Raw genomic sequence first — 72,089 nt, forward strand, 5'->3', positions numbered from 1 at the left:
TATAGCTGCCACTGAATAGCCCCTTAATGAGGAGGAATAGACACCAGGACCCAATGGGTGATCCATGAATATACATGTGTGGAGCACAGTAAACCTCATTCTCAACAGCATGTGTGGTCAGTCATCAATCATTCCTTTGGTTACTTTTCTAAGACCAGAATCAGTGAACCCCACCAAATATTCTTGAACCAGATAAAAGTTTATCTGGAAAGAGTCAGAAGTCTATGTCCAGAGTGGGCCAAAACTAGGTCAGCAGCAGCTCACACACACACACTAAAGTGGTTTGTCCCAAACCCCCAGCCCTGTTTCCAACTGAGAAAAAAAAAACAAAAAACTGATGTTTCAGGGGCAGGTTTTACCTCTGCATGCTGGCTCCCCTAGCACTCTCTAAATCAGGTGCCATCACCACAGTTTAGAGAAAGAACCAGATGGATTCTATTCTTTTTTCAGCCTCCATTTCACTGCCTATCATTTATTCTAATTTTATCTCAGTTTCTTTATCAGTAAAATTGGGTAACACCCATCATATATACCTTTCAGAGTTGTTATAAAAATAAATGTACGCAATTACACTTTTTAAAGTGTATATAAAAGTGCCACCACAAGATGAGGTCACATATCCTCCATCGGCATCTGTGGGAATTAGTGAGCATAAGCAAGGATGTAATTAAATCTCATATGATGATACTTTCCTCAACAGCGGTCTTTAACACAGGCCTTTTAGCTGCCAATGCCTGCTAAAACACAGTGCAATACAGTGGGCTAGGAAAAAAAAAGTTGGTTTCTTAACTTTTACAATATGGCAACAACAAAAAGATGTATTCATCCTCATTTAGAGTACACAAATAGAAAAAAAATGATTGTCATCATCATTATGAATCCCTGGAACAACGGATTGAAGTGGCAAAAATTATGACTGCAGAGACCCTGGCCTCTGCTTCTAGGTGAAAAACCCAAAGCAAGTCCCCCTTGAGTTTACTTGGAAATACTCAAAATCTGGTCAGGGGTAGAAAAGTTGAACGGGGACATAAACTTCAAGAATTTAACTTGGAGGAAATGTGATGTGGATGACATCATAATGGACTGCGTTTTTATATTATTGGAGAAATAGAAAATGGTTTGTGACAAGGGTATTACAGTGGAACTTTTGATAACAAGTAAGAATCAAACTAAGAGATGGATCAGGTGGCTATTTCTGTTGGCTTTTTCCTCCTTCCTCAAACGTGCAGTCATGAAATCTCATTTGTCACACTTGCTAACAATTCCCACACCCTTCTAGGATCTTGGCCTCTAAATCTTCCGCTTTGAACTCTTTTTTTAAATTCTCTTTGAATTCCATTCCCCATACTTATTCCCTTCATTTTTCTTTGATAGATTTTAGAGCACATACTCACTTAAAGGCAATATCTTTTTGCATAAAACACTAACTCTAAAATAGCTTCCAGTTCTAAAATGTATAATGAAATGATTCTACAGTTTCTTTTAAAAAGTCTGAGTTTTGAATTTTGTAGCCAATTTCTCCAATCTTTCAAGTTTTTCTGAATTTTCAATGTAATGTGTAAATACATGACATTACACCATGCACTCAAATCACAGAAGGGGGGAAGATTCTGAAAGATGTTATAGTCGTCATCAATGACCACAGGATCACTTACTGAGCACTTACTACATGCCAGGCCTGGGTTAAGTGCTTTTGCATATCAACTCCATGCAGCCTCCCACCAACCCTCCTTGGGAAGTAATAACAACCCCCGTTTTACAGAAGGAGCAACTGAGGATTAGAGACATTAAAGAATCCCCCCACACTCATATGCCTAATTGGAAATGATGCTACTGGGATGTACTCAAGGCTGTCTGTCTTCAAAACCGTATTAGGATCCCATGGGTAAGAAACAAGAAATAGTGTTCCAGCTCCAGCTTTACAAATGGCACCTTACTTGCTAGGTAGCAACTGAGGCCGAGATGTGATCAAAGGGAAAACATGAAGCTTGTGGTTATTATGGGGTCGTCTTGCTGGGTTGAGTTAATAGTTTTGGGGATACCAAAGAGGTTTAAGCAGACTAAGCTAACGTTCCTAAAAAGAAACTAGTTCCTTGGTGATATTGTAGGTTTCTTCTTTCCTGCTTCCTTCTCTCCCTCTCTCTTCCTTTGAATCTTTGGAACATTAATAAACATTTGCTGAAATTAAAAGGTCAAATTTCTGTTCCTTCACTTCTTGGCCAGAAGCACCTACAAATGTTCACAGGAACCTAAATAACTATTAGATCACTTGAAAAAAAAAAAACACAGACTCCGTGAGAGCAACTTTATCCCAGAAGAGCACGGGGCATACAGTAGGCGCTCAATAAAGATGTGCTGATGGGATGAAGCGTGCTCTCAGTGGTAAGGGTAAACCCGAGGTTTTTTTATTTGACACTCCCTGTGGAAATGGAGAAAGGGTTGGCTGGCAACCTGTCTTAGCCGCGGTCCTGCGGGCCGGATCCAGACCCTCCCACTCCCCACCTTCCTGCAGCTGGAACAGCCCAGCGGCTTTGCAAGGAGGGCTTGTGGGCTAGGTCTGCAGTCGCTCGCTCGGAGAAGGACGCTCGCTCCCTCGCTCGGGCTGCTTGCCGCCTTGTCACTCCAGGGAGGGAGGACGGCGAACACTCAGGTGACGTTTCCATGGGCCTGAGCTGGGGGCGAGGGGCGCAGGGGGACCGTGGGGCGCGGGCTCCACCCGCCGCTCCTCCCAAGGGGCGTGTCACCTACAGGTGCCCCATCTCTGAGCATCTCTCTCCATCCCCCGCAGGTACAGAGTGTGCCTCTGTGGGGGCGCCTGTGGGACGGGGCGGGCGGGTGGCCGCTGGTTTCACGTTCAGTAAAGAAAAAGGGGAGCACAGGCGGGGACAGAAAGGCGGAAAGGCTCTGGGGGCGCAGCGGCCTCAGCCCAGAGAGCTGGAGCGCGCAGAGCTGGTGCACGGGGTCTACCGGGTGGAACTAGGCTGACATAGAGCGGCGAAGGCAAGGTATTGATCACTGGGTTGCATTTCCTAAGCCAGAAATCAGGAGGCCTTTTCTGAACTAGAAAAGCCAAATACAGTCCCTCGCCCAGGTAATCCCCGTGTCCCGCGTCCACGCTTTGGACGGCCTTCTGTGGAGACCCCTCCCCGGTTGGTTAACTTGATGTTGCTCTAAGTCCCTTGAAGCTTGCAATGTCCTCTGGACTCCTCTGGTGCCCTTAGGGAGTTGGCGACAGGAACTGGCGGCCATGGGAAGAGGGCGTGGGTTTTTGCAATAAGAGAGAAATGTCCTATTTTTTTTCTTTATCAATAAGAGAGAAATGTGTTTATTTTCTAATTCTTAATAAGGTTTTGCCCCACAGTCTGATACCTTTATTTGTAGTGAAATCTTCTTATTAAAATGCCCCCCACCCCCCCAGATACTGCTAAATAAACAGGCATGAACATGATACTGTTTCTATTTGATGCCGGCACAGAAATCTCACTGAACTCAGTGCAAATTTGGAGGCAGACTGTTTTCAGTGAATGTTTTCTAACTTTTTAATGTTTTATTTTCTACTTAAATAACCTGTTTGTCAGTATAACTTAGCGGGTAGAGCTGTGGGGAGGGGTGCTGGCTGACTGGGTGTCACTGGATTGGGCTGGAGCCCACCATTTGTATTTCATTTGAATTATGACACCTGTTTAATGTCACAATTGAATTGGCCTTTTGCAGAGTAGACATGCCCTCATCTATCATCTCTTGGCTATGACAAGATAATTATAAGGGCAATATTGCTTGACTCTTAGCCTAGCTCAGATTGTTAAACTGCACAAAGCAATCCAATTCCAAGGAAAGAGTTTTTCTAGCCTGGGACATAAAGCACCATCAATGCACAGGCCGCCTTATTGTTCCTGAAATATTAATGTAGATTGTTAAACAGAGACTGAGAAGGGAAGGAAAACCACCAGGCACTTAAACGTGGATCTAGGAATAGTCCTGCGGATCCAAGATGCTGTGAGAGAATCGTCACTTTTAGTATCCACTTGGCTGCCCTCAAACACCAGCAACTGGATTTCTGGGGGATGGCTATTGCAATACAGTGATGAGTCTAGTTTTGAGAGGCCCATCTGTAGACTTAACACCAGTGATAAGATTTAGCATTTGACCTACCAGACACCCCCAAGCCCCCGGCATACTAGGTTAGTCCAGGAGGAGGATACGGGGCTTTCCCTCTGCAGGACCTTTGGAAACTTGTTAGACCCGATGGCTGGGGCAGTGTCTGGACAGAGGCCCTAGGTGCCCTGGGAAGGACAGTCACAGCTCCCACTGCACAAAATGACCCTGTACCCTGAAGACACCAGATGCCTCTCCACTTCACCATGAGACCCCTTCCCTCCCCCCTCCCCCCGAGACACCCGCTCCTGTAGCCCAACTAGGAGGAACCAAAGGCTGCTGCTTACCTTCTGTCTCAGATGTACTCACCCCCAATCCCCTGTGCATTTGTTTTTAACATTCTGATCTCAGAAGTGAAATGAAATAAATCTAGGTGAGGGAAATTGATGAACGCTTGGATGGGGAAAGAAAGAAGAAGAAGCCTTCCTTGTGCCTCAGGGATCAAAAAAAAAAAAAAAGAAAAGAAAAGAAAGAACTTCTTTCCAATGTTTGGGTGCTTCTCTGCATTAAGTTCTCACAGTAATATATAAGATAAGGAGCATTATTCCCACTTCACCAATAGGGAAACCATCAGTGGGCAAAACAAGGCTCAGAGAGGTAGATGACTACTCAAAGTCACACCGCTAAAACGTGACAGGTTAAAATTAGGCCCTCACACTGTGTGATTCCTCCAGGAAGGTCAGTATGCTTTACTTGTGAGGTCTGGTGAGGAAAGCAGAAAGCCCGAGGGCCTCTGTTCTCCCTTCTGTCTCAGCTTTCCTTCTGAGGAGGAGCTCGAGCTAAATCTGTCAAACACTATGCCCCAGGGCCACATATGGACACCTGGGGTCTCTTCCAGAAGTGCTGGACCCCCTGACCGTTCTGCTCCCCTCCTTTCCCCACCCTTTATCTCCATCCCTGTATCATCCCTCTGATCCCAAACTGCCAATGCTAGGTTTCCAGGCTGTCGCTAATGATTTTTAACCTAACCTACTATTTTAATGCCTTAAAAAAAAAAAGATTAAGCCTCTATAGGCTTGTTAATCTTTTCTTACCCTTTATTTTATTATTGGCTTGTCAATGTCTTTTCAAAAATATATATTTTGTACCTACACACAAATTTTTAAATCATGTATTTTTGCATGTTTTATGCCATTGAAGTGACTTTTAGCCTCTTTCATATATTTGTCCATTATTTCTATTTTATTATGTTTCCTTTTTACCTCTTTTTATATTTTGCTTATTGTTTTCATGTACTATCTTGTTCCCTTTTGTTTATGATATAGTTTATTTTTTAAATGTGTGTGTATTTTTACTTTAAAATAAAAGCATGATGTAGTGGAAAACACATGACATTTTTTGTCAAATTTTGTTTAAATACTGGCTCTGCCACCTACTTTCTGTGTAGCTTTTGGCAAATTCCTTAACCTAAAGCAAAAGGAATTCTAGGGAGCATGGAATGCATTTAATTGTAAAACCGATCTTAAAGCAAATGTATGGATTAGGATGGCATGCTGTATGTCCTGAAAGTTTTTAATTGCATACCTATCTGTTTGGAAGAGGAAGAGAGAAAGAAGGTGGATGATAAAGTAAGTTCATTTATGGTTTCATGTGCGACAAATGTGAGTCAAAGGATTATTATTCAGTGACACAACACCTATTTAAAATAGTAGGTTATATTTTATTAACATAAAATATAATATGTTAACCAAATTGAGTAGTGGAGAACCAGAAGGAAAGAAGCACGGAAGAGGAATTATGCTAATGTTCACATTGCTCATATTAAAGAACTAAGATAATGTCAAAAGAATTAAAATCTAAAAGTAGCACATTAAGTTAAACAAAGATAACATATAGAACAAAAGTATGTATCTTCCTAAATGTATTAAAAAATGAAATAAGAAAAATAAATGAAAACCATAGATAAATAGATATATTTCATGTATGTGTATATATACATATGCATGTGTGCAATAGAAGACAAAATGTGGAAGACTTCTGGAATTTTTTTGTTACACAAGATAATAAATCCCCTTCATGTTTAAGCCATTGAGTTGGGTCTTTTGAAACTAACTGTCAAAGGCATCCCAAATAATTCACCTGCCAGATAAAGGATACCTAACCCAAAGCCCCTTGCAAGAAACCCAAACCTTCCTTCCAGAGTGAAAAACTGAACATCTGTTATACCTAACATCTAGCGTTGGAGTGCTCAACTTGATCAGTCCACACGGGGGCGGGGGGGGCGGGGGGAGGGCTTGGGGAGGAGTGGAAAAAGTCACTTCCCCATCAAGAATTCATCCATCAATTCAGATGGCACCCATAATAGTGCCCCAATTGAGATTGCTTTTATGCCATAGATGTTACATTCTGAACAGTCATCTTGAGTGGAGTTGGGGAAAGGTGAGTTGATGTGAATCATTAAGTGAGGCTTAATTTAGGAGACAGCTTTGAAATAGATGATGAAAGACTGTGAATGAGATTTGTTGAGATGGAAGAGGAGGTTGTCATAATTGGAGAGCTCTGAGGAGGACACAAAGAAGGCTCAACTCAATACAATACAAAGAAGCATGGGGAGTGAGGGGTCTTCTGGGCCATAAAATCAGAGTCTAGAATATGAAATCAGGTGCAAGATATCTGGGGTGTTGTCAGGAGGGTTAAGGATTGGAGAAAGAAACTGTTAATTCAGTCAGTAAGCCTGTGTTGAGTTTATGCTTTATGTTTACAATTGCTTACAGTTTAGGGGAAGGTGAATGTGAACACAGAACTAAAAATCATGAGATAGCCCAGCTGGTGTGGCTCAGTGGTTGAGCATTGACCTATGAACCAGGAGGTCGCGGTTTGATAACTGGTCAGGGCACATGCCTGGGTTGTGGGGGGCGTGCAGGAGGCAGCTGATCAATATTCCCATCATTGATGTTTCTCTCTCCCTCTCCCTTTCTCTCTGAAATCAATAAAAATATGTATTTAAAAATCATGACATATGTACAAAACCTGAGAGCACAGAGCCAGGCAAGACTTAGCACTAGGGAAAAATCAGGGTCTATTTCTCCAAGAAGGTGAGCCATTCGTAGAAAGAACAGGAGTTCTCCACATCAACAAGGAGGTAAGGAGACTTTTATGCAGAGATAACATGTGCAAAGGCACAGATATAAAATTAATGGTAACAAGAGCAATAGCCAACACACATTCCTGGATTACTGTGTGCCAAGGGCTCTACCTACACCGTCTCATTTCCTCAAAACAACCTTATGAGATGGGTTGCATTATTCTCATTAAACAGGTTGGAAATTGAAGTTAAAGGGGTTAATTTTTCCACCTTCTCACTCCTAATAGGGTAGAATCTGGATTCAGTCTCAGCATCCCCAGACTTACACACACGCACACCATTGGCCAGATACCCATAGAGGACGAGGCTTTTCCCAGAGGCCAGCCCGCCCCCGATCCCTTTGGAGAAAACAGCTTCAGGCACCACCGGACTTCCAACAGAACTTTTTTTCTTTGTGGCCACCCTCTTCTTTGTTCTTGAAATACTTACTCCTGCAGGAAAGTATTTAGCAGAAAAGTACCTATCAACTTTATCTCAACTCTATTAAATCAAATATGTACAAAACCCCCAGTTGGAACTGGCCTTTCTGTTTCATAGCAATCTTCTAGATACACAGGAGAAGAAGGAATTATGGAATTTGGTAGTGAGATGAAGAAATGCCACCTTCCATCCGCAAACACGTCTTTAATTTATCCGGGATGTTAAAGACGTGTAGAGGCAAGTCTGACTGGGAGAGGCAAAGATGGAGTTTTGAAAAAAGAAGGCAGAACCACAAAGTTTGGAGGAAAGAGCTAGACCATTGTAACAACAAATACTCTCATATCATTGGAAATTTGGTAGACTAAGAGCATGCTAAGGAAGTCTATTAAATAAACTAACTTTGTACATTTCATTTGCTCCACAAATACTTTCAAGACTATGGGCATAGAATTTTAAAACACTGTAGGAGAATTAAATAATAGCTAACATTTATGAGCACCTGAGGTAGATACTTTATCCCTCCCACCTCCACCCCATTTTACAGATGAAGGTTCTAAGGTATAGGACAGTGAAGTGACCTGCCCAAGGTCATAGCTAATGTCAGAGCCAGGATTCAGTCTCAGGCACTCGGGCTCCAGAACTTACACTCTTAATCAGGATACAAACTTCTAAGTACTTCTAGTTTCTTTGTGAAATTATTCTAATATGTTAGTGGTTTCAGAAGTATTTCCTGGCCTATGGCTGGGTTCATATCAAGCATTCTTTCCCACAAACACTCCTTATCAAGGACACCATTCACTTCACTCTAGAGAGAGAAGGATCAAATCCTAAGAAGCCTGGAATTAAAACCAAATGTATACTAAAAAAAAAAAAAAAAAAAAAAAAAAAGAGCCAGTACGTTCATATGAGACTACTTAAATAACGCTAGCAGATGATCAGCAACAACTTTGTTTTTCTTTTGGGTGAGGGCTCAGGTGCCTGGGAGGGGGAGGGGAGGGGGCCAGGTGCCCATGATAGTTTTATTAAATAAAACATTGCTTGTTTTCTTTCTTCAATATAGAATAGTAAGTGGTAGATTTATTAATTGCTAAATTTTTATTGGGACCACAATTTAAGACAATCTATACTTTAAAAAATAATAATGACAACAAAAAAGCAAATGAATTATTACCTTTCATAACTAAGTTAAGAATTAGCAGCTAGAAAGACCCTTGTTTATACTGTATTCAATTTCTGATTGTCAAACTAAGACATCTCTTATTTTATAAGCATCTGGCCTATTTGAAAAAAGTATAAGTTATTTAAGGGTTTCCTTTGTTAAATTAACAACAACCCTATCTTGACATCCACTCAAATATGTAATAACTTTTTTATCATAAAACCTGCAACAGCATTGAATACTAAATATTTCATGCATCACTTCTGGGATGATAACATTTGAATGAATATATATTTTCTTTCATGTTTTGGAAATTAGTTTTATGTCATCAGTACCTGTCAGTGGAACACTGAATATTGACAGAATAAAGAACTCTTCCACATTGGTTTATACTGCATTTTCTACCTCACTCCAAAGTTTTAGGACAGCTAGGTTTTGATCCAGCCCTGAAAAATCTCACTGTAGATGGTATTTTGTTAGTGGTAGTATGTACTACTTGAAAGGTTATATCAGAAAATTCTCTTTCGACCTTGCCCTTGCCCTTACCCTCTTCCCTCTCTCCCACCTTTCTCCTCTCTCGCTCGCTCTCTCTCTCTCTCTCTCTCTCTCTCTCTCTCTCTTTCTCTCTCTCTCCCCCCCACTCTCAGCCTGCCTGACCAGATGCTCTCAAGTAAGGCTATCTCTACTTAGCATGAGAATAGTCCAGATTCAATGACATATATTGACCACCTTTTAGTCCATTTAATGTGTCCCCATAGGAGAGTCTGTAAACAATTACTTAGAAGACTGTTTTCTCTAGTCAGTCTTCTAAGGCAGTTCTGTCCAATGGAAATATGAGCCACCAATGCAAGCCACATTTAATTCTAAGATTTCTAGAAGGCACATTTAAAAAGTAAAAAGGAACAGGTGAAATTAATTTAATGATATGTCTTACTTAACCCATTATATTAAAATATTATTTTTATGTATCATCAATATAAACTAGATATTAAGAAGCTATTTTACATCTTTTATATTTAGTCTTTAAAACTTGGTGTGTATTTTATTCTTAGAGTGCACCTCAACTCAGAGAAGCCGTATTTCAAGTGCTGAATAGCCACATGTGGCTAAAGGCAACCATGGTATCTGGGGAAAGTTGAATTTCACATAGGTCATAGGAAAGTTGATGATTAAAACATGACTCCCAACCTCAATGAGGGCGAAGTGCAGGCATTCTTTTGAGCTGGTGACCTTCCTTGGAGGGTACAGGGCTACTAGCCTAAATGTACCTTTCTGCAAATTAGAGACTCTCTCCTACCCCAAGTCATTTAACTTCCATCTTTCAGAAAAATGGGCATAATATGATGATTCTACTAAAATAAGATAATCCACTACCATCAGCCAGAAAACTGTTTTAATAAATATGTAAACCCACAATGTCTACAAAGTAAATGCACCACCCTCCCTTAGTTGTGGCACCTTTAGGCAGTGTACAACCTGCACAATTATAATAGGAGCCTTGCTGGTTTCCTTGGCCTAATTCTAGCCATGGTTCCTTCTCCTGCCCCCAATCCCATCCCTGCCCTCTTCCCAACCAATGTCAGAAGAACAGGGCTCTTCAGAAAGTCCACGGCCCCTTACCCTGATCATAGCACAAGTTGTGAACAAGGGTGCTTTTTTTGGTATCCCAGACTCCTTTACCTGTATCCCCTCCCCCCACATGCTATCTTCCTCCTTTAAGGAAGGCTAATGGATGACCTACACTTCTAAAGAATAACCTCATACAAATTCTATAAAAGCTAGGCAAAACCAAGACATTCCCCTTAACACAACTTATGGTTCCAATGGCAGTCCTTAATTCTGCATCCTGCATTTAATACAATTCATCATTTTCTCAGGGGCTTTTATATGATAAGCACCATTGCCACCGTGGAAAGGAAAGTCTACCTTCTCAGTGAAATTAATCGCAAATATCATCAATCAAGTAAGAGGAGGAGCATCCTCCCGGAGCCCCTGAAATGTTGCTAATTAAGCAGAAACCTACCTTGCCTTTGGCTTTGGCCCTGCCTGACAGGCCCATCAGTTACACATCTCCCTTCCCATTTCTCCACATCTCTGCCATGTAACACTGGAATCTCTGCTTATATTGATTCTTAAAGTGTGTTTTTTCCTTCCTACTCAATTTTGGGGTGTCATGATTGAGTTTACCACAGAGTAGAAGTATTTATATTCCATTTATATTTATTTCTAGAAAATAATAATATGGATTGAATATTAGTATGATAAATTGTATTTATACTATAAACTTCACTGTGGTTGAAATAACTAGTAATACCCTTGTTTTTAAGTAAGTGCATCTTCTTCATTCAAAGCTGAGGGGATAGTACGACATTTTGAGTTTCTTATTTAATTCTTTGTTATGTGTGTTTTTTTTAATGTAATGATAAGTGGAATTGGCTTATCCATTAGGCACAAAAGCCACAGTGCCCAGGGCCCACAATACTTTTAGAGGCCAATGAAAATGTTCCCATTTCTTTTAAACTCAAATGGGAAATATAAATATAATAGAACCTGGATTACTTTGCCTTTATGCCAATGCAATTATAGAATTTTTAATATTTTTATGGATGAAGGGGTTCATGAAAGCAGAACTGTCCAAGAAAGTAGAGACGCAGCCCTACAATGGTTGTTACCACGACTCCCATTGAACAGTCTCACAGGAGCTCTGTTCTTTCCACGCAAAAAGTATATTTCCTCCAAAATTCCCTTCCAACTGTTTTTTAAATTTCTCTAACAAAATGATGAACTGAAGTTTTCCTAAGAATCTGAAGAGTTTAGAAAAAAGAAGGCCTAGAATGTAAAGGTCTGGCCTCTCTAAACTGTTTTCAAATTCACAAAGAGGATTCTCTTCCAGCTAATACAGTTCAAGTTCAAAGGATATTCTGAACGTGCTAATTAAAATGTTAGCTATTGCTTGAGCAGAGGAAAACTAATTTTGTTCACACATTTTAAGAGTGATTTATGAATGAGTGGGATATCATGTCAGACTATATCCCAGACCTTAATCACTTATCAAAAGTTAAGAATTCATTTATTTAATTCAAACCAAATCATTAAATATAAGTGCATTAAAAAAGTAAAGTTAAAGTTAAAAGAAAATCAATAAGTCAGGTAAGTATTAGCATTATAGCCTCTATAAGCCTAAGATCACTTTTGATGCTGTGGAATGTGTGAGATGCTGACAAGGAAATGTGCTTGGCAAGGGGCCAGCAAGTGCATGCGGCAAAAACACTAGCAAAGTATGCAAATCCCTTACATTAAAAGCAAAACGAATTTGAGCAGCAGACCCTGGATTCCAGCCAGCACCCCTTACCTTAGCAAGACCTCAGGAGTCCGTGTACAGAGACTGGAAGGTGCTGGAACAAAAGAAGCTGCCACAGGGGCTTGAAGATACCTGAGGTCAGGTGGGTGCATCAACAAACAATGAGGTAGCTGGGGAGTGCTGTCAAAAAACCATAGGTGATGCTCAGTGAAAGCTGAGACTTGGCTAGCTTGCAGCAGCCACACCCAGGGAAGCTGTTTTTGACAAGGGCACGGGTAAGCAGTGGGTTGAAGGACTGAGCTATGGAACAGCAGTGGCTCTACAAGTAGAGCCTCCAGCAACCCTGCTCCTTCACATCATCAGTCACCATCAGTAGCTTCATCTCCTAGGGTACTAATGCCAACCTGAGATGCCCTACATCCACACAGAGTTGGTGCCCATCTGATTGCAACTGGTTTTTACACAGGCTAAAAAACCTGACGGAAAAAGGCTGAGGCTTGTGCAAAATCACATGGTTTCCTAAGGCTATAGATTCTGAACTATCAAATAGATGATATTTTATAATCATTGTCTTTTGAAAAGATAATTAAACATTATACAACCAAAAAGGAGAAAAGTATTATGGAGGTTTGTTTGGCAATGAATAAAAATGTTATTTTCCTAGATTTTTTTTTTGGAAATTTTTTAGCTTTTTAAAATTTATAAGGTGCTGTCATGTCTTTTCTCAGTCTAAAACACTTGCACTTAAATTTGTATTTGTAACTTTGGTTGTTGTTTTTTCTTAAAAAGACCCCTCTCCATTGTATAAGCTAAAGGACCACAAACCTCTGCTTAGCCACAACTAGATGTGAGATCTAATTCCTTCATTGATTCAGTGAAGAGAAACTTCTCTCTGGTTAGAAAAAGAAGACAAATGAAGGATGCTCTGGATGTTTGGGAAAAGAAATGAAATGTCTTTGTATCAATCAAGGGTGAGCATAAGGTTCTGTTGTGTAGGCTACATTATTTGCCTACTACTTATCCTAAGGAGACAGGTGACAAGAGAAGTGAAGTGGTGGGTACATTTAAAACACATTCTCAGCCAATTTGACCATATTTTAACATCATCACCAACTCATGGTGTATGCATCGTTAGGATAAACTCCATAGTCTCGATTCTCCAGTTTTCCTGGTCACTTGGAGATACATGGGAAACTGAGAAGTGAGAGGTGGAGGGGCCCCTACGAGGGTTTTTTTCTGGCTGTGAGAGTCAGCCAGCCTGGTTTTCCCATGTCTAGATCAGTTCATTGTAGCTGCTATTTAGACAATTAATAGAGAGAAACAGCATTATGGGAGCGACCCCTTTTTATCTGGTCTTCTTCTTTACTGTCTGAAGTGTTTTGAGCTGAAAACTGGTACTGCATTTTGTTAAAGTAATTGAAGAAAGTCATTAGACTGAAGTGGCCCTATTGCCTTGGTGGCCTATGTAAACAAACCCAAATCTTGAGCCAGAGTCTATGCATTTGAATCTGAGAAAAAAAAAAAAAAAACTCTTAAGAACAACCAAACACAAATAGCCAACTAGGCTCTCCCAAATAAGGGAACCATAAGCTATAGCCAGTCAAATAACTTCCTTGCTTTGCTTTTTGCATCTTCTTTATAAAAACCTTTGCCGTGAGTAAGGGGGGGGGGGAGGGGGGGAGACAATGGGGCGATAAGGACACATATGTAATACCTTAATCAATAAAGAAAAGAAAAAAACACCTTTGCCGTGGCTCCTGTCGGTGGAGCTCTCCTACCCACTTTTAGCTTTGTGTTGCCTGATTCGAATTGATGTTTGCTCAGATAAACTTGAAAGCTTTAACATGCCTCAGTTTACCCTTTAGCAGTTTCTAAACCTGCTTGCTCACTGTAGAAAAAAAGATCAAAAAGTGGCAGCCCCGTCTTTGTTCACAATTGTTATTCCTACAGTTCTTGCCACTCCACTCCCATTCCCTGATTCTGTACCCAGTGATGATGCAGATGATGGCGATAATGACTGATATTAGTTGAACACTTACTAGAACACATTACGCTCAGCCCTTGGTCGTTAATCATCACATGAATCAGCACAACAATACTTTGAGATAGGCACTGTCATTACTGGGGAAACTGAGACTTAAGGCGATTACTTAGCCAAAGTTTCAAATTGCATATGACAGAACACAGTACATTTATATAAACCATAAACCCTTGTAACCACTGATACAACCATATTAAAATGTAATGCCAGGAGGTGGAAATCTTGTTGATCTTGATCTTTGCTGCAGACATTATAATGTTTGTTGAATGAATGACTGAGCATGCCTCGAGATAATTAAAATAGAAATCCCCAAAAGAGAGAGTCAATAGAATGGAAGGCGATGGGCGGATGGAGTAAAAATTAATGAGCCCAGTGAGTTGGGCCACAACTTGGAGAGCAAATCTATACAACTTGGATCTGTAGGTGTGCATGGGGGCACGAATGTAGCAGGTAAGTGTATTTGTTATATTTTGTGCTTTGTGGATATTTAAAAATCCTTATTGATTTTGTTAGTTATTAGCAGCAGGCTTTTTTCCCATATAATTTTTTTCTGAGATTTATCTTGAAAATAGTAACAAGACAAGTAGCCATAAAGCTACCTCATTAGATTCACTTAATCCCCTCATTGTGACTATGTTTACAGAAAAACGGTTAAAGATTATTATTTTAGGATTTATTTTGAAAAGTAATCAAAATTGTGTGAAATAATCACTCTAATGTAAGCAAACTCATCTGTTAGTTCTTTTGATTTATTCTCTACATCATGCTCTTCTTTGCCATATACATTTTCTTACCACTTTCCAGACTCCTTAACACTCTCTTTTTTCTTTAAAAAAACTGAATTCATTTCCTCTAAATTCATTCCTCCTTTTGCTTGTCCTCATCATCATGAATAAATTGTGTATGTATGAAGATGTCAGTGTTTATAAATGAACGATGTGAATCAGAATACATTAAAATGACACTGTCAGTCTTCTTTCAACACCACCTCACAAGCATAAATTTCTCTTTTTTAGGAAAAAGAAATTTTCCTACATAAAGGCATCCTCAACTATTTAGGCCTAGTTTTCTGTGGTTATTCCAAATAAGTGTCAACATTTGCAGTAAAATAATTGAGAAAGAGTTTTATACCTAGGAAATTTTCAAGGGGAAGGTATTTAATACCCAGTTAGATGGGTTTCTTCCAGAGGTACCACATGAGGACAGACAGAGAATGCACACAGAGTTTTCTGCAAAGATGCTTAAGTTAATCTTATTTAAGCATTGACTTTCATTATTAAACTAGACGCCTGGTGCACGAAAACTTGTGTCCTCTGGGGGGGGGGGGGGCGTCCCTTAGCCCAGCCTGCGCCCTCTCACAGATCCCCGGGGGATTGGGCCTAAGCTGGCAGTCAGACATCCCTCTGGCAGCCCGGGAGCCCTCGGGCGGATGTTCACCTGCAGCCTAGGCCCGCTTCCCACCACCGCTGTTATTCTCGCAGCAGTTAGCCCAGCTTGTGGCTGAGTGAAGCTCCCCCTGTGGGAGCGCACTGACCACCAGGGGGCAGCTCCTGCATTGAGCATCTGCTCCCTGGTGGTCAGTGTGCATCATGGCGACTGGTTGTTCCCATTCGTTCCACTGTTAGGGTCAATTTGCATATTACCCTTTTATTATATAGAACTAGAGGGAGTTGTCCCATATAAAAATGGCCTTTAGATAATGAAATCATACTTAAGAATTGAGAGTTTCTTTGTATAAAAGATTTTTAATAGCCTTCTGAGTAAATATTAACAATATTTAAAATATGAATATATTTAAATAATAATACTTAAAACTTTTTCATCAGCTCATATTTAATGATCATCAGTGGACTGATATTTTGTTTCTATATATTTAACTAATGAGAAGTGTCTATCAAGGACAGAAAGACAAAAATATGATACTTATGAAGCACAAATATTTTTGGACACTAGCTGTTTATTTCACCGTCATATACCTAGAGGGAAAGTGGGCCACTACCTGCCATAGCTAACAAGATAAGATGAAGGACAACAAGGCTTGCATGGATTTATTATTTGATTGATGAATTTCTCAAATTTGAAATTAAATGAATTGGTAAAACAAGATTTTCTTCTAAAATTAACTGAAGGATTCACAAAGTTTTAACTATATAGAATTTTCACAAATACCCCAATTTTCCTTTACTTTGAACTCCAACATTTACAGGAGGTATTAAACATGAAATGTTAGTTGACAAGAGGTAAAAGGTACCAGGACTCTTACTTTGTCAGGCTTTTAGTGGCATGAGTAAAGGTTTAAAAGGTGAGAGTTTACTTTCAGCATTCTTTCCACTGTAATTACTATTTACAGATGACTTCCTTTCCCACTTTTTCAAGTTCCCATCTCCCTCAGAGAACTTGAGATCTGAGAGATAAATAAAGTAAGAGATCCATTGAGGTGGAAGAGTGAAGCTGAAGAGATTTGGGTTGAGGTTTCAATAGCCTAGGAGTTGTCAATAACAATTATGCTATCTGACTTTGCAAATTTTTTTATGTTAAATGTTCAAAACAATCTTAACATGTAGCCATTTCAATTATACTTCCAAATCTTAGATGTAAGGCCATTGGTGTTAGAAACACACTTAGAAAGCATGACTATTGGCTAAAACTTGGGGAGTCATATTCCTGTAGGTTATACTTGGAGAAGAAATATTGAAATACATAAATGAGATAATGAATATTGCTATACATAATTTATTGGGGAAAGTTTGCCTATGTCTTAAACTTAAATCATTATTTCCAAAAATACATATATTCTCCAAACCTATTAATTTGGATACATAATCCATATTTTCTTTTTAAATTTGTGGTAACTTAAAAAAAAAAACTGTCATAAAAGTTAATTTTCATATATCTTAAACTCTAAATTTTTGTATAAAATCCCCCAAATCTCTCTTAAACATTGGTTTTTCATTATCCAAATAGCAGAATAAAAATTAAAATAACGAATCATCTTGACTTTTTAAAGTACTCACATTTGTTGTTTTTAAAACAACAATGAGGTGACTGACTGTAAATATCTTTCTCTGTGTGAAATTCTTCAGTGAGTTCAGCCCGTCACTGTTTTGCCTGAGAATGGCTGTTTTGTTAAATTGTTGCATACATTTTGGCATCAAGTTGCAACATATCAGAAACACGATCAAAATTAACATTTATATTAGCTGATTGTTAAAGTTTGAAATAAGTGACTAGAAAAGTAAAAGAGAACAGTAGAAATTTAAAAGTAAGGTAAGTATTAATAAAGAAGAAAAAACAAAGATTTAGATTATTGCTTTGAAACCATATGGTCAGATGTTAGACTGTTTTTAAAAACTATTTTTACTGTTAAAATAACCTGCAGAGTCACATATAAAACCCTCTCTGCAGAGGTGATCATCAGTCTGACTTTTCCAGTTATCACTTCTTTATTATTCTTTATATATTTACCTTTATTATATGTATATCTAATACTATAGTTTAGTTTTTCCCATATTTTTAATTCTATATAAGTTGAATCATACTGTATGAATTTTTGCTTTTTGCTCAACCTTAAGTTATTAGATTCATCCATGTTATTGTATGTAATTACAGTCTGTTTCTTTCTAGTGCTGTGCAATATTTCATTGTGTGAATATATCACAATATTTTTTATCCAGCCCATTATAAATGAGCATTTTGACTATTTTCTGTTTAAAATATATAAAATAAATATGTCTGGGAATATTTCTGGAGCACTCTAGTATATATAAATATTTATGTCTAAGTATATCCCACTTATGGAGAAGTTTCTGGGTCATCAGATAATATTCATCTATTCAACTTTAATAAATAAAACCTTCCTGATTTCCACAGTGGTGCATCAACTTACATTCTCATAAATAGTGGAAGTTTCTGTGGTTCTGTACCTTCACCAACACTTGGAAATCTCAGACTTGAAATTTTTTACCAATTTGATAGGTTTGCATGGATACCCCATTGTGGTTTTAATTTGCCTTTTCCTTATCACCAATGATATTGAATGCTTTATAAAATCAACCAAAGACCTGAATGCATATATGCATAACTCATAGACACAAAAAATAAATAAAATAAAATGTTTATATACCATTAGATTCCTGTTTTATAAATGCCAATTCAAGTGTCTTGATATTTTTCTGTTGACTTATCTCTATTTTTCTTATTGGTTTGTATACATATTTTATATATTTTGAACAACAGCCTTTTGTTGCTTATATGTCTTAGAAATATCCTGTGAGTCTTGCTTTTTCACTATCTTAATGATATCTCTTTTTCTTCAGTTTTCATGTTACTTTTTATTCTTTGTGAACATATTTTACCAATAAATCATTTAGTAGAACATTTAATCCAAAACATGAAACATCTACTCACCTCAAACATCAGTTTTGTCCTCTCACATACTTTCTTTTTTAATTCTGGTTAAAATATATATATATATTTTTTTTTAAGTGAATAGTACAATGCTGAATATTGAATAAGCACAGTGTTATACAGCAGATCTCTCTTTTTCATTATATTCACCCTGTAATCTTCTGTTAAATGGGGTCTTGATTCAAAAAAGGCCCCAATAAATATTTTTTAATTAAGTTAAAGAAAATCTATATTGAGGGAACTGCACTTCCTATTCCTCACAGCTTTAACCACTGGAAGTTCATGAACAATGAATTCACTTCACTCTTCCTGTTGGAACACCTCTGCTGAACTTTTGAACAAATCCTGGAATAAAGAGTTTGCTTATCAAGCCCTCAGCATTGTGGATACAGTCATCCTCCCTTCCATGGTTGGGCTTATCTGCTCAATGGGGCTGGTTGGCAACATCCTCATTGTATTCACTATAGTAAGGTAAGGCTTCTTCTCCTTTCCCACATTGTAGGGACTTCCTGTACTCCCTAAGTGAATCCTTTTCTCCTTGGAGGATTTTTCTTAATGAAATCAGGTTTGGAATATGTGCTTAAGATAATTAAAAAAGAGTCTACAGATATTTTTTTATCACATATCAAATAACATCTGAGTTGCAGGTCTCAAAATGAAAAGACCTAGGCCAATGCTTACTGCTGAGTTAGTGAATTTTTAGAGCTATGATTCTCAATCTCAGCTACATATTAGAATCACTTGGGAGCGTTTAAGAATCTTAATATACAATTTCACCCCAGACCAGTTAACTCAGAAACTCTGGAGGTAGAGCCCAGGCAGGGGTTGAAACTGTGAGGCAACCATTTTATTTTCTGGCAATAGGAGTTATCCTAAGAAATTGAGCTGGTTTGGCTGGTAAGAAGACTCTCACTCACTTGGGCAAGAGAAAGACTCTACTTAATCACCCATAGACTTAAGCAGTCATAGATAGTGGGCTGTCCCCCTCAATACTGACCACCCTGAATAGGCCAAATGAGAGACAAAGTGACGCTGGGAAACAAGCAGTGAACCAACGTATGACTTTGCCAAAGAAGATTAAAAACATACAAGAAACATATATGCCAAAAAAAAATAGGCTTAAGTAAGATGGACCCTCCAAAATAAGATGTTCTATATGACTTTTTTAAAGTAAGAGGTGATAGATGCATTAAGAGGGTGACTATAAAGTAGTGAGACCAGATCATCACCAGTCTATTACACTTTAAACTTAGAGCAGGTCAAAGGAAACCAAATAGGAAAGTGTAGGAGGAAAATTGAGCCAATTATAACATTTCCCCTTTTATTCTTCAGGGAGAGACTAATGAACTCAACCTCTTTACTCAAGTATTCTCCACAGCCATGGTGGGCCCTGGAAAACTATTTCAATAAAGAAAATGACATTTTCCTCCATTGATTCCCCACCTCTATGTCTTGAACACGTCTTTCTTCCATCTACCAACAGGCCACTTGAAGTGAACAGAGACTCTCTAAGAAATGGCCTGTCTCCCAATAAATAAAAAGTTCCCACTCTGTCAAGGTAACTAATTCACACTAAATCATAAATTACTGAGACACCTTACTTTTTAACCCTTCCAATGGTGCCTACATTTTACACAGAGATTACAACAGGGACAGTGTATTAACCTGAAGGAACACTAATAGTTAAATGGTGGAATACAAGCTGATAAGAAGGGAAAATGCTCAGAACAAGGCCTCTTCCTTCCCCCTCTCCCCACCCCCAGCTTAAATCAAACTAGTAGTTCCCTTTCACCCACCCCTCTACTGTTTCCATGAAGTTGCATTCAAGCTGTCCTCTAGGGCAACAGTCATCTTGGCTGGGGCTGGAGCAACAACTTTCAAGGTAGCCCACTCACGCACCTGGCTAGTTGGTGCTGGTTCTTGGCTGGAGGCCTCAATTCCTCTCCAGGTGGACCTCTCCACAGAGTTACTTGAGTATTCTCACAAGATGGCAGCTGGCTTCCCCAGAGAAAATGATCCAAGGGAGAGCAAGGAGAAAACTCCACAAAGTTTTTATGTCCTAATTTTAAAATGTCACACACTGTCATTTCCACCATATACTATTTGTTAAAAATGAGTTACTAAGTGCAACCACACTCAAAAGGAGGGAATTAGGCTCCATGTTTTGAAAGCAATATCTAAGAATGTACAGACACATTTTTAAACCACCAAAGTTAAGTCTCAGGCATATAGTTCAAACTGTTTAAATATACCAGGCATTTATATGGACACTTGTATACGTTTCCCTTTAACTTTTAAAATCCATTTTGGCAATTGAAAATTTGTAACAGGTGACATACATTGAAGAAGGTGCATACTTTCTATGTCAGTCTTCAGTTTCTGCCCATTTCTTTCAGGTCGAGGAAAAAAACTATTCCTGACATTTACATTTGCAACCTGGCTGTGGCTGATCTGGTCCACATCATCGGAATGCCCTTTCTTATTCACCAGTGGGCCCGGGGAGGAGAGTGGGTATTTGGGGGGCCTCTCTGCACCATCATTACATCCCTGGATACCTGCAACCAGTTTGCCTGTAGTGCCATCATGACTGTAATGAGTGTGGACAGGTAAGTGAAGAGACTCTGAAATAGCTAACATAATTCAGAGGTGCCTGTGCTTCGTACTTTAAGCAACATCAGAGCTGGTTTGTAATAGCAAGGCTCCTCTTCCTTTGCCTGTCTTACTGTAGAACTGGTTACGTAAAAATATCTGTTCCCATTTTCACAGAAGTCTATTTTTAATGGAAAGCTTAAAACACTAAAATCTTTTTTCCAATCAATCTTTTTGACCTCAGTTTTATTTACAACTCACTACAATATAAAAGGATTTCAAAATCATGGAAAGTTGGAAACTAGAATGAATGCCCCCATGATTCTCGTAATAAGGAAGCTGAGGCCCCAAAAAGTGAGGGTATTTGCTAAGGGTACAGAGGGAGTTCATGACAGAGCTGAGAACTGAAGTGGGTCTCCTCACTCCCTGTCAGGGCTATTTCCCATATGTTCAAAGTCTCACACACTCTTTCAATTACCTAGCACCTAATGGAATCAGTGGAGTAGGTATGGACTCCTACACAGATATAAAGAAATATCCCAGTACCAGGAAGACCACCTTTTACACTCATTATTATGCCTGGTTAATGCAAATGCTACCATTTTACATCATTAGCAATGTATTCTACTGTGAGCTGGAGTGTGCCACAGCCATATCACCAACCATGTAAGCTAATGTTATTTGAGAATATGAGAGTGATGGTGAGTACTTACGGGGCCAGTGAGTGCTGGAGCCCAGTTCAGACCCAGGCTGTCTCTAAAGTTGGCAGGTGGCTTATAATTATCTCACCATCTGGCCTCTTTCAGAAATATGCAAGCCAGGATGAGCCCTGCATCATCCAGATGCCAAGTCTTCCACATCAGGTCTTCCCCAAACAGAAGCAAGTCCTAAAAGACAACATAACACACACAACAGGAATTGTCTCAGAGAGCAACCCACCTAAAATCTCAGTCCACATTCTTCCCACCTGACCCAGTTCCAGCACACTAGAACCCCCTTGCTCTGATCTCCCTTGCTTCAAATAAATCACATAGTCTAATTTACTGTGTGTGTGTGTGTGTGTGTGTGTGTTCTTTATTGTCTAGCTTCCCCCTACCCCTCAAATATAAATTCCACAAAGGCAGGTTTGATCATTGATATATCCCAGGTGTCTGTGTAACAGGGCCTGGCAAGAGGGTGCTCAAAAAACACTGATGAATGAAGGACCATCAGTCTTGAGGGCTGTGTTAAATTTCCTGGGTTGATCCAGGACTTCTTCCTAAGCTCTGACCCTTTTACTTGTCCAAGTGGGCCCTTGAGGTGGGAAGTTATAAGTAGTTCTTCTGATGGATAAGTAAACCATTGGCAAGGCTGGATTATTATTCAGACATGAATAATAATAGTAATGTTTGATGCATTTTTTATATCTTGCTGCTTTTCTGCAAAAGAATCCTCCAAATATAGAGTGTATTTCTCAAGTCATAATTAACATCACATTTTTAATCAATGTACTGTGTAGGTCAGGATAATTCACCTGATGCCAGCCAATGGTGACAGTGCCTTGAGTAAAGCCTGGCCAGCTTGACAAGGTCTTAACCACTAGAAAGAGGGCCCTGCACAGGGCAGGCCACTGCAGAAAAGCAACCTAAAGTATAGGCCTTCCCAATCACATCATTCTTGGAGATAATAAAACCTGCTTTATACACTGTACACTGAATAAAGGAGAGTATTGGCTTTGCTTTAACTGTACCTCTTCTGTGAACCTCTTACTCTACAACCTCTACACCCAGCAAAACTCTGCTTTTCTAAATACCTTTCATTCCAGGTCTGAACACTGTTTTTCATCCTTTAGCTTTTATATATATATATATATATTATTGATTTTTTTACAGAGAGGAAGGGAGAGGGATAGAGAGCCAGAAACATCGATGAGAGAGAAACATCGATCAGCTGCCTCCTGCACACCTCCCACTGGGGATGTGCCCGCAACCAAGGTACATGCCCTTGACCAGAATCGAACCCAGGACCCTTCAGTCCGCAGGCCGACGCTCCATCCACTGAGCCAAACCGGTTTCGGCTCATCCTTTAGCTTTTAGTTGCCTCTTAAAAATTCTTCTTGGATTTGCTATAAATCCGTTTGATATATCAGGATTTCAAGTTTGATTAATGATTACCCTTTTTTTCTGGATCAAAAATGGAAAAAAGAAAAGAAAAGAAGGAAGAAAAAGACTTCGCTATAAAATGAGCCCTTTTCCCCCTCCAGCCTGCAGCCTAAGACAATTTGCAATTATCTACACTAGTCATGTTTGTTTATCCTCGCTGTGATTTGTCTGAACTGAACCCCCAAGTGCCTGGGGACTCTACAGAAAAGCTATCTGAGCTAAATGCCTGTCCCATGGCCTGAACCTCTCCCTGCTGGGGGACCCTCCCTCCAGCTAGCGCACTTCCCTCTTCCTGCCTCTACACCAGTAAATCCTACGGGGCAGAGGGCCCCTGCCTCCCAGAGGAAATCCCTGTTCAGAGACCAAGTTTTATAGAGCCTCATCTACGAGGAAAGCACCTTTGTAAAGAGAGAGTTTGCAGGGCAGATTTTACCCTCCTTGGTGTGTTTGTGGAAGTGGCAACTATTTCTGAGAGTGGTCTATTCAGACTTGCAGGGTCAAGAGTTGTTTTCTCTATAGGTACCAGCCAGCTCTTAAAAAATATTATAACTTCCTTTTACCCTGATAGCGGTATGCTTCAGGGAGAATAATAATACTAATAATTTACTCTTGTCATGAACCATTCATTGTTGGAGCTCAGTGCTTTTATTGATTATTCCCAAACCCTTTTTAACTGGCTTTGCAGGTACTTGGCTCTCGTCCAACCCTTTCGACTTACAAGTTGGAGAACGAGGTACAAGACCATCCGCATCAATTTGGGCCTCTGGGCAGCTTCCTTTATCCTGGCGTTGCCTGTCTGGGTCTACTCAAAGGTCATCACGTTTGAAGACGGCGTGGAGAGTTGTGCTTTTGATTTAGCATCCCCTGACGATGTGCTCCGGTAGGTTGTTACAACGTAAGAAAAATGGAGTTGAATTAAGTTATGAAGTGCTTCAGCCTCGTTGTCTGCATGCCTGTCCTTGGGGATCCTCTCCCAGACACTTAGGTACCTGCCTTCCATAATCAAGTTGATCGTCTGACATCTAGGAGAGAGTAACCTTTAAAAAAAGATTTTGAGTTTAATCATGTAACTTCAGTGGGCACAAATATATCTAAATATGGATTTTAAAGATCCCTGGCAGCCAGACCCAGCAGAAACACAGCAATCAAGGGAGGGGCAGAATTTCAAAAAGGGTCTCAGAGTTCCTGAGATGCATACCTTATTAATATGCAGTTGGAGTTTGGTTGAATGTGTCCCCGCAAAAGATATATTGCCCTCAGCATCTATGAATGTGACCTTATTTAGAAATAGGGTCCTTGCAGGTATGTCAAGTGAAGATGAGGTCATACTGGGTTAAGGTGGGCCCCCTAGCCCAGTGTTCAGCAAACTCATTAGTCACAGAGCCAAATATCAACAGTACAACGATTGAAATTTCTTTTGAGAGCCAAATTTTTTAAACTTAAACTTCTTCTAACACCACTTCTTCAAAATAGACTCCGTGGTATTTTGTGGAAGAGCCACACTCAAGGGGCCAAAGAGCCGCATGTGGCTTGCGAGCCGCAGTTTGCCGAACACGGCCCTAGCCAATGATTGGTGTCCTGATAAGGACAGGAAGATTTGAAGATGCATAGAGATAACATATGTGAACACAGAGACAGAGATTGGGGGAATGTGTCTACAAGACAAGGAACCCCAAGGATTGCCAGAACCCACCAGAGGCCAGGAGAGAGGCAGGGAGCAGATTTTCCCTCAGAGCTTCCAAAAGGAACCAGCCCTGCTGACACCTTGATCTTAGACTCTTGGCCTCCAGTTCTGTAAGACAATACATTTCTATCTTTTTAAGCTACCCAGTTTATGATAATTTGTTACAACAGCTGTACATAACTAATGCAGACACCAACAAAGGCATTTCTTACATTTTAATTTGAAAAGAAAAAGTCAAAAAAATTTCTATTTGAAATTTTCAACATAGCATTGAAGTCTATGACTAAACATTTTTTGATCACCTACTAAGCACAAGGAACTGTGCTAAGTACATTTTACATACATCCATACACTATCTCAAGTCAATATGGTGGGTTCCTTTGCTCATCCACCACTTTTTTTTTTTTTTTTTTTTTTTGCAGGTGAGGAATTTTATTTTGTAAAACATTACAAGCCAGTTTTGCATGTTGATGTAAATGGAGATTGAGCTGGAACAACCCCTGGTGTCCAAATAGTTGTTCTAGCTATTGGCCACCATCACATATAATTCACTTTAAGTACTTTGTGAGTTTGGGTAACTGTCTTCTTCCCTTGCTTCTTATCTGAAAATGTAAATATTCCCCAGAGGATTATCCTATTTTACTATTGACAGATACCTCTGGAGTCCAACACATATGCAATTTTTAAATTGGCTTTACTATTCACAGAAGCAAATAGAACTCCCCTGGTTCTCAGAGAAATTCTAAACTTTATTCTTTTTTTCTTTATTGATTAAGGTATTACATGTGTGTCCTTATCCCCCCACTCATGCCCTCACCCCCTGGTGTCTGTGTCCATTGGTTAGTCTTATATGCATGCATACAAGTCCTTTGGTTGATCTCTCCCCCTTACCCCCATCTTCCCCTACCTTCCCTCTGAGATTTGACAGTCTGATCAATGCTTCTCTATCTCTGGATCTGTTTTTGTTCATTAATTTATGTTGTTCATTATATTCCACAAGTGAGTGAGATCATGTGATATTTATCTTTCTCTGACTGGCTTATTTCGCTTAGCATAATGCTCTCCAGTTTCATCCAACACCCTTTCTGGATTTTAAAAAAAACAAACCCTCAGCAAAATGGGAATAGAGAAATCATACCTCAACATAATAAAAGCCTTATATGACAAACCTACAGCAAACATCATACTCAATGGGCAAAAGCTAAAACCATTTCACCTAAGAACAGGATCAAGACAGGGATGGCCACTTTCACCACTCCTGTTCGACATAGCACTGAAAGTGCTAACCATAACAATTAGAAAAGAAAAAGAAATAAAAGGTATCCAAATTGGAAAAGAAGAAGTAAAATTATCATTATTCACATATGACATGATACTGTACATAGAAAACACTGAAGACTCCATCAAAAGATTATTAGACTTAATAAATGAATTTGGCAATGTAGCAGGATACAAAATTAATGCCAAGTAATCTATGGCATTTTTATACACCAATAGTGAACTTACAGAAAGAGAGATTAAAAAAACAATCCCATTTACCATTGCATCAAAAAAATTAACATACCTAGGAATAAACTTAACTAAGGACATAAAAGACCTGTACTCAGAAAACTATAGGACATTGAAATAAGAGATAGAGGAAGACATAAACAGATGGAAGAACATACCATGTTCATGGATTGGTACAATCAACATCATTAAAATGTCCATACTTCCCAAAGCAATCTATAGATTCAATGCACTCCCCATTAAATTACCAATGGCATATTTCACAGACCTAGAATGAACTCTCCAAAAATTCATCTGGAATAAAAAAGGACCCCGAATAGCTGCAGCAATCTCGAGAAAGAAGAACAAAGTAGGAGGGATCTCAATACCAGATGTCAAGCTGTATTACAAAGCCACTGTCTCAAAACTACCTGGTACTGGCACGAGAACAGACATATAGACCAATGGAATAGAATAGAGAACCCAGAAATTGACCCAAACCACTATGCTCAATTAATATTTGACAAAGGTGGCAAGAACATACAATGGAGTCAAGACAGTCTCTTTAGGATAAACCAAGATGGCGGCATAGGTAAACACCTAAACTACTGCCTCGCACAACAATTTCAAAACTACAACTAAAAGACAAAACGGACATCATCCATAACCACAGGAAGGCTAGCTGAGTGGAAATTCTACCACTAGAAGGAAAGAGAAAAGCATACTGAGGCTCAGAGGAGCTGCAGAAGGCAGAGGTACAGAGACACATGCCCTGATAGGGCTGACAACTGAGTACACGGCTGGCTTTCTCAAGCAGGAGGGAGACAAAAGCTCCCGAATGCTCGGAACTCCAGTACCAGGTGAGACTCTGGGGACACAGACTCATTCAAGGAGAAAATGGACTCTCTGGCAGCCGGCAGAACTCGAGGGTGGCTTTCTCTCGGAGGTGCTTGCAGCAATTACTGCAGGACACTGAGACCCAGGGGTCTCTTAGGGCAGGGCTGATGGGAAGCCAATGCTGTCTGCTCCATCCTAAGATTCCACCCCATCCAAGCTGAGCACAGAGGCTTTTGCAAATCTTGTCTCATAAGGGTGTCTCCAGCACAGAAGTTCTCCCAGTGTAGACACAGCTGATCCTCACAGCCAACTGGCCTGGACGCCAATTCCTCCCAGTGATACCACCAACAATAAAGGCTTAACTACAACAAGACTGGGCACACAGCCCACAAAGGGGTGCGCCAAGAGTGTCCACCTCAGGTAACTGGGGAGGCTGAGCCACTGGGTCCTATAGGACACCTAGCACACAAAGCCACTGTATCAACTCAGGGAAGCAGCCAAAATGCGGAGATAAAGAAACAGATCACAAATGAAAGAAATGGAGGAAAGCAAATGACTGGATATAGAGTTCAAAACCATGGTTATAAGGTTTTTCGAGAATTTTCTAGAAAAGGCTGATAAATTTAACAAGATCCTCGAGGATATGAAAAAGGACCAACTAGAAATTAATCATACACTGACTGAAATAAAAAATAATATACAGAGATCCAACAGCAGACAAGAGGATCGCAAGAATCAAGTCAAAGATTTGAAATACAAAGAAGCAAAAAACGCCCAACCGGTAAAGAAAAAAGAATAAAAAAATATGAAGATAGTGTAAGGAGCCTCTGGGACAACTTCAAGCGTACCAACATTAGAATTATGGGGGTGCCAGAAGAAGAGAGAGAACAAGATATTGAAAACCTATTTGAAGAAATAATGACAGAAAACTTCCCCTACCTGGTGAAAGAAATAGACTTACAAGTCCAGGAAGCGCACAGAACCCCAAACAAAAGGAATCCAAAGAGGACCATACCAAGACACGTCATAATTAAAATGCCAAGAGCAAAAGACAAACAGAGAATATTAAAAGCAGCAAGAGAAAAACAGTTAGTTACCTACAAGGGTGCACCCATACGACTATCAGCTGATTTCTCAACAGAAACTATGCAGGCCAGACAGTAGTGGCAAGAAATATTTAAAGTGATGAATAGCAAGAACCTACAACCAAGATTACTCTACCCAGCAAAGCTATCATTCAGAATTGAAGGTCAGTAAAGAGCTTCACAGATAAGAAAAAGCTAAAGGAGTTCATCACCACCAAACCAGTATTATATGAAATGCTGAAAGGTATTCTTTAAGGAGAGGAAGAAGAAGAAAAAGGTAAAGATAAAAATTATGAACAACAAATACATATCTATCAACAAGTGAATCTAAAAATCAAGTGAATAAAAAATCTAATGAACAGAACAAACTGGTGAATATAATAGAATCAGGGGCATAGAAAGGGAGTGGACTGACAATTCTCGGAGGGAAAGGGGTGTGTGGGGTGCGGGAAGAGACTGGACAAAAATCGTACACCTATGGATGAGGACAGTTGGGGGGGCGGTAAGGGCAGAAGGTGGGTTGGGAACCAGGTGGAGGGGATCTATGGGGGGAAAAAAGAAGAACAATTGTAATAATCTGAACAATAAAGATTTATTAAATAAAATTTTAAAAAAGACAGTCTCTTCAATAAATGGTGTGGAGAAAATTGGACAGATACATGCAAAAAAATGAAACTAGACCATCAACGTACACCATACACAAAAATAAACTCAAAATAGATAAAGGACTTAAACATAAGATGGGAAACCATAAAAATATTAGAGGAATCAGGCAGCAAAATCTCAGACATATGCCGAAGCAATATCTTCACTGATACAGCTCCTAGGGCAATGGAAACTAAAGAGAAAATAAACAAATGGGACTACATCAAAATAAAAAGCTTTTGCACAGCAAAGGAGACCATGAATAAAACAACAAGAAAGCCCACTGCATGGGAGAATATATTTGCCAATGTTATCACTGATAAGGGTTTAATCTCCAACATTTACAGGAAACTCATACAACTTAACAAAAGGAAGATAAACAACCCAATCAAAAAATGGGCAACAGACCTAAATAGATACTTTTCGAAAGAAGACAGAAGGAAGACCAAGAGACATATGAAAACATGCTCAAAGTCACTAATCATCCGAGAGATGCAAATCAAAACAGCAAAGCGGTACCATCTCACACCTGTTAGAATGGTTATCATCAAAAATCAACAAATGACAAGTGCTGGCGAGAATGGGAAGAAAAAGGAACCCTCGTGCATGGCTGGTGGGAATGCAGGCTGGTGCAGCCACTGGAGAACAGTATGGAGTTTCCTCAAAAAACTGAAAATGGAACTGCCATTTGACCCAGTGATCCCACTTCTAGGACTATATCCCAAGAAACTAGAAACACGAATCAGAAAGGATATATGCACCCCTATGTTCATAGCAGCACAATTTACCATAGCTAAGATTTGGAAACAGCCTAAGTGCCCATCAGCAAATGAGTGGATTAAAAAAATGTGGTACATTACACAATGGAATACTATGCTGCGGGAAAAAAGAAGGAATTCTTACCATTTCCCATCCACTACTTTTAAACAGATGGGTTGCTTGGGCCTAGACATAGTCCAAGAGGACTGAAGGTATGGGTCTGCAAGGCCACAAATCCAGTAACAGCAAGCTCCCAAGGAGTGTAACACCGATAGGATTGATTATTTATTTGTTATTTCTCCCACCAGCATTGGCTGCATGCACAGACAGAAACTACTGGCCAATCTAAAGGTGAAATGATACTTAATCACAGACACTGACAGGTTAATATGGACCTCAACCTCTCTGAAAGAAGAGCACAACCTGAGGCTCACTATCTGACTATAGGACTTTGGTCTGTGTCAAAGAAATACAAAAGATTAGTTATTTTGCACTGACAGCTGCTTCCTCTATTTTTGGTTGGTTATCATAAAGAATATTCTGAGTTTTTGGCCTCTGTTGTTCCTCCTGAAATTAAATTCTTACAGTAAAATGGAATTTCTATGCTACTCAGAGTCCTTCTGGTCCCAGGTTCCTTCTCCCCTCTCCCCTCTCCCCTCTCCCCTCTCCCCTCTCCCCTCTCCCCTCTCTTGGCTTTTCTCTGCCTCTGTCCACACCCACCCCGCCTGAGCTGCCTTCCTTCTCCAACACCTGGCATTTGTGCAAAACTGGAATTGGCTTGCCTGAGACTTCCCCCTGGGAAAGCACTGAGGAAAAGACTGGCAATTTTACAAACAGGCCCTTTGAGGCCATCTCAATCTTTGGCTACAAGGATGGGCTGTACAGCTCAACTGTCCATCTGGGTTCAAATCCCCCCTCTGCCACTTACTAGCTGGCTAACCCTGAGCAAACCACTTAACCCCTCTGTGCCTTAGTTTCTTATTCTGTAAAATGTGGATAATAATGCCATTGTACTAATGGGATTGTACAGATTCAGTGGGTTAAAATATCTAAAGCACTCAGATCATGGCCTAATATATAGTAAATGCTATCTGCTATTGCCTGATGTTGCTAATCACACTAAATATTATAATAATAATAATAATAACAACAACAATAATAATAAGTATTCTTACCCATTTCATACTCAGTAGGGCTGGCCTTGGCTGCTGAAAAGATAAGCATTAGTGTCAGTGAACAATGAGGAAAGCACCCAAAGATGCTTAATTCTTTCCCCCAAGGACTTTTTTCCTGGGCCCTGAAAAATCAGAGAATCATGCCTCATAAACTGTAAAGCCAGTGCCTAGTATTGTGAATGTAACAGGCATGTCTTCTCTCTCTCTCATTTTATAGGTACACACTTTATTTGACGATAACAACTTTTTTTTGCCCTTTGCCCTTGATTTTGGTGTGCTATATTTTAATTTTATGCTATACTTGGGAGATGTACCAACAGAATAAGGATGCTGGATGGTAAGTGTTTGCCTTATTTCTCTTGATTTATTAAAAGAACAATGCATAGAAAATAACACATGGGTTCTCTAAGGCTGTTGAATACTACCCCTTTCACTGTGTCTTCTATTTCTGCCTTTATTCTTCTTTTGTTTCTGTTTTGTTTTCATTGCTAAAAATATCAACATTATGAATAAGTACAATGATAAATTTTGCTAAACTCTTGCCATTAAGTACTTGGAATCTGAGTCCTTGTTCTAATGTACTCCAAGGAGCTGTTTTAATTATTTTTTCTTTCTGTCTTTCATTGTTTCTAATAAAAGGTTAAGACTAAAATAGTCCTCCTTCAGAAATATACAAGAGCATATTTAATTTAGTTTTGTTCCTAAAAGTGGGTAATCAAAGTGATATGATATAAACTTTCTGCATGTTCCTCTCAATATTATTTTCCCCCAACAACGGCTTTTCAAATATTTAAAGTTTTGAATTTGAGATCCTGTAAGACTACTTTATTTTTTATCATAGGTATTAATAATATGTTAATAAAATATCTTGTATGTAAAAAAAAAGAACAATGCAGAGATCCTAAGATGTCTACAACAGAAATTTAAACAGTAATCACTTGACACATACTGTACTTAGATATATAGGCGTTAATGTCTATATGAGGCATTTTCTGAAAATAAGACATGTTCTGGATCATATATTTGAAGGCCTCAGTGATAAATGTTGAAATTACTGAGGTAATATTTTCATTAAATAATGTGAGCTGAACTCAAGATTCTATTTAAAGAATAATTCTATATTTGTCATCAACAGTGTTATTTAAATGTTTTACTTGTACATTTTGCAGACTTGTGTACATATGTAAGTATCCTAGATGATGTGTATAACTTCAAATTTTTGTTTTAAGTTTTTAATTTATAGAAATATCTCATTAGTATTTGAATACTTATGACAATATTAATTAGAACTAAAGAAAAACAAAGACTTACATAAAGACAATAAAGTAGAAGACCTTTAAAGATACTTGTCTCTAAAACCACATGAATAAGTATAAATTATTCTCTACTTGAAACCGTACATTACAATTTGTTTAAATGCATAAGTCAGTGTTTTATAAAACATGTTGGGTTAAAAATTATTAAAATTTGTTCTTAGACTACATTGTTGTATTTGTTTTGAAAAGACGAGATTCCTGGGTTTCACACACATACCACATATGACACTATAAAGGTTTTTTAAAAAGAATAGATGAAAAATTTATTCACCATTGGTCAAAATTTGTGGCAAACCTTGGTATCAAAGGTTTAAATGGTCTATTGGCCCATGACATTTTTTCCCACTTAGAATTTCTTGAAATTCTTTGGAAATTTTACATTCTTCAAGCGTCGTCTATTTAGAATGGGAAAGGGAAGCAGCCACAGTTATAGGGGGAAAATAGCTCCTAAATGTATCACAGGGAGTTGAGGTGGTGGGAAAGTTAAAATGGAATATTAAGACACTGACAGCTATTCTTTCTCATTTTATTCAATCATCCTATCTAATAAAAGAGAAACATACAAATTGACCATACCTCTGCTACGCCTACCAGCCAATCAGAGCGAGTATGCAATTAACCCAACAAAGATGGTGGTGGCCACGGAGCTGGAGTAAGTCCGCTCAAGGCTACAAAGTTTCAATTATAGAAGATAAATAAATCCCAAATACTTGCTTCCAGCCAGCCCTGGCCTCCACTCAAGGGGGCGCTGAAAACAAAAAAGAAAAAAAAAAAAAGGAGGGGCTGGGAGCTTGGGTCGCGGGGGGGCATGGCCAGCCTGAAAACAGCCCTCAGCCCCTCACTCAGGCTGGCCATGCCCCCCAGCGGGGACCCTCACCCTGTGGGGGCATGGCCGGCCTGCAAACCACCACAGGCCCCTTGTCCAGGCCACCCCACGCCCCAAGGAAACCCCCACCCTGATCCAGGACAACCTTCAGGGCAAACCAGCCGGCCCCCACCTGTGCACCAGGCCTCTATCTATACTAATAAAAGGGTAATATGCTAATTAGACTGGAAGACCTTCCAGACGTTCTTCTGAACAAAGCCATGGTGGCGGGGCTGAGGTAGAGGTGGTTAGAGGCCAAGAGGGAAGGGCAGTTGTGGGTGATCAGGCTGGTGGGGGTTGGGGCCGTTAGGGGTAAGCAGACCAGCAGGGGGGCCAGTTGGAGGTGATCAGGACAGCAGAGGGGGGGGGGGCCAGTTGGGGGTGAGCAGGCTGGCATGGGGGGCAGTTGGGGGTGATCAGGCTGGCAGGGGGGGCATTTGGGGGCAAGCAGGCCGGTGGCGGGGGACAGCTGGGGGTGAGCAGGCCGGCAGGCAGAGTGGTTAGGAGCAATCAGGAAGGCAGGCAAGCAGGTGAGCGGTTAGGAGCCAGCAGTCCCGGATTGTGAGAGGGATGTCCGACTGCCAGTTTAGGCCCAATCCCTGTAAACTGGCAGTAGGACATCCTTCAAGGGGTCCCAAATTGGAGAGGGTGCAGGCCAGGCTGAGGAACACCCTCCCCCCACCCCGCCCCGTGCACGAATTCCGTGCACCGGGCCACTAGTATATTTTTATCAGTATAGACTCGTGTATTTGATACTTTGGGCTTTAATGCAATAGTATGTTATTTATTTTTTTTCTTAAAATCTTCCAGCTTTGGGAAAATTTTAACAGGAATGAAAAAATCTTTTTACAATGCTCTGAATAAGTAAGAATAAAAATGAGCTTCATATTGCACTGCATCCATTTTCAACTGTCCAAAACGTCCTAGGACCCCATTGCCCTGCAGTTTCTAAGGTTTTTTATGTTCTATCCTAATGTTGCCTTTGCAGTTACAATCCCTGTGTCCCGAGGCAGAGGGTCATGAAGCTGACAAAGATGGTACTGGTGCTGGTAGCAGTCTTCGTCCTAAGTGCTGCCCCCTATCACATCATCCAGCTGGTGAACTTACAGATGGAGCAGCCCACGCTGGCTTTCTATGTGATCTATTACCTCTCCATCTGCCTCAGCTATGCCAGCAGCAGCATTAACCCTTTTCTCTACATCCTGCTGAGTGGAAATTTCCAGAAACGCCTGCCTGGACTGGGAAGGAGAATGATTGAGAGGGAAAGCCACAACATGGAAAACACCTTGAAATCAAGCTTTTAGGAGAATACCTAGATCATCAATCACCTCGACAGGCATGTCTAAGTTACTGGTATTATTAGAAAGGCAAACAGTGACTCTTAGTAGCATGGAACAGAAGGGTAACCATTCAATGCAACGAGTGCAATATGCTACCTTTAGTAAGATATGAAATATGTATCTGCACTTGAGAGTAGGGAATGGAACAGTCTAAGATACCCAACTCCATGGTTATTTCAGCATGTTATAAACTATTCACTGATAAAAGTGGCGGTCCATGACCATCGATTAAAAACCCACCAAGGAATCTGAGCTTGCCATCCACACTTTGGTCTCACTGTAACAGTGCCCTTGAGGTTCCTTGGGGCGGGGGGGATCACCTTATAATGAAGACTTAAATTTGGCCATTTTTTATCTACAAAAATGTCAATTTCATGTGGTACAATCAAATGTCTTCAATACTCGGTTTTACCTGTTAGCATAACAGTTACCATGTATAAGATTACAGGTAACAAACCTGTGAAGTAAGTATTGCCTCAGTTTGCTAAGCTCAGAAAGGTTAAGTGATAGGCCTAATGCTGCACAGCTACATAAGATCTGGGCTGAAATCCAGGTCTGCCTATTTTTGTCTTTTTACTGCATTACCTTGGCAATCTGTACCTATCATTAAGGAGGAAACCACCAAATAATTTTGGATATGGGGGTTGCTTTTTTCTACAGCCCCACAAGGAAAGAAAGTCTGCAAAATATTGGTTGATGGTTTTAAGCATATTCTTTTGCATTTAACATTGTTCTCATACCTACAAATTATAGACACCAGTATCTCCATTTTAATAAAGGTATTCTTTAGGATGTTAACATATACTTAGTTACATAATTTTTGAGTTACAGTACATGTTTGTTCAAGGGTGCAAAAGTAATTAGCTCTTAAATTTGTGGGTGTTCACATATGTTACATGTATCTACTAGGGGCCCAGTGCACAAATTCGTGTACCTTGAAAGGAACTGTGAGCTGCAAGGCTGTGGTGAGCACAGGAGCAGGTCTCAGCCCATCCTCCACGCCCCCGCCCAGCCCCTCCCCCCACAGCCCCCAGTCCTCTGTCTGCCAGCAGCCCTGCTCCCACTGCCACTGCTCCCACACACTGACACACTGACAGTGCCAGCCCTGCTCACACCCACTGATGGCAGGGAGCCATTGGGGCCGGTGCCAGCATTGGGTGTGAGAGGCGGCTACTGCCCCAATTGCCCCTCAGGAGCAGGGGGAGGTGGAGAAGTCCTGAGGGACAGTTGGGGCCAGCAGCCACCACTAGCACCCAGTGACTGCATTGAGCAATCGGGGCCGGCACTAGCAGCAGGTGCGAGCAGCGGCTCCAGCGCCGTCAGCAGGTGCAAGTGCTGGGTGGGACCGCGGCATGCAGGAGCAAAGAATTTTCAGTAACCACCAGAGACTCGCCCCAATGACAGTGACTGGCGCCCTGCCTTGGTCTGGCACCCCCACTCACCTGCTCCACCATACCACCACAGCCAACGCCTACCATGTTCCATGCGCGCCCCCTGGTGGTCAGCACACGTCATAGCGACCAGTTGTTCAGTTGTTCGGTTGCTCAGTTGTTCCGCCATTCGGTCTATTTGCATGTTAGAGTTTTGTATATATAGATCTTTTCCTCTTTTGGTTTGTATAAAACATGCACTTTGATAGAGTAAGGAAAGAAAAAAATGCTTGTAAAGCCTGTATTCTCAGCAAAGGTAAAGTTTTTTATTTTGTTTGTGAATGAAATCTGTAAACTCGCCTCCTACATCTAAATACATAAACCTGCTTGCTCCAAGGACATCTGAAACTTATTTTTAATCAGTCCTTAATATAAGAGTCACAGAGACCAACTTTTTTAGCAACCTAATCTCCATGTTTATATATAGTCAAGACACTTGACTTTCAACCCAATGTTATTGGTTCTAGGTATTTTAGAGGGTTCTTTGAAACAATGTAGAGCTAAATGCATATCTGGATGAAAGGTTGTGTAAACAATGTGAAAACTACACGCAGGTCACATCTGAGGTGTTTTAGTTCTTAACTGAGATCTGGAGAGCTACGCAGAGTCTGGATGCTCCTTTATCATTTTGATCAAAAGCTGTGTCCTGGCCATGATTCCAAGGGCCTTCATTCTCACTTCTCTAAGGTGCAACAGACAGGGCCCAGCAATTAACCGACATCTGAAGACCCAACACTCGTGTTATCAAATGAAGAGCAATTGAAGCGTTTACCTCCAACGCTTTTTTAATAAGAAAACATTGTTATTATAAAGACTTAAGTGGTTTTAAACCAATAGACATTTTTCTAATAGCATTTCCAATAGGCCTCAAATAATTCCAATATACAAATTGGTCAGTGAAGTATTTTAATTTATATTTATTCAGAGTTATAAAAAATTTAATCGAAGTGCAAATTTTTTTACAGGTAACTATTAAACTTATTTTTGTGCCTTTTTATAGCTTTTGCATGCATGAGCATATACATGCAGGCTTTCAGAGGTGGTGTGACAGAGATTCTCTATGGGTTTTGTATTTTTTGCCCATGACATGGATACATGTTTACTTTCAAGAGAAGTTAAAGATCACTTTCACATATCTAATTAATATTTGGGTATTTGTCATTACATAAATCATAACTGTACCCCTCCTCTTGCTTAGTCAATTTTAGGTGCCCATTGAAATTTTGATTGATTAATATAAATCAATGAATAAAAATTGCTTGTATATTAATTTACTTCTGGCTTGTAGCTTCTATTCCTAAGAAACTAAAAGATTTCATAGTTCCTTAATATAGTTTCTCCTGAATAAATAATAAAGATTTCCTTTGGGAAACAAAAGTTCAACATTAAACATTCACATTATTAATAAGATGTACCTTAATTTCAGAAAAGCTAGCATGTGGCAAAATGCACATCACAGAATTGAGAAAAAAACACACAATACTGACAACACTCTTCACCAAACTGAGTTGTAAAAGCACAGTACAGACTGCAGGGATTAATTACTGCATAAAGAGTATAGAGAAGGGAGGGAGAGGGAAACCACAAGCCATAAAGCTAGTCAACCTGTGTTTGCATCTCAAAAATTGCTTACTAGCTAGCTGCAAGACTGGGAACAAATTCTTTACCTGTTCTAACCCTCAGTTCTTATCTATAAATTGAGGATGCTGATATCATCCACTTCATACTTTTTGTGTGAGATGTAAACACTTAAGGCACTAAGAGCACTGCTTAGCTAGTGTAATACTTAGTATTTTTAGTATCATCCCCCATGATCTTCATTATTATCACTTAAAAATACTAAACAGATTGAAAAACATAGGCACAATATTTTGCAGTCCCTCCTATTGAGAAGTAGAGTTCATCTCCCCATCCCTTGGATCTAAGCTGACCTTGTGTCTTCCTTTGACCCATACATTGTGGCGGAAGTGACATTGTGTACATTCCAAAGTCTGGGCCTAAGAGTCTTGCAAGCTTTCACCTTTGCCCTCTTGGAATCGTGCACTGAGACATTATGTAAGAAAGCCAGTCTAACCCACTGGAGAATGAGAGGCCACGTGGAGAACTGAGGCACCCCAGCTGGTAGCCAACAGCAACTGCCAGTCATGTGAATGAGACCATCTGGGACCTTTCAGCCCAGCTGACTATCCAGCATTTAGTCATGTGAGGCAGCCAGGTGAAAGCAATATTAGAGCCAACCAATCAATCCACAGAATTACGGAAAATAATAAATTGCTATTTTAAGCTGTAAACTTTGAGGCAATTCATTCTGCATAAAATAGCAACCAGGAAAGTAAAAATTAATAAAATGGTCCTTAGTGATTAAAAGAAGTTGAACGCATCTAAAATATCAGTTATTATAAATCTTCACTCCTTTCTTCCTTCATTCTATAAATATTTATTGAGCACCTAGCATATTCCAGATATAGATTGATGAAAACACTTTCCTGCCCTTACAGTCCAGTTGGCATAAAAATGTTAACACATAAAGTGAGTATATAATTATAAGTTGTGATAGGTGCTTTGAGAAGAGACTAACAGAGACATACCTTAGCTGTATTGGACAATTTTTCTGCAGTGCTTAGACACAAAGCAGCTGAGAAATAAATTCTCTCCCACTGATTTCATTCTAAAAGAAATGGCAATTGCTTCAAACTCAAAATATTTAAAGGATGAGAAAACTGTTGTTCTATTGCTTTTCTATTTAAAAGGGTAGCTATAAATAAACTATCTACAGATTGAAGAAAGCAGATGGATTTGAAAATTTAAGCTCACACTGAATATAATTAACTTAGAAAGATAGAGACGCCAATGACGCCTGAGATCATAGGTGCTCAGGAGACAGGCAAAGGGCTAACTTATTTTTAACACCACAGTAGCTCAGTCGTAGGGAAATTTCAAACTCGATTAAAGTCTCTCAAGGGATGAAAGAGCAAATGAAGAGAAAAAAAATGTGGCTATTGGAGAGTAATTAACCTTTTGACCCAGTTGCCAGCCAGAGTAGGTATTCACTGCTTAACAGAGCTTGGGTGTCCGAGTCATTGCAAATGAGGAGGTCTTGTGAAAGCCCTCTGAGTGTTGTTTACTGTTTAATGCTGAGAGAATCAAGCACCTGAAGCGACAAATGGGCTTAGGCAAAGCACTTCTTCAGCAGGAATGGAGGGTTGCCTTCTGCACAGAGCTAGCCTCATTTGTACACCCAAAGGGAAAGCTCTGGGACAACTGGATCAGACAGATAACCTAAGGATCCTTGGCCTTGAAGGGCTTGATAATAGTTATTTATGCCTCAGGCCACTGCGACTGAGACTTAAATGTAGCCTGGTGTACAAAGCCCTTCATGATCGAAACCCAGTGGCCATTCCCCTCTATTTACCCTACAATTGTGTCAGTCCTACACATGAGGTATATACATTCACAAATCCATGCTTTTTTAGTGCCATTTCTGCCACCTCGAATACCCTTTTCCCTTCCATCTAACAAACTCCTGCTCTTTAGACCCAATTTAAATGTTATTTCTTCATACTCCCACCCCCAGGAAACCAAAATTAGTCATCCCCTTCTTGGTACATATACATATTACTTTGTGGCTCTATCTGTCATAGCTTAACCAGTAATAGCATTTGTGTACTTGTCTTACCCACTAGGTTGTAAGTTCCACAAACCCAGAATGTAATTGACTCATCTTGGTACTGATGGTGCTTAAGTATCTATCACAAAATAGGTATTCAGGAAACATTCAGTTGATTAAATAAATGAATTAAATAATGAGAAAGAAATGGAGACAAAGAATATTTGAAGGAATGTTGGAGTGTGTGTCTGTGTGCATATGTTATGTATATATATTCATATTTATATTCATAGTCATAGTAATATATGGGTGTGGAAAGATACATTCTAGATATTAACAAGTAGGAAGATTTCTTATATAAGCTATAAAAAGACTTTGTGTTTGAGATGCCTTACAGATCTCTTTAAACTTCTTTTCATTTGCTTATCTGAATGTAATAATAAAGCACTGGCATATCACTAGTGTATTAAAATACTTGCAGACATTTTGCCCTTAGTTAGGTGTTAGCTAGGGTTTCTAAAAGGCAACTGATTTGCACTCCTTAAAATTTAATGTGGAAAATTATAATTAATGGAGAATAAAATATTTAATGTGGTTTCAAATGCCTTACTGCAAATCTATGAGAACAATATTTAATAAATGATGCAAGTACTTAAAGCTTTCACCTCTATGAACCCATGTCTAAACTTCAAAAATGCCTACTGCATTTTAAGAACATTTGAAAATGCAAAGAATAATCTTTTCAAAATTATATAATTATATTAGATATCAAGTGGAAAATACTGTCTTCTTTTTCAATGATTCAAAATACCATAGATGTTATCAAGAAATAACAAAAGGTTCTAAAGACAGCTGATTCTACTGGGTGTTTTCTCTACATGAATAAATTTTTTCTTGCTTCAGTTGAATTATTATAATTTGATGGGTGTTTGAAAAATAATTTAAATTTATTCTTGCAATCAAGATGTGTTTTTAGACAATGGCTTTTATTCTTTTAATGCATAAAAGATATAAAAATGCTCAGTATAGAAAACTTAAAAAACAAGTACTCTGCTTTAGAAAAAAATTCAGCAGCCTGAGCTAATTATTACTAATATTGCATCATACCATTTCATTAGAAAACAATATTAGTAGAAATTTTAGAAATAAAAAACAAAAATCACCATGTTTTCCCTATTAATTTTCTTCTAAGTAGATATGATATTTTAATACAATTTTGACCATGAGTGATATATATTGATAAATAGAATTGAGGTTATTCCCAGTTTTTTTTTGAGGTTATGATTAATACTGCAATGGACTTTGTATGTAAGTAATTATTTGTCTGAGTTTTTAACTACTTTTTGGAGCAGATTCTTAGAAGAAAAATAAATAGATCAAAGAATACCCACTTTTGAAAACTCTTAATATGTGTTGCAAAAATACTTTCTAAAAAGTTGTCACCATAGAACTTCCTATCTGTAATAGATAAGAGCATCTGTTTCCATCTCCTCCGTATATTCAGTATTATTTTTCATCTCTACTAAAAAGAATGGCTAACATTGTTTCTCAATGATTTTGTGCAATTCTTTGATTATGAAGTAAAAGTAGGCATTTTTCAGGTGTTAATTGACTATTTGTATTTCCCTGATTGTTAATAAAGCTCCTTGATGACAGGGGTGCTTGTTTCAAGACGCTTCATGTCTGCCACATTGCAATCACTCAATAACAGCTGTAGAAAGAACTGTTTTTTCATATACTTTAGCCATTTATTACATTGGTTTGAGGAAGCATGGTAAGAAGCTAGGAAAATTCCTTGGCAAAAGGAGACAGCTGATTTGCAAAGGAAGAATTCAGAACTAAGAACTCTAGTACAAGAGGAAGTTTATTTAGCATGTAAAGCGGAAGTACGTTCGAAGAAAAGAATTGAGCTGGATGCTCAGAGAACTGCCTTAGCCTTTTAGAAAGAAAGTCACAGAGGCAGAAGTGAGCTAGTTAGGCTTCATGGACACAGGAAACAAGTTATGGAGGCAAAAGAAGGGCCCGAGACAGACAGCTGATTTAAACTGGCTTCATCCAGCATCCTGACTCATCTGCCTTCTTCTCCCATGCATGACTATTCCCTTAAGCATTAAGCTCTCAGGGCAATGAGGTTCTTTCTGGTCAGCATCCAATAACCTTAGGAACAAAGCCTCGGGTCTGTTGACCACAGAGAAAGAGTTTATGTCAAACTAAAGATGTCATCTAGGCCTCAATTGTGTTTCAGCTCCAGGCCCAGAAAAACAGCAAAACCAGATGAAGCAATGCCATGGCTGGTATCAGGACCAGGTGCAATAACCAATGGCCCCCTACCCTTGTGCCAACCAATCAGTAGAGACCATGACCCTGACTCTATACACTCATTTTGATGAATCAATGTATTAAAAGACACACCTGGAAAGCTGATAAATGTTCTATTGAGACCCACCCCGAGACGTCCCCTAAAATTCCTGCCTTTAGAAAAGAGATAAAAACCCTTTAGGGAACAGACCCAGCACATGCATGAGCACACATGCACTCTCTCCCTAGAGCACATTCGAGACTTCTTTCTTCGAGTGTGTTCTATGCTTTATTTCTCCTAAGCTCTAAGAGTCCCCATAAGACTTGCAACCAAGGGAGCAGTGGGCAGCTGCTTGTCCTGGGCTAACCCCCTGAACCTGTCTCCAAGGGCCCTTCTTTTGGCTCTGTAACTTATTTCCTGTGTCCATACAGCCCAGTTGGTTCACTTCTTCTTCCTCTGTGACTTTCTTTCTAAAAGACTAAGGCAGCTCTCTGAACATCTCACTCAATTCTTTTCTTCAAGTATACATTTGCTTTGCGTGCTAAATAAACTTCCTCTTGCAGTAGAGTTCTTTGTTCTGAATTCTTTCTTTGCCAAACTCAAGAGTCAACATCACTGGTAATGGGTTGTTAAGGTTTTTTCTTGTTGATTTCTAAAAGCCATTTATATACTAAATGTTTATTGCAATTATTTCCCCCGAAGTTCTCATTTTCCTTTAAATCTTGTTTTTGGTGTTCTTTGATGAACAGCTTTTCATTTTTATGAATCATCCACTGGCCTTTTTATTTTGTGACTTCTTCTATTGCTTTTATGCTTTATAAATCCCTTTTCAATTCTGAGATGATTTTCAATGGAAACATAATACACAGTTATTGTTGGTTGGGAGAGGGTATTACTTCTGTTAATGTGTTTAATTTGTGCAAAGAGATTCAATATCTCATGAGAATAACTGGAGGACTAATTGGTATGTGCTGGCAATCCATAAGAAGTGAAAATATGAGACTTTGGAAAGGATACATTTTTCCTTACAAAAATTGTTTGTCTGAGGTGACTCCTCTGAGCCTATAAAGTTCAACGAGCATTTTTCTGGGTGGAGTCTGAAAGGATCTGTGATTTCAAAATGATTAAGAATCATTGGAAATTCTTTGAAGAATTTCATGTCTGATACTATGTGGAGTTTTCAGGCTTTAAAATTTAACAATCAAATTTCAAATCCAGAGTTTGATATCTCACAAAAAGGAAGCATGTGTTGAAGAACAGTGACTCAAGTTTTTAAGCTGAAGATTAAATTCAGCACTGGCTTTTTCAAAGTTGCTGTCATATTGAACCCTACCTACACCAGTAATAACATTTGGTTCCAGTTTTATATGGGTGCCAGCCCATGTGTATGTCATTCAATAGACCCTAAAGCCTGATATATCCATCTTTCCACATACTCTAAACTCATATAATGTCCCAGTTGTGTAAGACCTTACAAGCCTATAAGCCTTAGAATTCTGCATCACTATCCTTTCCAAAATGTCTCCAGCAGCAATCACCAAGTCTATAACTAAACATTTCTAAAGATGGGAACTCTTTGCTTCTTAAGACAATTCATTGCAAAATTTCTCCCTCCAGCCCTTATTTTATGAAGACCTAAGTTTTCCATTTATCTGACTAAAACAATGTAACCCCAGTAATCAGACACGCCTGCAGGAAATCTGCTAAAACAACTTCTCTGCCTTCTTAAATGGATGATCGGAGATATAATCAAAACAGCATGTCAGTGCTCTATCTATACAGATTCTTGCTGAAAGGTTTATGGAATGCTGTGAGATTTTAAATACAGTGTGCTCCTTAGAAATGAAAGTAAAATTTAAGATATACAAAAGACATATTTAAGTATGAGCTATACTGGTGTTTAAACCTCCTACTCGGGGAAACAGGGATAGCAGTTGATTTCTGTGTAGATGATCATTAAGGTATAATTTCAGGCTATTTCCACATAAGTGGACAGTCATGTTGACAAAGCTAAGCAAATGGGCAAAGATATTATCTATTCTGACTTTGGAAACTGTCCCAATGCCTACACAGGCAAATGTATGAATGCTCTCCGGGGTTTCCCAACACCAGATTACAACTGAGAAAATGGACTGTTGTCTAGATTCTTACAGAACAATGGAAGGGGTGCAGAACTAAGCATGCAGTTCTCTTCTAGTACAAATGTGCATATGGATGCAAAAAATATGAAATAACTTCAATTTCTTTAAATACTTATTTTTTAAATAATCCCTTTATTGTTTGTCAAAAAAAAAAAACCGCATATAGACTAGGTATGGGAATAGCCTGTTAATTTTTACATCCCTCACAGCAATAAAGAGAGGACAGTCAATCAGAAACCCACTGGAGGAGTCAAAGTTCAATTAGGCTGAATTCAGAAGCAACCTGTTATAGACTTTCACCACCACTTCTAGAACCATAAAGAAAAGACCTCTGCTCTAATTAAACACTTTTCTGAGTCTTGTGCTCTGCTTTAAATTATTTTTATAAAATATTTTGGCATATACATTTTTATTACTTATCAGTTTGTTTAGGATATGTACTAATAGTATTTTTCAAGCCACAAGTTACAACCAAAGAGCCGTGAAACCAGAATAATGGCTCTCAACCATCGGTCTTGCTTCTTTTTTTTCCTTAATAGAACAGAGCAAAGTTGTGTATACGTGTAGTGTGTGTGCACATGCATGCACTAGTGTGTGATATAAAATGCATTTCTAGGCAAAAATCAAATATATTTGAAAGACATTGTTTTATAGGTTAGATTGAATAGAAAAGAGATGACTGGTAGAGATAGACAGATTTCCATTTGTTTAACAAAAGATTATGTCCCTATTACCAAAATCCAGACATGATAACATTTTTCCTTAAAGTTCTTTTCTACCATATTCTATCAAAGAACAATTTTTTAATGACTTCATTAATCTTCACAACTCTCCTATGTGAAAGAATTGAACTTATACTAAATGGTGCTGTCAAGTTTACCTCGATGGAATGGATTTTTACAGCAAGTAGCTGCCAATTTCTATTTGCCAAACCAAAAATTTTTCCAAGAACACAGGATAATATTTCAAAGTTGTGACTAAGAATGAAATGTCATAGGTAATTTATTTCTGTAACAATTTAGATCAGGTCAAAGCACAGACTCAGAAAACATAAAATGTACATAGCATGCCTTCATACCTTTCTTCTCTCAACAGCTAAGTCTCGGTTATCTAGAAATGGACCATCTGCAATGTGAATTACTCATGTAAAACTCACAGATAACACCAGGGAATGTACATACAGTCTCCATTGTCATGCTTCTCTTGCGTCTTTGGCTTGGACATAAGATATGCCTAAACTATAGCTTGGAATCCAAGCTCCTGGATCATCATCCTAGACTTCCCTGATGGAGCCTCTGATGTTAGCCAACCCCACTTCCTACCCTCAACCATGCCTGTCCATCCCTAGAAATTTCTGTCAAGACCTATACCCTACTTCTTGCCTATCTTCTGTTGTTATATTACACTGTGTTTTGATGTATCATTGACTTGCATTTGATTGTGGAGACCCATTGTAATTTATAAATTTTATGGAATAAACTGTGAGACTCATCACATATAGTAAGCTCAATCTTGTGCACAAATGCAGTTGGAATTTCTCCTCAGATTATGTAGACACTCTAATAATTTCTAAGAGATTTGGTTGAGGAAACAGTATCTTAATCATTTGACTATATAGTGGTATGCAAGAGAACAATTAAACACACCCAGAATTTTTCTATTGTTTTTCTAATTGTAATGGACCTTCAAGGCTACAATCAATTCCACTAACTGCACAAAAGAAAGAGCCTCTTAATTGAAAGTGATGAGAAAGTGATAGCTCCTATTTTTTATAATGATAGTGCTATTCCCCTTTCATCAAAGTGATGCAGAAGAGATCCAGGTATTCCTAGATAGGCACTGCAATCAACCAGTAGAACTGCAGAGGCAAGCAAAAGTAGGGGGAGACAGACATTAGGTCTCCTTTTTCCTGGCTCTACCGTTCTACTGGGTGACTGAAGTGCTTATCTAGGAACTTGGAAGAGTTGATAAGAAGTCATAGGGAAGTGAAGGTTATAAAAAATATATAGGTGCCAATGACCTATATTTTAAGGCAGTCCCCATGTTTTGGAGAAATCTTTGGAAAAAGATTAAGCTCTAGTGGTTATCTTGTCATACAAAGCAAATTGTTTATAAACCCATTTTCAGTTGCTTGATGGTTGCATTAAAAACACTTTTCAAGTAACAAATGAGGATAGAATAAAATTATGTGCTGAAGTGCCACTTTTATTTAATTACTCAGTTCTGTGAAATATCTGGTTAATTTAGTGAAAAGGGAAATAGACAAGTAGTTACTTGGCTGAACTTATCAAGCCAGTTTAAATGGTTGATTCTTTTGTTCTACAAAGAGTCACCTCTCAGCCACCTCCAAAAAATAAGAAATCAAGAAATCAATTTCATAACATTTGTTTCTGATGCCTACATATTAGGCCCAGTTCTACCACAGTGTGAGCAGGAATGTGCGGTGAACACCCCAGTTTATCAGAACTGATATATGGGATAAAACAGAAAAAAGAAATATCCAAGAAGGTGAGATTTTCACTGAAAGATTACTAGAGGCAGAAGAGACCAGCAGACAGGATTGCCCAGTTATGTGGACTTCAATGGTTCGTTGGTCTCCAAAGATGTGTTGAAGTTCCTGGTCTCCTGAAGAGTTGTAACAGATGAATAACAAGAACTATTTCACAAACCAATAAGTTATGCTTTTAATTATTTGAAGAGAGAAATCCCAAGAAAAGATTAGAAGTGGGGCATGTGAGAGGGCTCACACTAGAAGAAAAATATCCTAAGCCACTTTAAAGGGGGCAATTGAACACAATTAAGATCGTGAACATCTTTTCAACAAGACATAGCATAATAGTTCTGACTAAAGAAAGAGAAAAGAGAAGAAAAAATGTCCATGCTGAATACGTAATGCTCAGAATTCTACGCATGATGGTTTGAAAGTATTCTTTCCCTGGCAAGCAAAAATTAATCTTTACAAACACATCTTTACAAACATCATCATGATTACATAGCCTAACTCTTAAATACTAGACTAAGAAACAATCATTTTTACAAATAAAAAAACTTTAACCAAACAAATTATTCCCTTTAGTTTTATAACTCTCAAATTGCTATCAAATAGCTATCATATTACCAAGGAGATTCAATTGATTGTTCTGAAAATTGACTAGAGTCTGTTTTGATCTTCTGATGATAGGATAACCACTTAACAAAGTAAAACCTTTATTTTTACCAGTCCAATATTTTCTAAAGAACCTACAAAGGGACCAGATGGCAGAAAGAGGCAAAAGTGTTTGAAGATTGATTCTTCTGAATCAATTTAGAACGCTAACTTGGAAGTGTGGCAAAAGCAGACCGTGTAAGCGAACATTAAATGAAATATGGTATTAAATTATCTCTGAGACACATGTGGACCCTGAAACTATTGAAATCAAGTCTAAATGTGTTTGGAGTTGAGCATGAAATGATCAATTTGGTAAATATAACACCCAAAATTTTTGTTTTAATTTTGATAAAATGACAATACTGCATTTTCCAAAGGCATCTTTTTGCTCACCTTAATTTAAAATAACTGGCAACTGACAGTATTCCTGCCTGAGAAGTCAGAAATTATGCTAAGAGTCTTGAGAACCAATTGTACTGCCTTTCTTTGAACTGTCAGATATATTTGGAAGCAATCAGTTAGAATCTGGTGACAGAATTATGTTCTCATTCTCTGTAAGCACCAGTTCTACTCATTTTCATGGCAGTGGGCTGCTCACAAATCCCAAACCACCACCCTGCAAATACATTCTACCTGTCCCAAGGAAATGAAAAAGTCAAAGAATTGTGGCATCTTAGAAGTTCCTTGAGTCTTAGAAATCTTTTCAAGACATTAAAAGCTGTATCCAAAGTTTTATCCAACTTATCCAAATATTTATCCACATTGGGCAGTTGGGCAATAAGAACAAGAACCCAAAAGTCCTGAATCCATTTATTCTGCCTCAGGTATGTGGATGGAGATCTTGGGAATGGGTCACCACATGCAGGAAACTCTCCCAGAGCATGTCCTGCTCAATCAAACACACACCCTATTCCTTCACTCTTCCCAGGGCTTTGGAATCCATTTGGCCCTGACAGCTAATTCTGAGTTGTGGTTGAAAGTCAGCCTGTAAGACCTTGTATTGTACTTGAAGCTCATTTTCAATGAAAAAATAAACTTCGAGCCTACTTTAAGAAAATTTTCACAGAGCATTTATCCAGGGTGTTTATCAAAGCAATTAATGCTACAATAAATGAATAAATACCAAAGTTGATGGTTAAAACAAATACAGTTTACAACCCTAGGTGAACACAATCTATATATATAAAAGCCTAAGCAACCGAACAACTGAACGAACGACTGGTCACTATGATGCATGCTGACCACCAGGAGCTGCCCCTGGTGGTCAGTGTGCTCCCACAGCAGGAGAGCCACAGAGCTGACCAATGGGTGCCAGACACCGGGCTCACGGCTGGCAAGTGCAGCTGCGGCAGCACAAGCCTCTCCCGCCTCTGCAGCAATGCTACTGAGCAGCGGCAGGCACAGCGGGGCTGGGATGAGTAGGAGCAGTGCGGCGCCCAGCCTGGGCTCAGGCTCCTCCCTGGCCGCTTGCTGCTTCAGGCACTATTAGATCCCTTGGGGGATGTCGGACTGCCAATTTTCGGCCTGATCCCTGCAGGCCAGAGGTCCTGGATTGCAAGAGGGCACAGTCCAGGCTGAGGGACCCCACCAGTGTATGAATCCATGCACTGGGCCTCTAGTTTTATATAACAATGTTCTGATAAATGTAGTTGCTTATGACACATTCTAGTCTAAAAGTTATATATCAACAGTTTAAAAAAGGTTTTGTTGTTGTTGTTACAGGAAAGCGATTTGCTCTGATTAGTGAAGAGCCTTGGAGAAAAATATAACTTTATCCTGATGGGATACAAATAAGCATTGATTAAACTTTTTTTTTTATTGATTTTTTACAGAGAGGAAGGGAGAGGGATAGAGAGCTAGAAACATCGATGAGAGAGAAACATCGATCAGCTGCCTCCTGCACACCCCCCACTGGGGATGTGCCCGCAACCAAGGTACATGCCCTTGACCAGAATCGAACCTGGGACCCTTCAGTCCGCAGGCCGACGCTCTATCCACTGAGCCAAACCGGTTTTGGCATGATTAAACTTTTTAGTGGCACATATGCAAAGACTCACTAATATTGTTCTTCTCTAACAATAAGTGATGGCTAACAGCATGCTTGTCCTCCAAAGCAACTATCTCCACAGCCTCCATTTTTTAAAAGGTTCTTCACTTACAGCCATTAAGGATAGCAGTTTCTGCTCTAACATATTTCCTAGACAACGCTGAAATATGTCAAGTATACAATGCTTATAATTTTATGTTTCCAGAACTTTTCTTTGTCTATTTTCACTTCTTCAGGTCATCATCAGCCCATGACATGGACATAGGAAGGAGGCTATAAGGATGTACTGCCTAAGGCATCTCTCCACTCACCTGATTCAAAAGGAACAATCTATTCTCCCACTGAAGTCAGGTTAATTCTCAAAAATGATGTCACTGCCCCACTCACACCTCTTGTCTCACTTGTTAAAATCTCACCTTTCCCCCAAGCAGGGTCCTTCCTGCAATGTATTGTCTTTCCTGCTTTCATAGCTTTTGGATGCTACTTTGGGCTATTATTTGTCACCAGTCATACTCATATTCCCAGGAGCTTATTTTATACTTTGACACCTGACATAGTCCCCCTGCTCACAGTAGGCAATTAATAAATTGCTCTTGATTTTAGCAGCCAGTTGGCAAAAAATATGAGCTTTGGGGTCAGGCTGACTATTTCAAACCCTAACTCTACTCTTCTGAGACTTAGCTCTCCCCATAAAATGAAGATAATAATACCTACACTGACCATGCTATGAGAAAAAAGAGAAATACCTAAGTGACTAGAACAAAAGCTGATATATACTTTATACTCAATAAAACTAGTTCTTATAATGAACAAAAACATAAGTAATATTGTAATGAATAACATTACCAATTAGTCATCAATATATATAAAACCCTAATATGCAAATGACCAAATGGCGGAACAACCAAACAACTGAACAACCGGTCGCTATGACATGCGCTGACCACCAGGGGGTGCGCATTCAGAACATGGCAGGCATCGGCCATGGCGGGATGGTGGAGCAGGTGAATGGGGGTGCCAGACCAAGGCAGGGCACCAGTCACTATCATTAGGGCGAGCTTCTGATGGTTACTGAAAATTCTTTGCTCCCACGCACTACTGTCCCACCGGGTGCTCGCAGCCGCTGCCAGCGCCTGGCACCAGTCCCAATCACTCAGTGCTATCAGCGGGTGTGAGCGGCAGCTGCCAGCCCTGATCACCCCTCATGTCTTCTCCATCTCCCCCTGCTCCTGAGGGGCGATCGGGGCCGGCAGCCGCCTCTCGCACCTGTTGCCAGTGCTGGAGTCGCTGCTCACACCTACTGCCAGCCCTGGCCCCACTTGCACCCACAGCCAGCACCAGAGCTGCTGTTCACACCCACTGACGGCACTGGCCCTCATCACACCCTCTGCTGGCGCCGGCCCCAATCGCTCCGTGCCATCAGCAGGTTTAAACAGGGCCTGCACCGTCAGCACATGGGAGCAGCAGTGGCAGCAAGAGCGGGGCTCCGGCAGATAGGGGACTGGGACTGTAGTGGGAGGGTCTGAGCGGGGGCACGGAGGATGGGCCGAGACCCACCCCTGTGCCCACCACAGTCTCACAACCCACAGTTCCTTTCAAGGTGCACGAATTCGTGCAGTGGGCCCCTAGTCTATAATAATAAAAGCATAATATTCTAATTAGACCAGACATCCTTCCAGACATCCTTCCTTCTGGACAAAGCCACAGTGGGTGGGGGCCAAGGCAGAGGTGGCAGAGGCCCCTAGCCGCAGTGGCGGCGACAGGCAGGGGCCAGGGCCAAGGCCCTTACATGTATTTCATGCATTGGGCCTCTAGTTAATAATAAACCAGCCCAGCTGGTGTGGCTCAGTGGTTGAGCATCGACCTATAAACCAGAAGGTCAGGGTTCAATTCCCAGTCATGGCACATGCCCAGATTGAAGGGTCAATCCAGTGTGGGGCATGCAGGAGGCAGTCAATCAATGATTCTCTCTGATCATTGAGGTTTCTAGCTCTCTCTCCCCCTTCCTCTTTGAAATCAATAAAAACATATATTTTTAAAAATAAGAATAAACCAAAGCTTGAATCTCTCTAATTCTCACAGACAGGGACCCCTCAGGGTATGTCCTACTGACGGCTTAGGCCCGCTCCCCATGGAGCGGGCCTAAGCGGCAGTCTGGCCTCCCTCTGCGGGAGGTGACCGGGCTGATCAGGGGAAGGTGCCAGCCCCATCACCCTGCTGCTGCAGCCACTGCCAGGCACCGCCAAGGTATTTTCATCAACACGGACTCCAGTCACTTCACCACAAAACAATGACAACTTTCTTTAGGCATTTTCAAGATGTGTCTTTCATAGGACATGACATTTCTTTCTTTCTTTTTTATCCTCACCTGAGGATATGTTTCCATTGATTTTTAGAGAGCTTGGAAGAGAGAGGGAAAGACAGAGAGAAACACCAATGTGAGAGGGACACTTCGATTGGTTGCCTCCTGCATGAGCCCTGACCTGGGCCCCGGCCAAGGAGGAGCCTGCAACCTAGGTACATGCCCTTGACTAGAATCGAACCTGGACCCTGCGGTCAGCAGGCCGAGGCTCTATCCACTGAGCCAAACCAGCTAGGGCAAGATATAACATTTCTTAGCCCCTCCAGCAGCAGACCTTAGTTTTTTCCTCCGGGAGTGTGGTGAAAAAACCCTAGATCACCTCCTTGGACTCTTATAACCCAAGTTACCAAGAACACTGCAAGTGGCGGCATACAGGGAGCTTAGCCAATGAGCGGTCAGATAAGGTATTTTCTCTGCAGCTCATGTGCAGAGGACCCCTGCGTTGTGTCTGCTGGGCTGGGGGCATGCCCCACCCAAGCCGTGTAGCGGCTGCCAGGGGCACGTCCCAGGCCCGGCAGCCCAGCAGCCCAGGGCACGCCCCCAGCCCGGCAGCCCTACGTGTGTCCGCTGGGCTTCTGTCCGCTGGGCTGGGGGCATGCCCCAAGCCATGTGGCGGCTGCTGGGGGCATGCCCCCAGCCCAGCGGCCCTGCATTCCTTCCACAGCCCTCCCTCCCTCCGCGGCCTGGGCCCCACCCTGGCGCAATGGGCGTCGCCATCTTTGTTGCAGAGTGACGGTTAATTTGCATATTACCCTTTTATTAGATAGGATATCTTGACATCTAGAAAAGGAGGATTTTCTTCAATATTTTTATTAACCATACCATATTTCTTTGATTCTTTCTTCCATTATAATGAGTTTACTTTATTTTTCTGCCTCAAAGCGACATGCAACTATAGCTGACAATTGTTCTTACTTTAATATGCCAAGTTGTAATGGGGCATTTTTAATCTTCATCTTGGCACCTACATGACATTTCAGTACAGCACAGAGAAAACCATTGATTTTTTTATGATGTAATTTTATTTTGCCTTTGCAAGTTGGCAGAACAAGTGATCTATTGCCAGTGACCTTTATAAATGAAAAATTAAAATTACATAATTTCTGGAATCTTTAGATCTAGAATAAAATGGCAAATAGATCTTATGACAGCTATAGCATTCAAAAAGCAGTTGGTCTATCAGTGGAAACCTCCATTTCCCTGCCCCAAGCATAAGTTTCCTATAGGGATAAACTGCATTTTAAAGACAGTTCCATGCATCCGGTTCCAAACATTTCAAATCAGTCCCTGTGACTGTGGAAATGTTAGTATACCCACTGGCTCACATGCAGATCTAACCATAGCCCTAATCACTCTCCTGACTGCCTTTCAAACCATTCACAGCAACCACACATCTCTACTCAGGATGTCCTTAACACCCATTCAAAGTGAACCCATCCTTCAGCCTCCACTCTTCCCCAATCTGGAAGACCTGCATTTGGTTACAGAAATCTAGGCTACACATTGTATTTCAGAATGTCCCAAGATTTCCCAATCATGAGTATCATCTGGGAAGCAGGTAAATAATAGATGATAGGTGATAGATAGATAGATGATAGATAGATAGATAGATGATAGATAGATAGATGATAGATAGATAGATAGATAGATAGATAGATAGATAGATAGATGATAGATAGGTGATAGACAAATTCCAAGGGCCTTTTCCTGAAGATTCTGATATTCTTGCTTTTAACCAGACCCAGTATTACTTATTATCAGATGCCCAATTTGATAACATCATCTTAGTTCAGAAATTCCAAATCCCAGGCCATGGGTCAAAGCCCACAAGATGTTTTTCAAAAGTTTGAATTTGAGTGGTTTAACTGGAACATAAACTCACCAGTTCCCTCAAAGCCCACCTTTTGCTAGTATTATTCCTGGGGCCTCACCCATTTAAGTCATACATCTGTCATCGGAAAGCACCTGAGTTTGTGGCTTCTGCTTTAGTTACTGGCTATATTCATGTTTCCTCTTTGGCATAAAATTTTAATTTCTTAAGAATAAGCAAAAAGATAAAATAGAATCTTCTCTTCTTACAATACACTCAGCATTCAAGGAGGTTTTTGTTTTTGTTTTGTTTTGTTTTGTTTGAGGGTTTCGTTTGTTATTTGTTTTTAAAGAGTGGTCCTCCTGAAGTGTTCTCTGACGGACTGTATGAGCCTTTGGGAAACACAGAAGACAGCCTGATAGGCACAGGAGTCTGATGTCAACATGACTCGGGGCTAGGGCACACTGAGTGTTAGCTCTACAGTATTAGGTCCCCTGGCTGGAACTTTCAGACACTGCTCTCTGACGGCAAAGAAGATGACAGAGCAGGCATGCTGAAGCCCTTAGCATCCTGCAGAGGCAATGTCCCCTCTGCACTCATTTGGAGTATTTACTCTGGGGGGGGATGCTGTTCTCTACATTAGCAGAGAGACTGAGTAAGCCCCTTACTGCACAAAGCTCAGAGGCTGACCTCAGCGTCAGACAACCCTTTCTCCAGCCAAACAGCTGGAAGAACAGGCTGTGCTTTCCCCCTCACTTTAACATGCTATTTTATCAGTTCAGAAAAGAATAACAAAAGAATGAGGACCAGGAGGAGGAAGAGAAGAAAAAAAAGAAGCAGAGAAAGGAAAGAAAATGTGTTCCAAGAGGAACATGTGGGGTTGAGATATACATCTATCCCTGTTTCAGAGGAAAGCGGTTTAAACTGCAGCATGAGAGGAAACGTTGCAGCTTACTCAGGGAAACGTTGTCAGTGGCAAGTAAATGGATTCTAATGACAGTCATAATTTCTTCTTTCCCAGAACTCCTCCAAAAAAGTACAAAGATCCCTAGGTTCTGGATGTTTCAGACTTTCCTCTACCCAAAAGTAGCAAAAGAATGGAGACAACGCAGCCCCAGTACCTTCAACAAGTATGTCTCAACTGCTGATGCTGTGGCAAGAACAGTTCTAAGCACTAACATCCAAACATAAATAAGTTGCTACCCTCAAAGTCAAAAAAGACCAGCAAAAATTAATCAATCAATTGCTTGATCAGTCAATGTTATAAGTTAGAGATAAATGCAAGGTGATTTGCTTCTACCTAAGAATGAGAGCAAAAAAGTCATCAGCAAAGCCTGAAAAGAAATGGAACCACTTGGCCTTGATAGCAGAGTACACACTCTCCAGGTAAATGAAATGGGGCGAGACATGCTGGGAGGGGGGATCTCCTGCACACAGAAGTTTTGGAAAAGTATCATGTGCTCAGGTTCACTAGGACATGGGCCGGGGGTGGGGGAGGGGGAGACTCAAGTGCTGCACCAACAGGAAGATGTTGGATGATGGGCCATCACCCTCAGCAGGATGGCCTTCCACACAAGCACATCTGATTGTTAAGAGGTATGTACCCTTCAGGCAAAGACCTGGGTCAACAATAGATGTGTCCTTAAGAAGCCACAAAGAAGATCACCAGAAATGACATCTGGAGCAAGAAATCCCACCTGAAACCAAAAATGGTAACCTAAGTATTGAAAATCAAAGTAAACTTCAAGATAAATATAATTTATTAAACTCGCATTTTTAGTTTCTGCACGCTCACTAATCAGTAAAAGGGAGGAGGGGAGTATAAATCCACAAGGGCAAAGAGAACTAAAGAGAAGACAACAGCCAGTGAGCAATATGGATGGAAATTAAAAATGGAAAGCATATAAAAGTGGTAACTGACTTAGAAGAGCAGAAGAGATTGAAACCTCAGTGCTTATAGAGATGTATGACAAGGTTAAGCAAACCCACAGGACACAGGAAAGGCCAGGGTGAGGATGGTATGGTGAGGCATGAGACTGAGTAGGAGAGGTGGTGCAAGTCTTTATACTGAGTGATTACACAACTCTAAAATCCTTTGGCACCTTTGTAACCAAGACAATATCCCTAACCTATACCTCCCCATTCTTTCTGTCAAATGCTGAAAATCAGGTTTATTCAAGCACAGAATTAGGTGATTATTTTCTTGAGAAATTGAGCCTATATTAATCAGAAAAGTGTAGGCCTTGCTGCAATAACTAATGAATCCTCTAGAAAGTATACTTCTTACCCTCATCACCGTCTAAAGCAGGTCAGGTTTTCTTTCTCATATTGTATCTAAATATCTAGAACATGTGGTATCTGAGAGCACCGAAGAAGGAAAAGAGAGCTCAAGGATCATGCAAGGTATGAACAAATAAGCCTACATCCCATTGACCGGAATCAACAGTCAATTTTAATGCTGAGCATCAAAATGAACAGCATGTGTAAAATTCAAAAGGCACATTTGGTAATAAATTTTCTTCATCCGAAAGGCAATGTTTTCTTGGTGAAAGCAAGTTTGGGCTAACAAAACTTTCAATAAGTTAAAATACAGAAGGTGAAAACAAATAGAGGAACAATACCAGAAAATTCCATTTCAGAAAGCATATTTTGAGAGCCTATACAATTTGATGTTTACTTATCTTGATGATATATTCTCCTCTGACCTGCTCCCAATCCCATTTTCTCCCTTATCCCTGGCAACAAACCCATCTCTCATTTCCTAAAAGAAATTAATCTGTGGTGAAAGATGAATCACAGTCATATAATTAAGATGATGGCCTCATCTCTAGAATATTAGCACTGCAAAACAATAAAACAAAAAACCAAAAAATTTACTGGAAGGCCCTTTGGTGTTTGTTGAAAGATGAAGTTTTCCTTTAAACTCAAAAGCAAATTATTCAGAATCAATGGTGCTATGGATATAGATTCAGTCAATAAATATTGCTAATAGGCATTGTGGGGCATTCAAAATATTAAGACACAGTCCCAGTCCTCCATTAAAGTATGCCCTACTGAGGACAGGGACCAAAAAGGGCCACAAATAAAATGAATTTTTAAATCTCCATTCTTTCATAAATTTTACCTAAAGTTTTACTCACAGAAAAATGTAGAGGAAAAGTTATTTTAATTCCAGTATATACACAAATCTTGCATAATGGTAAAAAATATAATTTTGTTTTGAATGGGGGTGGCACCATAGTTCTGAGATCTTAGGGATTCTGAGTTGCAATTGTGTCCATGGGCAAGCTTAGGTTTTCCTTCTGAGCCTTGGAGACATTTTTGAAGAATTAAGCTTTGTTTTAATAAAAATATATCTAAAATAAAGATTGACTTTGTATTCATAGTGATTATGAATCAATTTCATCGGGTTGGAAATGGGAACTGTTCAAATAAAAACAAGCCAACACTAAGTCTGCACCCCCAACCCGCTCCTTTCCTGGGCTCTCACACTTGGGCCACTATACACCTGCCCTATTCACCCCAGGGCCAGGGCCAGAAACAGCCCCCATGCCCCAGAGCCTGCTGAAATAACTCAAACTAGCAAATCCTAAGTCTGTTTACCCCATTCCTTCTAACGGAATCCACAACAAAGTTTCCTGCCCACAGTTCTCCCCCTCTCCTTCCGCCTTTTGAACAGCCTCATTGCTTTCCTGTGTGGTCTCCAATAGTATGGCATACCTCCTCCTCATGGGAATTGTAAGTAACAAACTATCTTTTCAGTGGCCCTCATCTCCTTATCTGCTGACCTTACCATACCTCAGATTTTCTATTACTATGCTACAATTTAAAACACTCAGCTTCCTTCTCCTTGACTTTTAATGGTTATAGGTCATTCTAAGTCCTCCATGTGGTCACCTAGGCTTCTACTGTAAGGTCACCTTGACCCTACAAAGGTGTGGGTTTGCTCCAGGCAGGCTTTCTGACTCTCAACTCAATGTCTGTGCCGCATGGGAACTGAGGGAAATGTGAGAGCCAAACTAGACTTGCTATCTGACCACACTGTTCTATTGGGCCGCCACAAATGGACAGTGGGTGCCCTTCTTGAAGTCCCAAATAAGAAGGCAAGCATATCACCTCTAACTTTGGTATTCCCTCAAATATTTAAAAACATCATCTGTGTTCTGGCTGAAAGCCTGGAGCAGAGAGCTGTCTCCTTTCTCTTACTTCCTTCTATTGTCTTCTTTCTCACCACCCCCTGGTCCAAGAGGGGTAGCCTTTCCCACTCTCTCTTCTTATTTACTCTCATACCACTGTTCTAAAACTCTATGCTCAAGTTCACCAAGCCTAGCTCTCTTGATGTGTTAAAGAGCGGGATCAAAATAAAGAAGGTTAAATATATCTTCTCTTTCTATCTTCTCTCTCTCCTCACTCTTCTCTCTCTCTCTCTCTCATTCCCCCCATCTCATACTCTCAATCAACCAGTATCTTGCTTTCTTGTGTATTGTACCATCCTCTCCTGCCATAGAAGGTAAGCTTCATGACGGACTAAAACTGGAAGAGAGCAAGAAGATAATTTAAGTTAAAAATTTAATCAATCATTTTATATTTCCAAATTTATTATCTCTTTTATTTCAGCTTACAACTACAATCTTCAATCTTAACCTAGAAGTATGTGCCTTCAAATCAGGATCCCCTTTGAATTTTTTCCCTCAAGAGCTTCAAGCAGTAAGCATCCCACCCCAGAAATTAAATTCCTCTTCTACATCTGGCATTAAAGATCAAGACTAACATCCCAAAGTATAAAGGACGTATGTATCAACTAAATGAAAAGTGGAAAATAATCTATAAAACAGGAGTGTAGGTCATTAGCAAATGGTTCTATTCACTAGGAAAAAAATGCTAGACACATGACTGCAATATTACATAATCCTTGAGCAACTCCAACCCAGGTCACAATTTTTAGATTTGTCACCTAATTCTCATTTATAATATCCTCAAAAATAACATTCATATTTTCTTCCATTTTACAGTTGAACCATTGTAATAATTATGGAAGATACTCTTAAAGGCTGGTATTTGAAAGTTATTATTTAAAACACATCTTTAAATTTCTGGCAATCTAGAATACTCTTACCCCTCCCAAATATATTCAAATCTGTGCTGAGAGCTTTTTCACACATTACAATCTAGCTATCACTTTCACATTATTTGCTGCTGAGAATTGCCTAGAAAATAGACTAGCCAGACTGGAGGTGTGAAAACATAAGAAATGTGAGAAAAGTGAGATTTAATATTAAAGTCAAGCAGTGAAATGTTTCTCCCTCAATCTGTGAGTGTGAGGGGGGGGGGAGGTGTCTTATTTTTGCTTGAGATGTGAGGAAAAATAACAGGTTTTTTTTTTAAAGGCCCACAATAAGATGTTAATTTTGACATGTATAACAATAAAGGCTGCAGTGAAATACCACAAAATGTCAACAAAATACAGGATGAGAGTTAGCTACATGCTACATTTCTGTTGCCTCTACTTTCCAAATTTTTTGCCATGTTATACTAAAACACACATTTCTTAAAACACTATTTTGAGAAAGTCCAGAATAAAAGCACCCATTGAAGTTTCCAAACACTGATTTAGGTTATGATTTGTGAGGACAGTACCGGTAGAGTGACTTAAGTTTAGGACTGTGCCAGCTTTTCGAGGTTTGTTTTTAGAAGCAGGATATGGAATGTTATTCACACCAAATTCAAGCTTGGAAGCTGACGTTGTGGGATTCTTGAGAACAGATATTCAGTTCCACAGATCTTAGAATATTTCAAACTTCAGATAATTAACTCCTTAGGGGTTACAAAATCAAGTTCAAGAGTCATAACTAGCATTTTTATCAATAAAAAAGAATATGAAATAGTAGGACATAGCTCTTTTAATTAAAATATTATTTTGTATAAAATATGTGTGTGTAGAAGAAAAACATGTTCCTTGTTGTAGTTTTTACATACCTTTCAAAAAAGTTTAGAAAATTATACCCTAAAATATCTATTACAGGGTTTTATACATAACAAGTGTAGCAGAGTGGGAACATCTGTGTGCGCGTGCACACACACACACATACACACACGCACTCTGCAACAACTGCTGCCTCCTTACCTTTTTCTGTGGGGGAGATAGGGTTTTATTTAACACAGCACTTCACTGCGCAATTTGCTTCCAGAAAGTTGAGCTCCTGGAAAGTTGGAAACAAAAAGAATGCATAATAAAAAGCATTTAGGAGTTCCAGGTCACAACCTAAAAATGGAAGGAGGGGTTCCAAAGGACTGAGGAGAGAGATGAGGGAAGAACAACACAGTAGCAGGTAAGGGTCTGTGGAGAAAGCTACCAAGGGAAAATAAGTGAGCAAAAGACAGTGTATATTTAGTGTTCACTTTCAAACCTAACTTCTCTGCAGCCGTGTGCTCTGACATGTGTGCTCTGACATGTGCTCTAACATGTGTGCTCTGACACATGTGCTCTGTCACACTGTGTACTCTAACACATGTGCTCTGACATGCTGTGTGCTCTGACACATGTGCTCTGACATGTGTACTCTGACATGTGTTCTGACACACTGTGTACTCTGACACATGTGCTCTGACATGTGTACTCTGACACACTGTGTGCTTTGTCACACTGTGTACTCTGACACGTATGCTCTGACATGCTGTGTGCTCTGACACATGTACTCTGTCACATGTGTTCTGACACACTGTGTGCTCTGTCACACTGTACTCTGACATGCTGTTCTGTGACTGCAGAACCACCGATAAGTAGCTCAGACACAGCCTTGAGTAGGCAGTGTTTTCTAGTTTAAAGAGCTGCCTCAGGAATGGGTATGAGACCTTCTTTTCACAATGTGCTAGAAGGACTGATTTCTGGATTTCATGATCGTGAAAATGTTTGTTGAGTGGAAGAGAAACAAGACAGACGTTCATTGCCCAACATCCTGTGTTCTGGCACCCTGGCTTCAACGGCCACTGTCCACAACTCCACCACAAGGTGCCTTTCCGGGCCTCTGACTGCTACTTAGTGGGAACCATTTCAAGATGACTTGCTACAGATTCTAAGTATAGGAGCCATAATCTAATACCACACGGACTATCTACAGCCCACTGCCTCCTTTTCAACCCACTGCTTACCCATTCCCAACAGTGTAGATCACCCTGTCCACCCTCTAAGATTCAGGGTGCTCAGTGAGGCAAGTTCTCATTCTAGGATATGACCCAGAGGTTGGTCTCTTCTTTCAGTGAAGAAGGACAACCAGCCTGGTATGGCTCAGTGGTTGAGTGTCGACCTATGAACCAGGAGGTCATGGTTCAATTCCTGGTCAGGGCACATGCCCAGGTTGGGGCTCAATCCCCTGTAGGGGGTGTACAGGAAACAGGCAATCAATCATTCTCTCTCTTTATTGATGTTTCTATCTCTCCCTCCCTCTCCCTTCCTCCCTGAAATCAATAAAAATATTTTTTAAAAGAATGACAACCAAAATGTGACACCTTTTGCATTCATTTAGATATTTCCCTGATGTATAAGTGAGATAACAGAATCATAAAATGCTAGCTCCACTTTTTAAAATCCTTACTTATTCAGCCATCATGGAAAAGAACATAAATTAAAAAAAACAAATTATTCACCAAATTATTTTCACCAGCTGCCATCTCTTTTTCCAACTTTCCCTCCATTTCAACCCTACAAACTCTACCAGGTAACAGCAGCAAAATAGAAATGAATTGGTTTCATCTCCTTTAATTTCCAGTTGCATCATCTGAAGAAAATTAAGGAAAGCTTTAAAATGTTTCAAAGGCAAACAGTAAAAATTAGGAAGAGAAAGAGTCAAGGACTTGAATAGTCAAACAGATCAGTGCTAGAGTAATAAGGCATTTAAAGTGACTCTCACAGTGGCTCAAATGGCAGTTCCATTTTTAATTTTTTGAGGAAACTCCACACTGTTTTCTATAGTGACTACACAAATCTGCATTCCCACCAGCAGTGTACTAGCATTCCCTTTTCTCTGAATCCTCACCAGCACTTGTCTTTGTTGATGATAGCCATTCTGATAGGTGTGAGATGATACCTCATTGTTCTTCTAATTTGCATTTCTCTGATGATCAGTGACTTTGACCTGAAACACCAACCAGAAAGAATATATGCACTGCTATGTTCATAACCATGCTATTTACAATAGCTAAGATCTGGAAACAGCCTAATTGCCAATCAGTAAATGAATGGATAAAAAAGCTGTGGTATATTTACACAATGGAATACTACATGGCTGTAAAAAAAGGAAGATTTCTTACCCTTTGAGACAGCATGGAGAGACCTGGAGAATATTATGCTAAACAAAATAAGCCCGTCAGAGAAAGACAAGTATTGCCGGAAGCCAATTCCAGCATGTCATAATTGCAAGAGTTTCATCGAAAGGTTGATGGAACTTGGGGACTCAACAAGGGCTGAGTCACATATATTATTGCCTGTTGGGAATGGCTAAAGGCATTTCCCCAAACCTGAAATGTTTGGATGATTGTTTGCTGCCAGACAGCTCAGGGCATCTTAATCTACATGTTATTGCCTCCTACTGGCCAAACACCTGAACATCCTTAGGCTATTCCCCAACCTGACAATGCTTCTGTACTAAAACCTACCCTTTGAAGTGTATATCTCCACCTTGCCTTGGGACAAATTGTGTTAATAAAAAGCAAGGGGTCCTGAGACAAGGAGAACTTGGTTTCTTTAGCCAGGCTCCTCTGACCCCCAATGCCTTTCAAAATTATCTTTCGTCTCTAGACTCTTACTCAAGTTACACACAGCCTTTCTCCAGATTGCTGAACCCTGCTTAATGCCAGAACAAGAACCCCAGGAAAGTATCACATGATCTTACTTATATGTGGAATCTAATAAACAAAATAACTGATGAACAAAATAGATCTAGAGACATGGAAGCATGGAACAGACTGACGAATCTCAGAGGGAAGGTAGAAGAGGGAGGGCTGGAAGAGATTAACCAATGAATTTATATGCTATGCATAATCCATGGACACAGACAATAGTGTGGTGAAGGCCTTATTGGGGGTGGGAGCAGGGTTGGGGGGGCCAATGTGTGGGGAAGGAGGACATCTGTAATACTTTCAACAATAAAGATAATTTTTTTAAATTAAAAATAAATAAGTGACTCTCGTGAGTGGAAAGGCATGTTAAAATACACTTAGAGGCAAATAAATCAAAGTATGCTTGTTTTTTGAAACAAGCTGCAAGTGAAATGCATTGCAGTGTACAAAGACTGTGCTAAATGACACATAGATATAAGCAAGATAGAGTTTCCATCCACAGGTGCACACAGAGTAACTGATGGCAGAAGACATAAATATGAAAATGTAATAAACAATAATTTAAAATAATTACTAAGTGTTTTTTCAGATAATAAACATAGAAGTTGAGAAAGTGAAATCATATCTGATCAGTGAGACATGTGCAGACAAGTTTTCAAACTTTTCAGGATGCCATCTCGCTTGCTCTTAGACACCAATTACCACCATATATGGGCACACGGGCATCCTGACACTCTACTGACACCTCACAAGAATCCTTCCACTTAGTTTTAAACCTCCCATCCCTTAACAGGTATACAGCAGTTTACCTGTTAGGGCATTGCATATCAACAATGGTACAAATGAAAGAAGAAACAGTCAGAGGAGGAGCAAAATTCAACAGACGTAGTTGAAAATTAAGCCTGAGCTATTCTGTGAATGAGAGGGGCCTAGATGCTGGATGAGGGGTTGATAGTAGAAAGCAGTTCCAGGGGAGATGGTTGAAACTGGACTACTGGGGCTCCAGGTAGAAGTAGAATGGTTGGCAGCCAGAAGCAACAGCTGTGCTGGCCCATTGTCCCCACTACCTTAGTTCTCTTTACAAACCTGCATGACCTGGAGATGGGGGCTTTGTGCTGTAGCAAAAGGCCCTGGGCCTTAGAGACAGAAGTGGTATTGAGCCTCTTCTCTACCACTCACTAAATAAATAAGGCCACGGTGAGCTCTGCATCTGCTTAAAGTTCAAGAGCAATGGCTGCGATTGCACTGCCTTCTCCCTTTCCTTGTTGCTTTCCCTTCCTCTCTCTCTCTCTCTCTCAATTGTTCCCTCTCTGTGTTATCAAGTCATCTGGTTCACTATCCTCTCACTAACTTAGCTTTATTAAAGACACTTCTGTGGTTCCTTTTATGTCACATCCCCAGGGAAAAGGTGAAAATTGGAAGTAGAACCAGAGAGTCACAGGATATGAGCAAAGGACTAGATCTTGATGGTCATCTGAACCAATAGCCTTAGTCTACAGACCAGGAACTCTAGGTTCTAATGTCTGAAACAACCTGCCAAAGTCCCCCAAGTACAGAACCTTCTATCTACTGTATCACACTCATGCCCAATTCCATGTGACTCCTGTACAGGATTAGACCCCAACCACAATTGATGAAGACAAAGTCTAAATCTAAAAGCACAGTTGGTTCATTTCTAAAGGCAGATGCTAATTATGAAAATGGGAAGTGTTGACTTTGACACTTTAGAACTCTCAGGAAGCAGAATGCCTGGGCTCATTCCTTCTCCACATAAAATGGGCACAGAGCACCATCTGCTGGATGCCTGGACTTCAAGCCACCTGCCACAATTCAGAATCAGGGATATGCTTTGAGCAGCTTCTCTTGTTGGCCATACAAAAACACTAATTCCATCTTTCATTATATTTTTTTTAATTTTCACCTTTTTATATTTCACCCTTAATTTATCATGGCAATCTTTCCTTATTAATAACATGAATTGATCTTATTTCTGTTTTTATCTAAGCTTCATAAAAAGGTAATGAAATTTTCCAATTATATATCAAAAAAGGTACAATAAACCCCAATCTCCCTTTCTCCATGTAAGGCCTTTCCCAACAAGGCCTTCACCACACTATTGTCTGTGTCCATGGATTGTCAAAATTTTGCCATATTTGCTTCTCTCACCTTTTTCCTTTGCTGAAGTAATTAAGGCAAATCCCAAGTATCACATATACCTTCAAAATTCAGTATGAATCTCTTTTTTAAATTAGATATTTTTCATAAACACAATATTATTCTCACAGCTAACAAAATTCTTAATAATTCTTTGTTATTATCTAACTAGAGGCCTGGTGCATGTAATTTGTGCACTTGGAGGGGGGATTCCCTCAACCCAGCCTGCGCCCTCTCGCAGTCTGGGAGCCCTTGGGGGATGTCCAATTGTGCTCCCTGCAGGGAGCAGGCCTGAGCCGGCATTCGTACATCCTTAGCGCTGCAGTGGAGACAGGAGAAGCTCCCACCACTGCCGCTGCGCTCGCCAGCCATGAGCCCAGCTTCTGGCTGAGTGGCACTCCCCCTGTGGGAGCACACTGACCACCAGGAAGCAGCTTCTGCGTTGAGCATCTGTCCCCTGGTGGTCAGTGTGCATCATAGTGACCAGCCGTTCCGCCATTTGGTCTATTTGCATATTAGCCTTTTATTACATAGGATGCTCAGTCTACTATCAAATTTCCCTGGTTTTTTAAATTAGAATCATAGCAAGGATTCAATCCAACTCAATATATTTAAAATCCATGAGTTCATATGCATCTAAGAAAAGTCTGCCATCAGAAAGGATGAAAGAAAGGGAGGGAAGGAGGGAGGCAGGTAAGAAAACAACCATTTCTAATCAGACAACATTAAGGTAACTAGCCACAAACTCCTTACTCTGAAAATTGGCAACTAAAAGAAAGAATTAAATATATATCCTACTTCTTGTGAATGAACTATACTTCAGTGTAAAAGTAGCTCTATTTGATGGAGGACATTCTTCTTTGTGGAAGAATTTCATCTAATAGAAGTGCGAGCAAGAAAATCTCTATGTTGCAATTTCTACTGAACTGATAGAATTGATGTTTGTGAATGAAATCATTAGATAACAGATGATGGCATGTGAAATAAGTCATTCTGAGGAAGACAAATATCACATAATCTAACCTATTTGTGAAATCTAATGAACAAAATGAATTGACCAACAAAATAAGACCCGAAGTATGGAGGCATGGAACAGACTGACCTCGGTGTGAGGGTTGGGGGCATGAGAGGAGATAAACCAAAGAACTTATATACTTACTAGAGGCCCGATACTCAAAATTCATGCAAGAGTAGGCCTTCCTTCCCTTGGCTGCAGGCACCAGCTTCCCTCTGGCACCTGGGACCCAGGCTTCCCTCGCAGCCCCAGCTTCATCCGGAAGGATGTCTGGAAGGACATCTGGTCTAATTAGCATATTATGCATTTATTATTATAGATTATTATAGATATGCATTGCCGGGGGCCATAAAAGAAGAATTTGGTCTTACTTCCTGGTCAGCCCTACTTCCTGAATCAGCTAGGACAGATACCCAGTCCCCAACCAATCATCCTATGGCAACTCCTTATCCTACCCCTCCCCTCTTGAGTGCTTATATACCGCAACACTCGAATAAAAAAACGAGGCTTGATCAGGAACCTTGTCTTGCCTCCGTTCTTCGCGTTCCTTGTTTGTTTCATTCTCTTAGGTGGTTCCTGTGTGCCCTCGTTGCTGCCCCGCGGGCCGGGGCATGCATAGCCCATGGACATGGGCAATAGGGTGATGAATTGGGAGGGGGATGGGGCATGGGAGGAGGTGGGGAAAGGGGTGGGGATTTGGGTGAAGAAGGCATCTATAATATTGTCAACAATAAAAAATATATAGTTAACAACAAAAAATGACAATTGTGAACCAAGCAGGAGGGATCAGGCAGTCCACCCCTACACCGAGCAAAAGCAACATCACTAAAGGTTTGTTTGTCTGGTTTCCTTCTGAAGTTTATAATTGTTTATAGTCTGTTTTTAACTCTTTGGGAGATTAGTTCTTTGGTTTTATACTCAGACCTCTATTTCTTATTTTACATTGTACAGTATCTATCAATCCCTCATTATAAATTATTTCTTTTCCTTCCTTCTCTCCCCATTTCTATCTCCTGATTTGATAGTCATTTTATGTCTTACTAGAGGCCCGATGCACAAAGATTCGTGCAAGAATGGGCCTTCCTTCCCTTGGCTACCGGCACCACCTTCGCTCCTGCCTAGAGCCGCCTTTCCACCTTCCCACACTGTCCAGAGTCCCGGAGCAGCTGGTGCTTTGCAGAATGCCTGTGTCATCGCCATGGCCCCTGACCACTTGGCGCCTGCATATGCAAATTAACTTTCCATCTTTGTTTGGTTAATTTGCATACTCACTCCTGATTGGCTGGTGGGCATTGTGAAGGTACAGTCAATTTGCATCTTTCTCTTTTATTAGTATAGATAATGAATACCTTGATCATTTTAAGTAAAATGCTAAACATATTTTTTAGGCATTATCACTGAATTCAGCTAACACCGAGAATTTAGCTTACTTACACTTTCCTCATCTTCCTCCCAATAAATGCATGTTGTTCCTTTTTTATTTTTTATTTTGCTTACTAATGTTTATACTATTTATAAGCCATTACTTTTGTAACCATATCTCTCACAGTTGTTTGGTTCCTTTTAAATTCAAATGATTTCAACACATATGAACAATCCCTTTAACACAATATTTTCCTTCATATCTTGATTAGTAGATTCTGTTGCTGAATTGTGTTTTTTCCCTTGGGCTCATAAATTCTATAAACCCTGAATTTTTTACATTTTAGAATTTCTATCTTCTTATACCTACACTTGTACAACAACTTTTTTGGAATTTGTTGGATATGATATTCTCGGTCAGACCTTCTTTCCCTCAGAAATGTATAGACATAGTTCCTTTATTGATTGACATTTAAGATTTCTATTGACAACTCAGGTCGACTAATTTTCACCTTGGTAAGTTAATTGCTTCATCTGTTCTGGATGCCTAAATAGTATCTTCTTTATCCTTGAAATCCAATACCATAATAAGGATCTGTCTCCTTATTGATTCTTCTCAGTACATTTTTCCCAGAATAGGTTTACATTTCCCAGATTCAATTCTTCCTTTGTTCAAGAAAATTATCCTAGTTATCTTTAAAAATATTGTCTGTTGAATTTGTTGGGGGTTTTAATTCATTATTGGCTTGGCTATTATTATTATCAATTAACACTATTATTTGCTCCATCAGTGTCTTAATCTCCTTATCTCTTCTTTTTCTCTGCATTCACTGTGAGTCTCAAACCTTTCCCCCCAGGTCACTTATTCAATTCTTAGATATGTTTCTTGCTCTATTTCATTTAATTTAGTAATTCTGCAGTGTACTGGGCCCCTGAGTTATGATATGAAATAAGGCATAGAACCTGCCCTATTGGAGTATACACTCAAAAGAGAGGGCAGAAAGATCATTAAAAGACCATTGCAATGCAAACACAAAAACCTAACCTTGCCTAAAAATAGTTTTCTTTTCTTTGTAGAATAAAGATAATACTGCTTCACCAATTCTATAAGGCCCCGCATACTCAGGCCTCAATGCCTCTCCAGCTTCATTTCATATCATGGCTACTCCACCTTGATGTCTCCATTTCAGCCATGAATAGGTCCTCATGGGTATTGCCCTCCCTCAACCACAGGAACTCTGCACATAGGCCTGGACCCCTCTTGACACTTCTCTTTGCCTAGTTAACTCTTCAGATTCCTTTAGAGCTACACAGAGGATTGCTTCCGTAAAGAAGACTTCTTTGGCATCCTCTTTATAATTCTACTTGAGCAAAATTTGAGTGATTATTTGTCTTTGGGGTTTAAATTTGGTTATGCTGACATCACATTTCCTGTATTTCACACCATTGCCTGACACAACATAGACAATTGATAAATATACATTGAGGAAATAAGGTAATGTCCAAATTGAAATTTGAAAGAAGAGGATCTAGAATAGCAACAAAAGCATTGGGGCATTTCTTCACCATTGCACTGACTTTTCTTTCTTTGCTGACTTTCTTACTTTAACTGAGCAGAATTTAAAGAAACAGCTTTCTTCAACCCAAACTTGCAGAAGCCATCTGGAAAAAAATGTTGACGTTTTACACTCATAGTACCCAACCAAGACATGATGACCAACAACTGCAAAGTCTGGGGGGATGAATCTTGGCTGATGGCTGTGGCATTTCCACATTGTGCTGGCAGCAAGTCAGAACACATCAAATCATCCTGACAGTGCTCAGTTTGCACTTTGTAAAGTAAAACACTCAGCCACTTCTTAGAGTTTTTATCTCCAGTATCTTTGGGATCATAATTTCTTTTATAGACTGCATCAGTGATGAATTCTGTGGGGCACATCCTGGAATGGCAGTTTATGGAAAAAGGAAGTATGTTTTACTAAAAGCCCCCCCAAAACTATACACCATATTTAGTTCCTCATGCATCCCACCACTCCTCCCAAGCACAGGCAAGTGGACACTGTCTCCCTGTGATGAACCATTCTACAAGCACATCCAGCCCTTCCCTGTCCTACTTGTAACTTCTGACTTAGACCCATCTCTCTACAATCACATTTTCTTCCTAGGATCATTAGGAGAATGACCCATCCAGCTGACATCATTGTGAGAATGGATGAATTGTTGGTTTAGTCCACTAAATTTGGGGGTGGTTGCTTATGCAGCAATAAATGACTGATACAAGTGCTTTTTGTAATTTCTCAAATCTTGTTGCATTGATTAGAACCTCCATGGCAATTTGATGGTGAGAGAAAACCATGGCCAATGTCTATCAAATTCTAAAATCAGCATACTTCTTAGACCTAGAAATTTGGGATCTGTTTTATAAAAATGCTTGCACATAGGTATAAAGATACAGCCCAAACGTTTATTCTATATTATCTGTGGTAATTAAAAATTGGAACAACTTAAATGTTGAGGGGAATGGTTAAATTACACATATTAGTACTATACACTTTGTACTTACTGATGAAATGTTAGAAGTATTATTATCAAAGTCAGAGGGGGGAAGGGTGGCTGCTATCACTATTCAACATTGTTTTGAAGATTCCAAACAATGCAATCACATTTTTAAAAATAGTATTTGTAATCCCTTAAAAGATGGGGCAAAACTGTCATTATTTGTAAATGATATGATACAAAACTTAGCAAAGCCAATACAATCATCTGAAAAATTATAGTTTTCCCATCCTATATAATGAAGAGCTAATATACAAATGGTTTTCAAACCCTCGTGCCCCCCACCCGCACACCGGGGCCAGAGGACCTGAGGCCAGGCCAGGGGACCCGCACTGGGCCAGGGGACCTGAGGCTGCACCCCCACCCTGCGGGGCTTGATGGGGGTGGGGCCGTCCGGGTCTGGGTCAAGGTGTGCACAGATGGGCGGTGACTTGACTCTGAGTCCCACAGTGTGCCCCAGACTCTGAAAGGAGGGAGATTTTCATATACATTTTACTAATTTTCTTTCATCTCTGACACTTCTATTATAGAAAAAGGGCAAGTAGCAATATTAAAATATTTCCTCTAGGGGGAGAAACCAAGATGGCGGCATAGGTAAACACCTGAACTTGCCGCCTCGCACAGCAACTTCAAAATTACAACTAAAAGACAAAACGGACATCATCCAGAACCACAGGAAGGCTGGCTAAGTGAAAATTCTACAACTAGAAGGAAAGAGAAAAGCACACTGAGACTCACAGGAGCTGCGGAAGTTAAGTGCAGAGGTACGGAGGCGCATGCGCGGAAAGGGCTGGCAACTGAGTACGCGGCTGGCTTTTTCAATCCACAGGGAGACACAAGCTCCCAACTGCACTGAACTCCAGTTCTGGGCGACACTCTGGAGACTCAGACTCATACGGGGAGAAACTGGACTGTCTGGCAGCAGGCAGAACTCGAGGGCAGCTTTCTCTCAGAGGTGCTTGCAGCGATTACCACAGGACACTGAGACCCAGGGGCCTCTTAGGGCAGGGCTGATGGGAAGCCATTGCTGTCTCCTCTGCCCTGAGACTCCGCCCCATCCAAGCTGTACGCAGAGGCTTTTGTGTATGAATGGCCTGGTCCTTTGAAATCTAAACTTACCTAATAAACTGCAGCTGAGTCAGAGAGACCCAGAACATCCAAAAGAAGGCCCAAGGCCCCACAGCAGCTTGCATTGCTTCACAGCTGGGCCTCATCTGGGAACCTCCAAAACCCAAACAAAGAAGAGGAATCTGCAGATCTCTGTGTAGCTTCTGCTGGGTGGCCTCAGGCAGAGGCTAAATTAGCACCTCCTTGGAGATTCAAGAGCCAGTGTACCCAGGGGTCAGAGTAGGACCATCCAGATTACAACTCCTCAGATCCATAAGGGACACACTCAGGGAGCAGACTCAGTGAGCACCAAAGCCCCACTGAAACAAGTCTTGCCTCATAAGGGTGTCTCCAGGACAGACGTTCTCCCATCGTAGACACAGCTGATCCTCACAGCCAATTGGCCTGGAGGTCAATTCCTCCCAGTGATACCAACAACAATCAATGCTTAACTACAACAAGACTGTGCACACAGCCCACAAAAAGGTGCACCAAGAGTGTCCACCTCAGGTAACTGAGAAGGCGGAGCCACTGGGCCCTATAGGACACCTAGCACACAAAGCCACTCTATCAACTCAGGGAGCAGCCAAAATGTGGAGATAAAGAAACAGGTCACAAATGAAAGAAATGGAGGAAAGCAAACGACTGGATATAGAGTTCAAAATCATGGTTATAAGGTTTTTCAAGAATTTTCTAGAAAAGGCTGATAAATTTAGCGAGACCCTCGAGGATATGAAAAAGGACCAACTAGAAATTAAGCATACACTGACTGAAATAAAAAATAATATACAGAGATCCAACAGGAGATTAGAGGATACCAAGAATCAAGTCAAAGATTTGAAATACAAAGAAGCAAAAAACACTCAACCGGAAAAGCAAAAAGAAAAAAGAATCCAAAAATATGAAGATAGTTAAGGAGCCTCTGGGACAGCTTCAAGCATACCAACATCAGAATTATGGGGATGCCAGAAGAAGAGAGAGAGCAAGATATTGAAAACCTATTTGAAGAAATAATGACAGAAAACTTCCCCCACCTGGTGAAAGAAATAGACTTACAAGTCAAGGAAGCACAGAAAACCCAAACAAAAGGAATCCAAAGAGGACCACACCAAGACACATCATAATTAAAATGCCAAGAGCAAAAGACAAAGAGAGAATATTAAAAGCAGCAAGAGAAAAACAGTTAGTTACCTACAACGGAGCACCCATACGAGTGTCAGCTGATTTCTCAACAGAAACTATGCAGGCCAGAAGGGAGTGGCAAGAAATATTCAAAGTGATGAATAGCAAGAACCTACAACCAAGATTACCCAGCAAAGCTATCATTCAGAATTGAAGGTCAGTAAAGAGCTTCACAGATAAGAAAAAGCTAAAGGAGTTCATCACCACCAAACCAGTATTATATGAAATGCTGAAAGGTATTCTTTAAGAAGAGGAAGAAGAAGAAAAAGGTAAAGATAAAAATTATGAACAACAAATACATATCTATCAACAAGTGAATCTAGGAGGGAGAAAAATGGCGGCGGAATAGACAGACGTGTTCCGAGCCTTGTCCCGGAGCAGAAAGAAAGAACAGCTGAGGGTCGCACTAGGAGTGTTTGTTGGCAAGTTGGGGGACAGCTGAACTCCAGAAGAAGGTGGGAGACTGCTAGACGGGGTTCCCCTGACCTGGCAGCTCCCACTGCGGCTGGGTCCCTCCCGGAGCTGCGGGCTTGGACGCGGAG

General features: G+C 40.1%; 1 protein-coding gene across 1 annotated transcript; it reads left to right on the forward strand.

The window, feature by feature from the left end:
* Positions 1-2,528: 2,528 nt before the first annotated feature.
* Positions 2,529-34,456, forward strand: MCHR2 (melanin concentrating hormone receptor 2; the record flags this gene model as incomplete). Its single annotated transcript, XM_080664643.1, has 6 exons — positions 2,529-2,650; positions 18,832-19,039; positions 20,965-21,174; positions 23,984-24,178; positions 31,189-31,308; positions 34,141-34,456. Exons 2-6 carry the CDS (start codon positions 18,858-18,860, stop codon positions 34,454-34,456), a joined length of 1,023 nt encoding a protein of 340 aa, XP_080520769.1. The 5' UTR covers positions 2,529-2,650; positions 18,832-18,857.
* Positions 34,457-72,089: the final 37,633 nt, after the last annotated feature.

Source organism: Plecotus auritus (genome assembly GCF_963455305.1).
Source record: "Plecotus auritus genome assembly, chromosome: 4".
NCBI classification, from domain to species: Eukaryota; Metazoa; Chordata; class Mammalia; order Chiroptera; family Vespertilionidae; genus Plecotus; species Plecotus auritus.